The sequence below is a fragment of the Hevea brasiliensis genome, chromosome 8 (genome assembly GCF_030052815.1).
Source record: "Hevea brasiliensis isolate MT/VB/25A 57/8 chromosome 8, ASM3005281v1, whole genome shotgun sequence".
Classification (NCBI taxonomy): Eukaryota; Viridiplantae; Streptophyta; class Magnoliopsida; order Malpighiales; family Euphorbiaceae; genus Hevea; species Hevea brasiliensis.
The window spans coordinates 95,812,071-95,883,267 of NC_079500.1; the positions used below are offsets into that span (position 1 = coordinate 95,812,071).

At 32.9% G+C, this 71,197-nt stretch overlaps 9 protein-coding genes across 12 annotated transcripts in view; 6 read left to right on the forward strand and 3 right to left on the reverse strand.

Moving 5' to 3' along the window:
- The first annotated feature begins 7,191 nt into the window (after positions 1 to 7,191).
- On the forward strand, positions 7,192 to 7,976 carry LOC131182357 (uncharacterized). The gene is made up of 2 exons (XM_058151705.1): positions 7,192 to 7,444; positions 7,531 to 7,976. The coding sequence occupies exons 1-2, from the start codon at positions 7,328 to 7,330 to the stop codon at positions 7,792 to 7,794; spliced, it is 381 nt and encodes a 126-aa protein (XP_058007688.1). The 5' UTR covers positions 7,192 to 7,327; the 3' UTR covers positions 7,795 to 7,976.
- A 3,545-nt stretch (positions 7,977 to 11,521) lies between these two features.
- On the forward strand, positions 11,522 to 13,254 carry LOC110643063 (photosynthetic NDH subunit of lumenal location 1, chloroplastic-like). The gene is made up of 5 exons (XM_058150832.1): positions 11,522 to 11,594; positions 11,836 to 11,957; positions 12,042 to 12,111; positions 12,525 to 12,623; positions 12,779 to 13,254. Exons 1-5 carry the CDS (start codon positions 11,522 to 11,524, stop codon positions 12,916 to 12,918), a joined length of 504 nt encoding a protein of 167 aa, XP_058006815.1. The 3' UTR covers positions 12,919 to 13,254.
- Positions 13,255 to 13,702: 448 nt separating this feature from the next.
- LOC110643062 (ABC transporter B family member 20) lies at positions 13,703 to 36,767 on the reverse strand. Of its 2 annotated transcripts, XM_058151704.1 has the most exons (12): positions 36,068 to 36,206; positions 34,771 to 34,914; positions 22,421 to 22,475; positions 22,151 to 22,326; positions 21,867 to 22,067; positions 20,525 to 20,784; positions 20,133 to 20,443; positions 19,827 to 20,047; positions 18,144 to 18,484; positions 17,218 to 18,002; positions 16,865 to 17,106; positions 13,703 to 15,563 (listed from the first exon to the last, which is right to left on the reverse strand). In XM_058151704.1, exons 4-12 carry the CDS (start codon positions 22,241 to 22,243, stop codon positions 14,334 to 14,336), a joined length of 3,684 nt encoding a protein of 1,227 aa, XP_058007687.1. In that variant the 5' UTR covers positions 22,244 to 22,326; positions 22,421 to 22,475; positions 34,771 to 34,914; positions 36,068 to 36,206; the 3' UTR covers positions 13,703 to 14,333. The 2 variants fall into 2 exon arrangements, with proteins under 2 accessions (XP_058007687.1, XP_058007686.1); XM_058151703.1 differs by lacking the exon at positions 34,771 to 34,914 and having other exon boundaries at positions 36,068 to 36,767.
- Positions 36,768 to 49,189: 12,422 nt separating this feature from the next.
- LOC110649229 (aquaporin TIP1-3) lies at positions 49,190 to 50,424 on the forward strand. The gene is made up of 3 exons (XM_021803710.2): positions 49,190 to 49,380; positions 49,507 to 49,757; positions 49,850 to 50,424. Exons 1-3 carry the CDS (start codon positions 49,248 to 49,250, stop codon positions 50,222 to 50,224), a joined length of 759 nt encoding a protein of 252 aa, XP_021659402.2. The 5' UTR covers positions 49,190 to 49,247; the 3' UTR covers positions 50,225 to 50,424.
- A 148-nt stretch (positions 50,425 to 50,572) lies between these two features.
- LOC110649227 (F-box/kelch-repeat protein At3g23880) lies at positions 50,573 to 52,146 on the forward strand. The gene has a single exon (XM_021803707.2). The coding sequence runs from the start codon at positions 50,837 to 50,839 to the stop codon at positions 51,992 to 51,994; it is 1,158 nt and encodes a 385-aa protein (XP_021659399.2). The 5' UTR covers positions 50,573 to 50,836; the 3' UTR covers positions 51,995 to 52,146.
- Positions 52,147 to 54,413: 2,267 nt separating this feature from the next.
- LOC110649230 (protein COFACTOR ASSEMBLY OF COMPLEX C SUBUNIT B CCB3, chloroplastic-like) lies at positions 54,414 to 56,820 on the reverse strand. The gene is made up of 3 exons (XM_021803711.2): positions 56,272 to 56,820; positions 56,089 to 56,132; positions 54,414 to 55,117 (listed from the first exon to the last, which is right to left on the reverse strand). Exons 1-3 carry the CDS (start codon positions 56,312 to 56,314, stop codon positions 54,593 to 54,595), a joined length of 612 nt encoding a protein of 203 aa, XP_021659403.2. The 5' UTR covers positions 56,315 to 56,820; the 3' UTR covers positions 54,414 to 54,592.
- A 4,905-nt stretch (positions 56,821 to 61,725) lies between these two features.
- LOC110649228 (protein SOSEKI 5) overlaps positions 61,726 to 71,197 on the forward strand; it is a 14,051-nt gene continuing 4,579 nt past the window's right edge. For all 3 annotated transcript variants that reach the window (XM_058151709.1, XM_058151707.1, XM_021803709.2), the window contains exon 1: positions 61,726 to 62,062. The gene's annotated coding sequence lies outside the window, so the exon portion shown is untranslated. The remainder of the gene's footprint in view (positions 62,063 to 71,197) is intronic.
- On the reverse strand, positions 65,400 to 68,542 carry LOC131182358 (uncharacterized). Its single transcript, XM_058151706.1, has 3 exons — positions 68,484 to 68,542; positions 66,131 to 67,720; positions 65,400 to 66,048 (listed from the first exon to the last, which is right to left on the reverse strand). Exons 2-3 carry the CDS (start codon positions 66,865 to 66,867, stop codon positions 65,790 to 65,792), a joined length of 996 nt encoding a protein of 331 aa, XP_058007689.1. The 5' UTR covers positions 66,868 to 67,720; positions 68,484 to 68,542; the 3' UTR covers positions 65,400 to 65,789.
- Positions 69,565 to 70,820, forward strand: LOC110642646 (uncharacterized). The gene is made up of 3 exons (XM_058151710.1): positions 69,565 to 69,699; positions 69,866 to 69,980; positions 70,060 to 70,820. Exon 3 carries the CDS (start codon positions 70,112 to 70,114, stop codon positions 70,685 to 70,687), a length of 576 nt encoding a protein of 191 aa, XP_058007693.1. The 5' UTR covers positions 69,565 to 69,699; positions 69,866 to 69,980; positions 70,060 to 70,111; the 3' UTR covers positions 70,688 to 70,820.

The window sequence follows — 71,197 nt, forward strand, 5'->3', positions numbered from 1 at the left end:
GAGTTGGTTTTATTCAACCTTATCCCAAAAGTTGTCACTGTCAGTCTCCTCTGAACATTCCGTTTCTGCTTCTACTTTGAATTCATATTCTCTCCTAATCCCCAGATATTCAATTTTTCTCTGTTTCCAGTTAAACGTCCCTTGTTCAAATGAATTTCCTCGAACCATTCCATTAGCTGGTCCTAACTCCGCTTCATGCATGACAGAAGCAACTTTCAATGAAGAGAGTAAGATATATGAGTATTCTCTTTATTTCATTGTTTATTCTCTGATGGGCACAGTTTTATATATATATATATATATATATATATATATATATATATATATATAAATTGGCACTGAAACACCAATTTGCAGAAGAAACTCTTTAATGTGAACTTTGTAATGGGATTTTGGAACAACTAAATAAATGTTGGTTTTGGATGTAAAAAGTTGCACTATATTTTCATATTTTCATGTCCTTTATCTTGTGATTCACAACCCCAACTTGTTTTAGACAATTGCAGGAGAAGACTGCTACTGGTAGGAGTTGGAGCACTGACAACAAGTTTACTCCCAGCAAATCCCCTTTTTGCTGAAGGCATATTGGTCTATCTCCATTTACAGTATGGTATTATCTAAATGTAAGGAACATAATCTCTTGCTAACTGGGATTGATTTAGTTGATGCATGTAAAGTTAATTATTGTAGAGGTCCTGAGTTTGATTCCCAGTCTCTACCCCAAAGAACCCAAATAAAATAATAATAACAAAAAAAAAGGAGAAATGTTTATATTCAGATTATTAGTAGCGTGATTTATATAAACCATTCCTATCAGAACTGTGTCATATTTGGGCATTGTGTAGAGGCACCAAAGAACTATCGAGTTTTCACCGCCTCAGAAGATGGATATTCATATTACTACCCCTCGATTGGATAGTAAGTTGTGCACTAATTTTATTATATGGAAACATGACTTTTAGCTGATAAAACTCAGAGAAAAGTCACTACAAAAAAAGTGAGTATGGGGGACAATTTTTGGGGACCAATTTTTTTTTATGGTCCTCAAATCATAATTTCTTTATATTATAGAGGACCAATATATTTTTTGTCCCTAATTGAATTACCATTTAAAATTGAGGACGACTTTTCTATCATAATTAAAAATAAAAAAAAATCTCAAATATAAGGGACAATTATATATTTCGTCCCTGAAGTGTGAGTTAAGGGTACAAATATAAGAGATGACAAAAATTTTTAGTCTCCAAATGTTAAAATTAGAAACATCTTAAGCTTTTTTACATAATTATATAATTATATATTCACCACAAGAATTATGACTTTTAACGATCAAGAATTAACGATAAAATTAAAATTTCCTTGTTATTATTTATAAATAACGACCAATACTATAAGTGGTCATAATTGTATTAATTTTTAACTACCATTATTAAATTCTCTTGTTAAAAAGTAATATATTGGTATTTTTTAATTTATTTTTTCAATTTTTAAAAGTCTTTGACGAGGGCAATATTACCCTTGTTAATGAATTATTTTATTTCTTTTAGAATTTGTTTTCCCTCTAGTGGGATTTTCTGTGTCCTGAGCCCTTCAAATTGGTAACTTCCACTCAAAACTAATTTCTCCTAATATTATAGTCTTAACTTGTTCCTTTAGGGTTCTATGAAAGCAAAATTAATCTATTGTTTCTTAGGGTTAAAACTGATTGTTCCCAATTCTTAAAAGGTGGATTTGGAAGGCTCTGCCTGCTGCCAAGTGTGGATTTTGAAGAAACTAAGTCTAGGTTTCAGAGAATTTGTGTCTTTTATGGAAGTAGTTCGAGCAAGGAAGCTAGCTATAAGAAGCCGTTGTTGAGTTAGGCAAGAAATAGGTATTTATATATATATATATATATATATATATATATATATATATATATATATATATATATTCGAATCTCCCTATTGTCTCTTTCTATTCTCATTCATTTTTCTTCACAAAAATGTACAAGCCAATATCCCAATTTGAGCTCGTTTTGATTCTCACTCTTTCTGATTTCGGAAATTAGAAAGAGACCCACCTAGCTAACGAGGTTATTTGTGATCCCTTTGTGGAGATTTTGAATTGTCTTTTTGTGTTTTGGGGATTCATAGAACTCCATGAGTTTTCATCCAACATGTTGTGGCATAGGTTATTAAGTGCCGGGTGCAATTGAACTTCCTCTTCAATTTTCTGCTATATATTATATCTAGATGTAGTTCTTCTGTCATTAATCTTCAAAGTGTTTGTTTTTTTGTCAAAATATATCTCCTTTTGATATTTGTTCTTATGGAAGTGCTGCTTCCTGGTTGTAAGATGCATTTTTTGTGCTGACAAGAAAATAGTAATAGCCTATTGAATTTTTGTTCCTCTAGCTAATTGTAATAGACTTGTTGAATTATACCCTTGTCCATTTAGGTGTTGTGGTTGTATGAAACAACCCAACAAGTCATTGAACTAATAAATTTGGAGAAGATTAGACTAATATAGTTCTTTTTATAGCAAGTGTTTAAACTCTTTATTTGTTGAACAACATGCATACCTTCAATCTTGTCTATATTTATATTAACCAGCAGTGTTTGATCCACATGGAAGCCAGAAATTTCGATGGCTCCAATATGTTTTCATTGATTATTTTACTGTCTATTAATATAAAATAATATTTTGCTATTGAGAGCTAAGAAAATGTTATTTGGTAATGTTTTTTCTTCTTATTTTATGACAACCACGTTAATATTATAACAAAAATGACTGGTTTGTCCCTTTTTAATCGTAAAATTTTTGGACTTTGGAAAATTTTGATATTGCTTGCATTTGAAAAGCCTTGTGAATATAAATATAGCTGTTATGATAGTTTTTTTTCCCTTTTAATTTTCATGCACTTGCTTTTAACCATTTTATATTGTCATGTGCCAAAGACAAACTATGTGACTTTGTGCACATGTCAAACAAGCCCCTTTTTTAATCAAATACAATTCATTTATCAAATGCAATATGTACTCTTACAGTACAACAATTTTCCAAATCTTAACAGGCCTACTACCTATCAAAACCAAAATCCAAAAAAAAAAAAAAGAAAAGAAAAGAAAAGAAAAGAGAAGAAAGAGAGAACCTTCCTTCTCATTGTGGATTTGTTTTGCTATTTTGAACTATTATTTACATTAATTTCCTTGCACATATTTAATAATTCATTTGCTGCCAAGTGATATGTGATATTGTTGTCAGTTTTGGGATAACATTATATGCCTTTTGAGATTAAGCAAGTAGTTCTGGAGCAAAACAATTGTTTTTAAGCTTCTAGCTAAACCAATTGATAAGACCAGTTTGATGTATACATTTATCTATTCAATCTCTAACTTGAATATCATCCTGCAGACAAATGCAATATGAACTTGACTATTCAATTTTGGGTTTTGTAGTTAGTTTTGTATAGAACTTTCATTACCACAATTTCTGTTACCAAATCAAGTTTCCAAAACTTGTTATCTGCATAAAAAGTTGGGAATAATAATAATAATAATAATAATAATAATAATAATAATAATAATAATAATAAGTTAATGCACATACAACAAAGTGACAAGACTAAATTGAAACCTTGATATGAAGAGTGTTTAGGATTTTTGGCTTAGAATGGTTTCCCTTCCATATAGTTACACTTACATTTGGGCATAATAAATGTTAACTAAAAAATGGCAGGACCTAATTCTAACCCTTTCTTTAAGGGCTAATTATCATGTCTTGCCATCATTGTCATCTAGCTCAGACACTATTTATTCTGAAAATAATATTGTTGATTTTCTTTATTAGAGAAATTCTGTATTGGCAATGCTCCTTTCTCTTTACTAAAACGTATAATTGCTATTATTTGGGGACCTTCCATTCATTGCTCATACCCCACATTTATAATTGATCATGCAATACGATTATTGTTAACTAATAGCTAGCCCATTGCCCATGGACACTTGTTGGATGAGGTTGGCCATCTAACCCACTCTTAGGAATGTTCCTTCATTCATTCATTCTCATAAATATATTCTTATTTTTCATAAAGAAAATCTCATAAATATTTTGTTGAAACTAACTAAAGTAGCACAGACCTGCATAAAAGAGCTAAGTAGAAAATCTTATAAGCATTTAAGTTTGTTTAAAATATGGCATGGTACCTCTTTCATTATTTTAATGTGTAGCTTATCCCAATCTGTTGCTCTTTTTTTTTCTAGGAAAAATCAAGGTTTGTGAATCTTAGTACACTAGACTTGCATGAAAACTAACTTAAATGCTTTAACTATTGATTGAAATTAGCTAAAGTAGCATAGACTAGTAATATTGACTTTATTTGAAAAACTGAAATGCTTTGGGAACTAAAATGGTTCTATTCAAATTTTGATGCTAACATTTTCTTAGCTGGTATTTAATTCCATCAATCCTATCTAATTGCTTACTAGTTTTATCCAAAACATTGTGAACTACTCTTGCAAGCTAAATGCTAACTAGTACTAGCAGCTTATATAAAAAAAAATGCAAAAACCATTTCAAGGTAAGGATGGTAACATGTCAGTTTTTTACGGGTAGAAGAATAATACCCGTGACAAGTTTGGGTTTTGTTTGTTGGTATCCGTTACCTAAACCCATTTAATTTTAATTAAATTAAGCAAATTAATACTAATTCCCTTTTTGCAGTTTGCTAATGCTTATTATTTTATTTTTATATTATCACACTCAAATTCAAGATAAAGCATTATTTTTCTTGAAGGCCTTTATATATTTTTTACTAATTACTTTGGATCATATTAATGGCCTTATGTGCTACTCTTATTATACAATCTATAGTAGCCAATTTGGGGGATGTTACCAGCGTGCAACAAATAAATCTGCAACTTTAGTACATACCTTATGTTATCATGCCTTTGAAAATTAATGGTAAAACGACAGTAAGCCTTGCTCTCTAGACTATGAAAGCTTGGGTGGCTTCACAAATAGACTAGATTTAACTTAAATATTTTAAAACTTTTTAAAATGGTAGAGGCTTGGCTAATCAGAACCTGCACTCATGCCCATATAGAATTCACTATGACTATATATATATATATATATAAATTTTCATGGCCTGTAGCCTATATAAAAGTGTGTTATTAATCTGTATGTTGACTTTTATGTAGGCTATAGGCCATGAAAATTTGCTCAAGTTGCACAACTTAATTAGGAGGTTAGCTGCTGCAAAGGAGAAGGAACTTGCAAATTGTAAGGCTATTTGTAGTTGCAATAATTAATTCCATTTACATAAGTTCTGACATAATTATTACATAAGTACATCCATGCTACTGCTTAGGATTTCAACAATCTAGATGATTTTGTTTCATTGTCTGTCTCATTAGTGATATTTCCCAGTTAAAATGTGATCTTTTTTTTGATATACACTTTTTTGATATTATTGCACTAGTGCTTCAAAAAATAAAAATAAAAATAAAAAAAAACTAGTAAATGTTGATGTGAGTGAATTAGATTGAAGTGCCAAGCTTTGGGCAGATTTCATCATTTTTCTTACTCTTTGACAGTCATTATGAGTGGGACTTCCTTTTCATGCATTCATTTTTAACTTTATTAATTTAACCCATAATATTTAATATTTATTTTAATTTCAAAAATTCAGTTATTAAAACTAAAATTAAAATTGATGTCAAAATTTTAAAATTTAATTAATAAAACATAGTGCTAGGATTTTAAAATTAATTATAAAACATAGTGCTAGGTTTTCTTTGCTTTGCTTGTAGATGTTCAATAATCTTGGATCATGCTGACACTGCTTGCTTGCCTCTATCCTTCTTGGCACTATTCTCTTTGTGATTAATGTTAATTAATTAAACATACTTTTTCATTATTTTTTAATGTTTGTTTATTTAATAATGTAACCTAAATTTTAAACTAAATTCTTTTCTTTATCAAACATGTTTGCTTATTTTTATAGTTATATTTTTTATTATCTATTTAGTAGATAATGGCTCCTAATAAAGGATGGATGGATGGATCTTGTTGGTGATCGTCTCAATGATATATATTTACGTGGGGTTGAGGAATTTTTAGACTATGCTTTGAAAAAGACTGGGATGAAAAGTATTGAAAATAAAAGCAAGAATAATCAAACGGAAGCTTGATATTTTGACAAGTAGAAAATATACAATCAAATAATTAGCGACTTTTTGAATAATTGTGATTAAATTTACTTAATTGTACAGACTAATTATTATTAGAGAGGAATCATTTGTTCATATAGTGGAATTGATTTCTTATGCATTGAGGTTTAGTCCCCCCTTGGGCATAGAATATGCATATGAAAAATAAGTTTTAAGGTGCAAGATGAAAAGTCCCTATTCATGTTGAATTTTCTTAATGTGCAATGGCAAAGCCCAAGTATATCTTGATAAGTTGACAAATGAAAAGAAGGACAAGTTGATTATCTTCATACCCCCAGGAAAATATTTTTCACCAATTGGTGAACATGAAAGAAAGTTGGCATCATGGTTAGGATATTGTGCAAGATTTTGTGGTCCACCTAAGAAGCCTTGGAATGCTATTGAAGCTCGATATCGTACTTGTTTATGGAGTATGATTCAGGTTAACTTCATATGCTTTTTTAGAGTTTCTTTTTTGAAAAAATTCTTTTTATCCTTTAAATCATATCACATTATATTTTATTATATTCTATGTTAAATTGCCAAATAAGATGAATACATGATATTGCATAATTAAGAATCAATTTTTAAATTTTATAGGATTACTTTGATGTAAGTGATGAGAGTCCAAAAAAATGGAAGAAGCTTGAGGAAATGCAAAAAGTGAAGCCTGACACGGCTGAGATAAAAAAAAAAAGCTAAGTTTGAATTCTATTGTTTCTATGAGATGAAAATATTATATCGCAAATGGAAATACAAGCTACACCTTAAGTATTTGAAGTACTCAAGTGATGATGAACGACTGCAGCATGTTCCTGAAGGATTGACTGTGGATACTTGGAAGGAAATGTTCAAAGTTTTTGCTAATGAGGACTTTGAAGTACTTTTTAATTACTTTTTCTATTATGGCAAAAAATAAATATTTTTTTAACATCAATATCATGTAGGCCTTATGTTCCACCAATACAAATAATCGTGCTAGTCAAAGAATTATTGCTTCAACTGGTCTCACTCCTTTTGCACAAGTAGAGTATGATATGGTAAACTATAAAAAAAATACTATTTACTCATAGTTATTTCTTTTCTTTAGTTATATTATGTTATATAATGCATGGTTAATATAATTAATACTATAGATGGATGAGGAGATTGGTGAAGTACCATATGCTTCTGAAGTCTGGATGGCTACACATGGGTTCTTGGATGAGCAAGGCCAAACACAATGGTATGATCCAGAATCATCAAGGATATATGTAAGTATTTTGACTATGAAATTATTAACATTTTTAGATTATATTTATATATTAAATATTCACATATTTAATATTATATTTTGTAGGAAGAGATGCAAAGGATTGAGAAACAACCAACAAATGATAATGAGACTGGTCCTGCTCCAGATGATGTCTTAAAAGAGGTGTTTGGTGTTAGATCTGGTAATGTCCATAGTAAAGGATTAGGATACAAAGCAAGCATTAGACGAATGGCATGTGGTTCTAAAAATGAGGAATTAAATGAATTAAGAGATGAGGTAGCAAGGTTGAATGCTCATTTGAAGGAACAAGAACAACGCAATAATGAGATAGCACAACTAAATGCTTGACTCAAGGAACAAGAAGAGCGCAATTTGGAGTTTTTTGAAAGATTTGAGAGTGTGATAGGATACAAATCATCAAAAAGTCAGGATATGACAATAGTAAGTACTTTTTAGATATATTTAATTTCATGAATTGGAAAAACTACTTTTTGAATGACCTTTTATTTAAATATATTATAGGATTAACAGATCGAGTGATGAAGGCTTGCAGACTAGCAATGAAGTTGAATTAGAGTTTGAAGACTACTATTATCATAGGAGTTTTGTTTTGAATATTATCAAGTATAAACAAATTAGGAATAAAAGTAGGTAGATTTAAGTTTATTTTGCATACTAACTACATACACTTAAAAATTATTGTTATATCATACTTTAAAACTTATGTTGCGTTTTATTGTTGATATTGATTTTATCATATAGTTGTTTTGAATTAAATATGAAATTTACGAGTATCAATATTTTTAACAATTATAAATATAATATCCCAATATTAAAAGCAACTTTATAGGGGACAAAATATGAGGATATGAGGATGAAAATGTCACGACCCAACCTATGGGCCGGACCGGCACTAGGACCTGGGCCAGCCTAAAGCCCCCGAGGCCAATAGTAAGCCTCACTATTCCTCAACCCAAATCTAAGGTCCATTTGGGCCCAATTTCAAGAATTCAACCGGACAGAGTCCGTCCATAAAATGGACCTTTTAACGAGGAGTTTTTGACTCGCTCGACCTGTAAACACAATATATAATAAATTGGGGAGCTCAGCTCACCCTCCTTATAATCAAATTATCATAAAAATAAATGGGAGCTCGGCTCCCTCATCCAATCCAACCATACATGCATTTAATAAGTTTACAGGTCCAACATGACAATTATATTACAGACCCAATCAAATAAATATTTCTAACACATACAGAAATTCTAGGAGTTAACAGAATTATACAAACACTACAGACTTTAATAGACGACCTGCGAGAGAGAGGTAGGTTAGAACTCAACAAGAAATCTCCTGTAGCCTGGAAAAATAATGAACAGGAGTGAGCGTTCGAGTCAGAGAGTAAAATATCAATTTTAACCATAATCTCTATAGCTATCTAAAGCTAATGCACCCTGTAGAGTGAAATGCAACATCGTCATAAATTTCATACAAATCACATCAAAAAGGCAATTTGGAGCACTCACACACCCAGTAATGTCAGACCATAAATATATGGGAGCTAATCCCCTATACAACTCTCTTAATTCAACCTCTACCAGCGAAGAACTCAAGCCGGACTTTCGCTTAATAAACCAATACGGGGTCCCAGCGAAGAACTCAAGACGTGTCTACCCCGAAGGACCAGGTCCCAGCGAATGTCTCAAGCCGTGTCTACCCGTCCTGTCCATATCCAACACTATACCACACGCACGCCAACGCACGCACGCACACTGCTCCAAATTACCACAACAACATCCATGGCACTTCAACATTTATGAATACAATATAAAACATGCCTATTGTTTAACTACATAGATACATATATATAAGTGATGCATGGACATGCTTGAACATATAATAATATCGAAATTATAATTAAAATTAATATTTTACTCACAGACTCAACCAAAGTCACTGTGGCAGCTGGGCAGAGGAGAAAGGCTGTCCCGGCTCACTTGATAATTTTATTACAATTTTTTAATACAATTGACTCAATACAAACCAAGAAAAGACCAAATATGTCCTAAGTCGTGCCGAAAATCTGGTAGAGTCTCCCCTATACCTAGGACCTACCCAACCTGCAAAAGGGCTTAAAATGCACTTCTATATACACAAACCATACACCCACAATTCAATCACATCACACAGCCCCTCCTGAGCCCATCCAAACAGTCATCAATCACAATATATAATGTTACAGTTTAGTCCTTATAATTGACCTTTTTTGCAAAAGCTATCCAAATAAGCTCTAAAAATTCTAAAACTTTACCCCGCGGTCCTTAGCAATATTACTAAGCTAATGCAAAAAGAATCATAATTTTCTGAGCTACCAGGAATACTTTATAAATTTTTAATCCCATTCAAGCACTAGAAAATTAAGAAAAAGTAAGGTTTGAGTTTACCTATGCCGATTCTGATTTAGGGAACGCGCTCAGGACGTCTAACAATGGTGGGGTAGCCAAAATCTCGACCCAATTCCGAGACTTTTCCGGTAGCCTGTCTGTCTGGCCGGAAATTCACAGACCCAGGCAACTGTCGAATTTTCGCAAATTGAAGGTACCTACACGAAGCCCATAACATGAGGGTTAGTACATAATTTTTACGAAATTTTCTAAGCCTAATCGATGGCCGGATCGGTCGGATTTTGGCCGGGAAGCCGAAACGGCGTGCTACCCGTCGCGTCTCTTCGTGCGTCGTTTTCGGCCGCCTGGAAGGCCGGTTGGCGGTGGGGGAAGGCTAGGGCGGTGCGCCGACGAGGTGGGGAGGGCTGGGTGGCTGCGGCGCGGCGTGGGGAGGAAGCAGGAGGGAGAAAATGAGAGAGAGAGGAAGAGAGACGGGACGCACGCGGGGAAGAAAGAAAAGGAAGAAAGAGGCCGGTCCGATCCAGTCCGGTTCGATTCGGCCGGTCCGATTCAAGATATAAAATTTTGAATTTTTTACTCTGCCTTGGGATCGAAAATAAGGCCCAAAAATTCCAAAAAAATTCTAGAAAACTCAGAAAAATTCATAGAGTCCAAATATATTTTTAGTTTTGTCACGTGATCTTTAAATTAATTTTTAAAAATTATCAAAGTTTTATATTTTCGGAAAATCGAACCCGATTTCTAAAATCCAAAAAATTTCAAATAATTTCTTAAATTTTAAATAAAATAAAATATTAATATTTTCTCAAAAAATAATAAATTTAAAAATTAGGGGTGTTACATTCTTCCCCCCTTACAGAAAATTCGTTCTCGAATTTTACAGAAGGCAGAATAAAGTACAGAATTACACATTGAATAAATAATGGTACTTGCTACGCATGTCCCGCTCTGACTCTCAAGTGCACTCTTCCACTAACTGGCTCCTCCACAAAACCTTAACCATAAGGATCTGTTTTGATCTTAGCTGCCTCACTTGGTAGTCCACTATGGTTACAGATTGCTCCTTAAATGTCAGATTTTCTTTCAGCTCTACTACATCCGGCTGTAACACGTAAGAAGAATCAAGTATGTATTTCCTGAGCATAGAGATGTGAAATACAGGATGAACATGAGAAAGGTTGATTGGGAAACGAGGCCCAAAAATTTCAAAAAAATTCTAGAAAACTTAGAAAAATTCGTAGAGTCCAAATATATTTTTAATTTTGCTACATGGTTTTTAAATTAATTTTTAAAAATCATCAAAGTTTTATATTTTCGAAAAATCGAACCCGATTTCTAAAATCTGAAAAATTTCAAATAATTTCCTAAAATTTAAATAAAATAAAATATTAATATTTTTTCACAAAATAATAAATTTAAAAATTAGGAGTGTTACAGAAAATGACCCTAATTCAATTTTTATCAGGGGACGACTGTTGTCCCTTTAATAGTAAAGGACGACTATAGTCTCCATAATTGGGGACAAGTATTGTCCTCTCTAAATAGGGACGAATGGCATCCCCTTTTAATAGGGGGACGATTATGGTCCCCCTTGAGTCTGATCCAAAATTAGGGACCAGCATCGTCCCCCTTTTATAGGGGACGATTATGGTCCCCCTTGAGTTTGGACAATGGGGACTGACATTCATCCCCATATAGGGGGACGACAGTCATCCCCATATAGGGGACGACAGTCATCCCCATGTTAGGGGACGACTATGATTGTTGTCCCTATATTACGGACGACTATTGTCCCTTTTTTCAGGGACGACATTATAATTTGTCGTCCCCTATAGAATAGGGTACGGAAGTAAAGAGGACAAGAGGTGGGGACGATTAATGTCATCATCTATACCTTTGAGGACAATTATTCATAGTTTTGGAGATAATTTTATGTGTCCCCTATACTCACTTTTTTTGTAGTGTGTCTTGTCCATTGCTTAAGATTTTGATATTAGGGGGCATGATTCCACATTTAAGGACCGAGTCCTGCAATTACAGAATGTTAGAGTGAGATTCATACCAACTGATAAAAAAGATATTCATGATTTGGGACCAATGGAACAGGTAAAAGTTATCATAATATTGCTCTTGTTCTGAATCATGAATGAATGTCTAAATTATCCTTTAACTGGATTTTATGTTCTGCAGGTTATATCTGATTTAGTGAAACATGTGTATGCTGCACCAAATCAAAGGCCAACTATAATAGACGTGGAGGAGATTGATACTGATGATGCCTATTGATACTAAGTTTTTGGTCCTCAGCCTGTTGGAATTTTTTTTTCCCCTGTACTGATGATGATCATCGTATCTGGCCAATTCAGAAACAAACCTTTTATTTCTGATAGATTAACTATCTAGTCGTACTGAACCTCTTAATTCTGGCTGACTGACTATATCCTATATGAAGTCTCTACCTGCTCTTTGCTGCCATTTGTAAATGAATGGCAATTAACAGTAGCCAGAGAAATAAAATCTAAAGCAAATTATAGATAAATAAGAAAAATAAGGTTCAAAAGTTACTCTGATTAGATAATTGTAAACAGCATGTGTTGTTGTTGTGAGTAAACAGAATGACTTTTCGATCATATTCATGCTGAGAATTTCTTTTTATGGCTGTCTCCTAAATGCAGCGATCTGTAGACGGGAAAAACTATTACACCTTCAAATATGAGCTGACATCTCCAAACTACTCGAGCACTTCCTTTGCAACCATAGCAATAGGCAATGGTAAGCTTCCTACCATCTTAAAATGAGTATTGACCTAGAACATCATAGCAAGCCCCACCAACTAGTTTATTTCAGATCATAGGATATGGAATTTGTGAACTTCTTATTCACTAGATCTCGTCTTTAGATGTAAAAGAGCCTCCTTTAAATTCTGCACTGGGCTAACTGTACTTGGATGCCATTCTGTACAGGGAGATATTATACCCTGATTGTGGAGGCAAATGAAAGACGGTGGAAAAGAGTTCGCAACAAGCTTAAATTGGTAGCAGACTCTTTCAAGATGCTTGATATCTAAACTAATCCAGAATGGAAGAAACAATGGCATTGATTGTAAATACTTGGTTGAAAATTTTCTGTTATGATCTCCTCAGATGCCCATCACCTCCACATCCCTTGGCTGTGAGACTAATGTATCTTTCTTTCATGCTGCTAGCTAAATACTGTGCATTTCTTGGAAATCATATCGCATGGTTGTTGTCAACTGAAAACTCTGCTTACTTCCTTGCCCTTTTTTCTGGTAAACTAGCTTTCATTCACTAAAATTAAGTTCTCTCTTCCAACAATCTCAAGTGTACATACTTCCAACATAGTCAAACCCTAATTGATAAGTGAGCTCTCATTATCTACTGGATTCATTTTGTTGGATTAATGGTAACCTGATAAATGGTGATTTCAGACTAGAATGGTCCAGCCCTCTGCACTTAGAATAAAGCTGCAAATGGGCCAAAATCTGTTACAAAAAGAACACATGAAATTATTCAGATTGGCATTCCTCAAGTGATGAAGAGCAGAATGTGAAATTTCTTATCCCTCCATCAGATATTACAACATGCAGAATGCCCTTCAAAGCTGGTCTCCTGCCTTCCTACAGAAGATAAAAACAGGCACTATTCTGATACAATAAACACAATTGGATAAAAACCAATGAGTTTTAGCACAGTAGTTTTTGAGCGGTCTTCATGAATGTTGGAGTAGTCTTCATGAATGTGAGACCTCGAGTTCAAGTCCTAATTGTATTCAACTGGACCCAAAAAAAAAAAAAGAAAAAAAAGAAATGGGATAAAAATTGAACTAGTTAATTATGCCGGTAAAAGTTGAGAAGGTTATAAATTATACCCGTGGTTATTTACAAAGGAAGATTACAACAAATGCCCTCCACCTCTTTTCCTCTTCTAAATTTTCTATAGTTTTCACAAATGTAAATTTACAGTATGAAACACATCCATCATCCATGCTAGTCATCCATCATCCATGCTAGCCAGAGTCACATTAATCCATATGAAAACAAGGGGAAAAAAAATCTAGGAAGTCTAAAAACAAAACCCAAGAAGCACAGCTCATTAGGGCCAGAATTATCTCCACCCCAACCCAATTTTTTTTTAATGAACAAATCAATATACCAAGGAGACAAGGCAACAACCTAATCCTTGCCTCCAAAAAGAATACGCATCTAGCCCCGAGAGCATGTCCTCAATGGCCAACCAAGCTCCAAAATCCCTATTCCTAAACCCTACATTCGAACACTATAACTGTCACTGTCACCACTGCAACCCGCCCATCCAACCATGCAAAAATTGTTACAAGCCTCAGAATTCTTGTTTGTACTTCCCCACTCCGGAATGTATTCTTCCATATTGCCAACAAGTTCCAGCAATATAAAAATGGCCAATAAGAGCTATACAAAAGAACTATGCCCAAATGTCAACCAACCTAAACAAGTCGATGCTGTCGTAAACCCTTTCCAAAGTGGGGTTGCATCAGCCTGACATACAAGCCGTTCTTCACCATCAAAGAATCATGGGTCCCTTCCTCAACTATTCGTCCTCCATTTAGAACCACGATATTGTCAACATGCCTCATCATTGCAGCCCTATGTGCTATCAGAATGGTTGTTTTGTTTCCCATAATCAGTGTATCTAGTGCCTCTTGCACCACTCTACTAGATTCAGATTCAATGGAGGAGCTAGCTTCATCCAATAACAAGATGGGTGCATTCTTCAGCACCACTCGAGCAATTGCAATTCTCTGCTTCTGTCCTGGTGTCAGGTCTACACCCCTCATTCCCACATGTGTGTCATAACCATGAGGCAGGCTGCTGATGAAATGGTGAGCATTTGCTATTCTTGCAGCCTCTTTCATCTCAGCTTCGCTAGCGTTGTGTCTAGCATATATAATGTTTTCTTTTATGGTTGTTGAGAAGATAATTGGTTCCTGCTGAACCACACCAAGGTGGCTTCTTAACCATCTCAAATTATAAAGTTTCAAATCTCGCCCATCAAGCAGAACCTGACCAGCAACTGGATCATAAAATCTCTCAATTAAAGAGATTATAGTGCTCTTTCCAGAACCTGAAACTCCTACCACAGCTACAGTTTGACCACCATTAACTTTGAGACTGAAATTGCTCAATACCAACACTTCTGGGCGAGTAGGATAACAGAAATCGATATTTTTCAACTCGATGCTCCCATAGACATTAGGTGGTTTCAGTGCTGAGTTATCATCTGGATCAATTTTGGGCACTCGATCTATAATTTCAAATACTGAAATGAGAGATTTCCGCCGTTTAAGAATGTATGGAGCCAATCCAAAAGGCTCAACTAGTGCAAATGTTGCAAATGAGAAAACCATGTACTCCTTGATGGCTGTAGGCAGATCCATATAATGATTCTTTACAGAATAAGCAGTGTACCAGAGAAGAAGTGCATTACAGGCAAATAGAAGAAACTGTGAAAAGCCAAATGCAAAACCAATAGCCATTCCGTGTAAAAAACTCTCTCTGAATATTTTCTTCAGTTGCAATCTGTAGAGCTCCATTACTTTGTTACCAGCACAGAATGCTACAACAGTGTAAATGTTTCTAACAGCATCCTCAAGGACCAATGATGCCTTCCTGTGCATCTCCTGGATGCCCCTTGAAAATCCAGCAAGCCACAATTTCTGCAATATTTCAGTTGGAAGCCATTCAAAATTTGAGCAGAAAAATAAGATATTAGAATGTGTCATTATCAAGTTGTCAAAAACCAAAAATGCAGATAGAATTGAAGTTTAGTTTCTGAATAACTTATACATCCAAGAAACATGAAGGCAGTTAGACTGGCATGATCACAATATCTGTTGCAAGGATGGCACAGACCAACAGATCATGCAAAAAGGAACTCATCAGTCTTGAAAACATAAGCAAGGAAACGAAACACTAAGACAAAGAACATAACAATCTGAAAGGTTGCAATAGCATTCAACATCACACAGAACATAACAATCTGAAAAGCATTCGACATCATTTTGCTTGGATGACATGTTCACTCCAGTGTATGCATAACTGGGGGAAAAGCATGACAATTATAAGAAATAGGATGATCCGCACCATTTGCTCATAGTGTTATGACAAGTACGACTTTGTGATAGGAATAACATCTAGGGATATCCTGTAAAGGAACTCCACTCATTTAGGTTGGAGTAAAGCTCAGATCAGAGAAAAACCTTTGGAGAGAATGGAATAGAGAGTGAGGGGAAAAAGTGAAAAGAAAATGAGCAGTTGGAAAAGAAAGAGAAGAAGAAGAAGAATCCAGAGAGAAAATTAAGACAGAGTTCGGGAGTTTCTGACTTTTCATTTGAAGTATCACAATGCATTATAATTCCAGCTCGCACCTCGTAAACTCAAGCTCACTAATCACTCAAGTTACAATGGACAAACTGACCTGTCAAACAACCTTACTGGCAACTCCTTTGCTTCCTCTTCTTCATTCCTTAACACACTAAAAAGTGAACTTCATGGTCACACCAAGCGACCAAGATGGTGTTTCAGAAGTTCAAGTTCACACTTTGTTATCAAGGACCTATCAGAAAATTCCTGTTTGTCTATTCAAATTCAAAATTAAAATAATAAACTAAAAAGAATCAACATCTGGAGAAAATGGAATGAACCATCTAGAAGAAAATAATTGCAAAACTGAATTTGCCATCTTGTAAAAAGCAGCAAAGAGATATGTCTTGTTTAAAGAAAAGAACTAGAGGAAAATGACTTGAAAACTGATGACAATGACATTAAAACTCCTGGAACCAAAATTTACAGAATAAGCAACCATATGATCTATTTCATTGGCATGGAGCCAGTAACACAGATCAAAAGAATAATGATCCACAATATGGTTCATTCCAAAAACAAGAAATATGAATGTAATGAGTAAACAATCAATTAAATGATATCAAGTTGAAAAATAGAAAGAAAATATGCAAACCTGTGCAATTGCAGAAACCATGAGAATTGGCAAGGTTGCCAATGCCACGAGAGCTAATCGCCATTGAAGCAGCATTCCAATGATTATAGCAACAACAACAGCAGCACTGTCCTGTATAAATATTGAAAGCCGGTTGCTAAATGCTGCTCGCACAAATGTAGCATCATTAGCCAACCGCATGGACAATGTGTCGGCACTATTCTCCTCTTTATCAAACCAACCAACTTCATTGCGCAGCATTGCTGTTGCATAATGGGCATTGGGCAGTAACAAGGTAAAATCAATATAAAGGAATTTCTATTTTGTTATTTTCTATTCTCAAGCACCTAGTTACAAGATTAAGGACTATTTACCTGAAAACATCATTCTCCGGATTCGTTCAGTCATTTTTTCACCCATAATACCAAAATAGAAGTGCTGCAAAAAATTTGCAACAACTGTCACCACACCCATGCAGGCAATGATCAAGCACCACTTGTTTACATCCTGCCGCAAGTGAGGATGTTCAGGCCTATAATAAGCGGTCACTATCAGCGCAATAACATAAGCAAGAAGTGGATTAAGAGAACCAAAGATAGCAGCTCCAATGCTTCCTAAAACAGCATAAAGCCACTCTGCAAAGCTAAGTTCTGCCAGCCTCCAAAAAGATGGTGCTTCCCGATGCTTTGTATCCTTTGCATCCTTACATGTAGTTGGAATATCATCCGAGTGACTATGAGGCCGACTAAAAGTCTGTGAGTGGGAACGTTCATTTTTAGGATCAGAAGTCAAAAGGGGCGATACAGGTGATTCAGGATCTGACCCATTTGATGTTTGCCGATTTGCAGACTGGACATCAATCTTGGGTAACTCTGGTAGTCGCATTTCAAAACTATCCTGTCTCCTTATTGATGGTTCTTTATCAGCTGCATCCAAGCGACAACCATTTTCCATCATTTTCTCTGGTGGTGGACTCAGAGATTTTGGTGATTCTTGCGAGTTAAAGGTGCCATCCATAGGCCGAACTACACCTGGAACTCTCTGAAGAGATGGTGATTTCATCATTTTAGGAGACGATGGTTCTTGGAAGCTGTGACTGGCAGAAGAATCCGTTTCAATTTGGAAAGCAGCAGTCTCCCTATAATTTCTAGCTGGCATCCTGGAGAAAGATACATGTCTCAAAATCATGTGTTTCAGCATACGAAAACACTTTCACTACTAGTTAAACTACACTTCAAAAAAGAAGCTGCACACACATGAAATTTTGTTGCAATAAAGACAGTTTGTTCTCAAGCTATACCTCCTTGGAAGTTTTGCAGCTTCTTCACATTTGAGAAGCTCAGCATATAGACCATCCAGGTTTAATAGTTCATCATGTGTACCCATTTCAACAAGCTGACCTTCCTCCATTACAGCTATGTAATCAGCATTCCTAATAAGACTAAGTCGTCGAGCAATTATTATGGTTGACCGTCCCAACATGAGGAGATCTAGAGCCTCCTGAACTGTTCTCTCAGCTTCAAAATCAAGTCCACCAGTAACCTCATCAAGCAGAAGAATTGTTGGATTCAACAGCACCGCTCTAGCAATAGAAAGTTTAATTTTCTGTTCCTCTGTCAATGCTAAACCAGCTCTACCCACCTGTAATGCACAAGAATTAAATTCTCAAAAGATTGGTGATGCAGTCAAGGAAATTTAATTTTCATTGTAAAATTAGGAATTCTAAACTCTTATATTATTGCAATTTAAATTTTCATTGTAAAATTAGAAATTTTAGGTTTCTATCTGGCCGCCACTGCCAAATTTCGCCCCCTTTTTCATGTCTCACAGTTAAAACAGGTGATAGGTGACCACTCTGTAGTGACTGACTTACCCCGTGAAATGGCTGTGGATGACCCAATTCCCACTCTTCCCGAATCTATTTTGGCTCACAGAACTTTTGCAAAAGGTGGTACTTCAGTCCCTCAAGTTCTGTTTCAATGGTACGGGCGTCCCATAGAAGAGGCTACTTGGATTGATGTGAGTGACTTCAGAGGCCAATTTCCGGACTTCAGCCTTGAGGACAAGGCTGTTCCAGCAGAGGGCAGCAATGATACACACCCAGAGCCTAGTGAAGGAAGAGGAAGAGCCAAAAGAAAATGGAAGGTCTACTCTAGAAGAGTCAAGAAAGTTCTAGAAGATGGGATGACAGCTACCGCTCAACAGAATGGGGAGGATATTTCGGGAATGCATGTGAAGGGGCTAACAAACATGTAAATGGGAGGGAAAATCTGTATTAAGAGTAGTAGCAGCATGTAAGGGGTATGCTGAATAGTTATTTGCAATTACTAGCTTTTGAAGCTGGGTGGGCAGTAGACATTCTGCCAGGGAAATTCACTCTTGTGTTGAGACTGAGACTGATTTCCTTGTTATTCAAAACAATTCCTCCTTTCCCAACCCTGTTTCCTCCTTCCTATTCTCTGGTTGTTGTGTTTGGCTAAGTGCAGGTCCTCAATCTATCATAGAAGGACAAATGGGCCGCCCTGCTGCTGGAATTCGGCTGGCTGGGGTGGCTTCCATCATCAAAATGGCCTAAGCCATTTTGGTTTGGTTTGCCAGTACTTAAAGCCCTTCATTTTTTTTCTTTGCTTTGCAGATGTTGGAATCCTCCACATTACAACATTATCAATTAAGGACATTTATATTATTTAGGAAATAGTATTTTATTTTATTTAAAATTATGTTGATTTTTGGATCCGTAATTAGTATTTTCTTAGTTATGATTCCAGATCCCAATAGTAGCAGGATTAATAATTCCACTAAATACCTATGTTCTCTACTTATTTTGATAGACTATAATTATGATTATTATTGATATTGATAATTAATAAAGTTTTGAGAATTTGTTTCTCTGCCATTTGTGTTCTTGGTTTACATCAATTGGCCAAAGGATAAATAACAGATGACACAGGTTCAAGCAAAAATTTATTCTTGTTAGTTTCACCTGTGTCTCATAGCCCCTCTCAAGTGAGCTGATAAATGTATGCGCATGTGCTATTTTGGCTGCTTCTTCAATCTGATCCAAAGTAGCATCTCGTCCATATGCAATATTATCTTTTATGCTCAAACTCAGCAAGGCAGGTTCCTGGGTGACTAGTCCTATTAGGCTTCTGAGCCATTCCAACTTCAGGTTTTTAATATTCTCTCCATCTAAAAGAACTTCTCCTGCACCATAATAAAGAATTAAAAGCCATTGTTAAGGAAATTCAGTGAAACCTTAAGTGAAAAATAATGAGTCACAAGGAAATACCTAAGTTAGGATCATAAAACCGCTCCATGAGGGGGATAATACTGCTTTTCCCAGAGCCATTTCTGCCAACAAGTGCCACAGCCTTTTTAGCAGGAACAGTGAGGTAAAATCCACTCAAGATGGGGATATCAGGACGAGATAGATAGCTAAAATATACATTCCGAAACTCGATATTTCCTTGCACCAACACTAGGGTGTTTCCATCTTGATTAACTGTGGAGGAAGATCTGCTTATCATCTCATAAAGTCTATAAGCAGCAATTCGTCCTTGGTCAAATGAATAGAAGTTTGTCGCTGCTTGATTTAGCCCACTGTGAAACACAAAAAAGGGCAGATAAGAACATGTTACAGAAGATAACAGCACCGACAAGTAAGAAGAACAAGACACTTACAGGCCGCTCAAAATTACAGCAAACAATGCTGTTATTATTTCACCACCATGAGCTTGCTTATGCGTAACCAGGAACCTTCCTACCCATAGTTGTAAGGCACAAGAACATATTGCAAGCCCATATGTAAACCCAAGTCCAAGTCCTTGCACAAGACTAATCAAAATACCATATCTCAGAGTTGCTTGCAATGAGGTTGCATAAGAATACTTGGCCAATGTTTCATTTGTAAATGCATACAAGGTCCTAATATATGAGACTGCCTGCGTAATGTGAGAAATCATTAATGAATGTATTGTAGCTCATTTCACTAAAAAGAAGCATGCTGGATAAATTCTACAGTAAATTCATCAAAGAAAATAGTAAGAAACAAAGTATATACATTGCAAAGACAGTTGCCAATGCTATGAAGCCAAGTACCCAGGTTCCATTACATGGGCCACCATTAAAATGTATACACATTGCCTGTTGAACCTCACCCAACTTCTGCAAGTTGAGGTTCTAGGTCTAGTTCCTCTAGCGCATTCAATGTTATTAAGGCAAGGAGCGACACTAAGGCGATAGGGTACCCTATGGCCTTAGGCAAGAGGTGGGAGGCAAGGACAGGGCCTTTTTGAAGTGAGGCACCACCATAGCCTATACATATACACACACTTCTACCATAAAATTATCATACTCTTAACTAGTTTAATAAATAAAAAAAACATTATTTGCACGCATAAAATAATAAGGTTATAGAAATGAAATGAAATTTTAAAAAAGATTAATTAACTCCACTTTATTGGGGTTCAAGGTTTAGGGAGAAATAGGAGAGAAGGCTAAAGGAAAAAAAGAAAAAAAAAATTGAAAGAGGCACTCCTCAGCACCTAGGCAAGAGAGGCACTTGCATCTTAGGAGTGGGGCACACCCCGCCCAACGCCTTTTGGCGCCTTTTATAACACTAAGCACATTGCACCTCAGGCATACCTTTAACAACTATGCCCCCACCATTATTCATCAGGATTAAACTAAACCATTTAGTTTGTAGGATCGTCTCTTGTAGTGTTTTTTGAAAGAGAAATGTACTAAACTAAACCCAATTTATAAGACATTAATCACAAAATATTGTTGTATGAAGAAGAAAAAACTGAGACAGAATTCAACATATGCAAGGCAAGAATGACTTTTGTAGCGAGATAGAGACAGATAGTCATAATTAAATATTAAAAATACTGACAAAAAAGAATCCTTTCATTTCCTTTATGAGAACTGGGGCCCTTTCTTTTTCCTTTTTCATTATTTTTTTTGGGAGGTTAGCGCGGGTGGTTGTAGAGTTATCGAGGTAAAACATGAAAAAAGAATAAACCTGTTCAGCAACGCTAGCAGCTTCTGCATATGCATCTTGAATACTCTCGGCAAGCCTGTGAAGAAATATATTTGATATGCCTCCAGCAGCAACAATGAATGGACCAGTGGCTAATGTTATAAGGGCAATCTGCCAGCAGTTGATAAATCCAATAACAAGACCACCAATAAATGTTGCCATGTTATGAATATAGTTTCCGACCTACACCATCAACGACCTCTCAACAAGTTAGATAAGATATTTGTGAAATTCAGAACATGTAGAATAATACATCTCTAGGATACCTTTTCACTAAGAGCAGACTGAATGAGCAACACATCACTCAATACTTGGCTTACAATGTCCCCATTGTTCCCATAGGTGTCGAAAAAGCTCATGTCCTGATTAAGTAATACGTGAACATAGTTGGACCTAATAACAGCTGTCTGACGCTCCCCAGTCAAAATCCAGCACGATACCTCTATTTCAGAAAGCGAGTTAGCATCAATGGCAACAAAGAAGAACAATAAATGAGAAGATAACAGAAATAATTATGATAAATATGTAAAACTTACCAATCCAACCAGCTGCAAAAACACCCACAGCTATATAAACAATGGTTAAAGATAGCTGCAGAAAACAAACATCTTGGTTAACAAAAAGAGGCCAAATCCACTTGAAATATAAAAAAACACTTTTAAATTGACTTTTAGAATAAAGGAAGCCAAAATATCATTCTTCCCCTTCTCTCTACACAAAAAAAAAAAAAAAAAAAAAAACCAAGAGAGAGAGAAAGGAAGAATAAGAAGATTGAAAGAAAGAAAAAGGAAAAACAGAGGGAAGGAAAATAGCTAACAACATCATCAAAAATACCCTAAAGAAGAAATGAAGGTATCTATCTGTCCTTGACTTGTGTGCTGATATCAAATGAAGATTCAAGTCCAAGTTTCAATCATTGAAAATCAAATTTTGAGATATGTAAACTCCTAGCCAAAATAGGTGATGGGCACAAGATCCTCGATTTTTTATCCTTGTGACAAATGTGCCTGCATAATAGAAACTTGCCCATGCAACACCGGTTGAACCAAACACTTTTTAGCACATGCCCATAAAAGTAAAGCAGATCACCTTTTTGTAGGTTAGCTGGTGATAACTTACATTTGGGCATAATTATGGCGTTTGATTAAGAAAGCTAAAGAGTTAGGGAGAGCAACAGCAACAGTTTTTGCTCAGGTAAATACTAGAGCTCCAGTTCGAGGGTGGAATTTACTCTCGGGCAATTTTTCCTCTGAGTTTTAGAAGGAATATTGGTTCAATGGGGGTGGCTTAAACACTGGGTGAAGATAGCAGAGTCTTTATTTTTATGTGACGGATATACAAATTATTGTGGAAAATATTGAGTGGGAATTTGATAGGGATATGGATGATGTATTCTAGCGAAGCAAGAAAATTATGGAAGATCTGTCCAACTCAGCTCCATTCCATTAGAGTGATTCCTGGATGAGTGTGATGCAACTGCTAGGAGAATTATATATAGGAAGAGAAAGGGTAGACTAGGAGGCATGAATTGAAACTACAATTTTCCAGCTAGCATGGCTCGGGGGCAGTGATCTACTGCTGGTGTGCGCGAGGGATAGTCTTATCTTGTAAACACCTGGAACCATTTGGGTATTTTGAATAAAATTCTTTTCTTCTTCCTACTAACATTTCTTTACTTTGTTCTTATTTGTTATTAATTCAAGGTTTTGAGTTTCTTTACTCCATCAATTAGTCCAACTGCCATTAGAATGCCATACTAGAATGGAGAACATGACCCAATCATTGATGGAATGCCGACTCACTCAAATAGAGAGGAACACAACCAAAATGGGGGAAAAACTCACAACATTGAAATTCAAACAAGAGCAGCAGTTTAACAAATTGGAAAATTATCATTACCTCCCTCACGCAAATCTCTAACCAAAATTTTAGCTAGCATCTACCAGTGACGCCCCTCCTATAATATCCAACTCTCGCACTCTGTTTCTCAAAGAAACTTCCTTGGCAGCCAAAACACATGAAAAGCCTCATTTCGATGGAACTAATCCACAAGGTTGGATTGCTCAAGTGGAGCAATATTTCGCCATCCACAAGACAAACAAAGAAGTTAAAATTTATTTTGTTTGGGACAAATTTAAGGGAGCCCCTCTCCTTTGGTATCTTGAGCTTCAACATCGACATCCTTTACTTACTTGGCCCCTGTTCACAGCAAAGTTGTCGCAACAATTTGGTGGGGACAACAATCCCACATACACTACAAATCTTGTTGAGAAGTGAGAACTTTCTGCTGGGTTTGGTAATTGGGCATGTTGATGGTCTTGTCTCCAGCGTGACACAAGGAAATGAGCTCTCCAATGTCCATTGCATGCGATACTCCTTGCCAGAATCGCGCGAAACCTTAAAGACACAATTGTAGTCGCATGACTTCACAGAGATGACAGGTACGAAGAATTTCAACAGAGGCAAGGACTAAAATCTTCACAGTGGGACACAGGTGAGAGACTTGGAAGGACCTCTGTTTGGGAAATGGGTAGGGATGATGAAGGATGGTGCTAAAGGTGGACTGAGATTTCTCATCGTTGGGTTAAGGGCAAAGGGTTTCAATGGCACAAATCAGGTAGTTAGCCCATTGCACAGCAACCCAACATGCACCAAGCCACAATATTTACTGAGACCACCTCCAAAGCCTCCTAATCAGCCTTGTTTGGATGGGAGTAAGTGAGCTAGAGAACTTCAAGTTACCAAGAAATGCAAAAAATTGACTTGTTTAATTGGGAGTAAGTGTCCACTTCCTAGGAAGTGAAAGGCCATTTTTTCTCCACTTTCCAATAAGTTACGTACTCTAAGCTAGATAACTTACTTCCTAACAAGTAGAGTTCCCAGGAAGTAGTTCATTTAAACCAAACAAGGTCTAATAACCTAGCCAACCATTTCCCTACTCCTTCCTTCACTACCATTTCCAGCTATAACTCTTTCACCTCCTTCGACAATATTTCAGGTTCCCTTACCTAAACGACGAACCTTGAAACCACAGCCCCAACTAAATAATTACAAAACAATGGAGGCCGTGGCAGAATGGCAACCAATGGAGAGCACCAATACCAATTTCATCCAACAGGAGTTGCCATCATTTTCTATTGCTACAATTTCTCAACTCATAACAAGAAAATTGAAGGGATTGGTTACAATATGCTCAATTACACCGCTAACAGATAATGGGGAAGTCCATAATGGCGGGCCACACAACCTCAGTCATCCCTTTCAACATCAATGTGCTACTTTGTGGGATTCTGCAGAGATGCTGTTACATGATGCTGGGATTATACTAGAAATTCTTTTCCTAGTTCTCTTCTCCATTGTAAGGTTATTTTTCTCCAATAATGCAATGAACTAGTTTGCTCATCCATACGTAGCTTTCATGATGTTCATTCCCTGCTCACTTGTTGGTGTGTTGATTCCAAGAACTATTTGGAGTTCTTTAATTCCATGTTTTGTGCATATAGTATACTCAACTCAACTAAGCCTTTATCCCAAAAATTTGAGATCGGCTATATGGATTCGCTTTCTCCACTCTAAATGACTTTGGGTTAAATCCTCAGAAATGTGTAATGCTTCTAGGTCATGTTGTACTACTATCCTCAAAGTCAATTTAGGTCTACACCTTTTTTTCTTTCTATCTTCTAACCTAATGTGCTCTACTTGTCTAACTGGAGCCTCCGTATGCCTACGCTTCACATGACCAAACCACCTCAATCTCCCTTCTCTCAACTTATCCTCAATTGACATGACTCCTACCTTTTCTTTAATACTCTCATTACGGACTTTATCTAGTCTAGTATGGCCACTCATCCACCTTAACATTCTCATCTCTGCAACTCTTATCTTAGACGCATACGACTCCTTCAGTGCCCAACACTCACTACCATATAACATAGTCGATCGTATGGCTGTACGGTAAAATTTTCCTTTCAACTTATTAGGAAACTTGCGATCACATAAAACTCCCGTGACACGTCTCCACTTCAACCATCCGGTTTTAATCTTATGGCTAACATCCTCCTCACATCCCCCATCTACTTGAAGAACTGAGCCGAGATATTTAAAGTGATTACTTTGGGACAGTACCACTCCATCCAAACTAACTCCTTCCCTATTACCAGTTTGGCCTTCATTGAACTTGCAATGCATGTATTCTGTGTTCGTTCTACTTAACTTAAAGCCCTTTAACTCTAGAGTACTTCTCCAAAACTCTAGCTTTCTATTGACTCCTTCTCGCGTCTCATCTATTAGAACAATATCATCCGCAAACATTATGCACCAAGGAATACTCTCTTACATATGTTTCGTCAATTCATCTAAAACTAATGTAAAAAGGTAAGGGCTTATAGCTGATCCTTAGTGTAATCCAATTGAGATCGAAAAATCTCGTGTCCCCTCCCACTGTGCGCACAATAGTAGTTGCTCCTTCATACATATCTTTCAATACTTGTATGTACCTAATAGATACCCTCTTTTGTTCTAACACACTCCACAAGACATCTCTTGGAACACTATCATAAGCCTTCTCCAAATCAATAAAAACCATGTGTTGATCTTTCTTCACATCTCTATATTTCTCCATCAAACTTCTAATGAGAAAGATTGCTTCCATAGTTGAACGACCGAGCATGAAGCCAAATTGATTGAGAGAGATAGAAGTATCATAACGTAGTCGATGCTCCACAATTCTCTCCCACAACTTCAGAGTATGGCTCATAAGTTTAATTCCCCTATAGCTTGAGCAACTCTGTATGTCTCCCTTATTTTTAGTTAACCATGCCACTCTCATATCTCCCAAACATTTACACACTTCAATTGGCATTCCATCGGATCCACAGACTTTAACCACTTTCATTCTCTCAAGTGCTTCCTTTACTTCTAAAGATCTAATCTTTCTAGTATAATTCACATTCTTTTTTATTGTTCTATAGTCTATATTCACGCTATTACCATTTTGACTATTATTAAAGAGATCATTAAAATAATTTCTTCATCTTTCTTTAATGTCCTTATCTTTCACCAACACTTTTCCTTCTTTATCCTTAATGCACCTAACTTGATTGAGATCTTGACATTTGCTTTCTCTCCTCCTTGCTAATCTATAAATATCTTTCTCCCCTTCTTTAGTTCTAAGTTTCTCATATAACTTTTCAAAGGCCTGTGCTCTTACTTGACTAATTGCCTTTTTTGCCTCTATCTTTGTTATCTTGTACTGTTCATATGCCTCATTATTATCACATTTAGGTAATTTCTTATTCCATTCCCTTTTTCTCTTCACTGCCTTTTGTACTTCCTCATTCCACCACCGTCTGTCTTTTGAGGGTAGTCCATGTCCGTTAGACTATCCAAGTACTTTTCTAGCTACTTCTCTAATCTTTGATGCCATCTGTATCCACATATCATTGGCCTCCATATCCAGCTTCCATGCTTCGAACTCGAGAAGCTCATTTTTGAACTTCACTTGCTTTACTCCTTTGAACTCCCACCACTTTGTTCGAGCTACACTATTTCTTCTGACCTTACTTGAATCGTTCCTAAACTTGACATCCAAGACCACTAACCGATGTTGACTTATTAAAGCCTCCCCTGAAATGACCTTGCAATTCTTGCATAGAGCTCAATTTTTCTTCCTAGTTAAGAGAAAGTCGATTTGGCTTCTATATTGCCCACTTTTGAAAGTCACTAACTATGATTCTCTTTTTATAAAGTAAGTATGTGCTAGTATTAGGTCGTACGCCATAGCAAAATCCAGGATGTTTTTTCCCTCCTCATTTCGATTGCCAAAACCAAAACCCCCATGAACATTCTCATAACCTTGCCTATCACTTCCTACATGTCCATTCAAATCTCCACCAATGAAAACATTCTCTTCATTCAGTATGCTTTGTATTAAATCATCCATATCTTCCCAAAACCTTTGTTCACTCTCACTATCTAGTCCTATTTGTGGAGCATAAGCACTAACTACATTTATTGTTTCTCCTACTAGTACTAACTTTACTAGTATAATTCTATCTCTTACTCTTTTCACAGCTATTACAGCGTCTTTCAATTTCCTGTCTATGATTATACCCACTCCATTCTTGTTTCTCTCCTTTCCGGTAAACCACAGTTTGTACCCTGAATTACCCACTTCCTTACTTTTCTCTCCTACCCATTTAGTCTCCTGAATGCAAGCAATATTCACCCTTCTCCTTTACAAGGTATGCACAAGCTCCATTAATTTTCCTGTAAGTGATCCAACATTCCAAGTACCAACACTGATCCTCCTCCTATCCTGTTCCTTCCTAATTGGTCTCCTTCTATGATATCTTCTATTGTTTTCTATGTCTATCTTGTGTTCTATTCCACTATCTGTTCTACTATCTGTCCTATGGACTAACTTCTTTACTCACACCCATCCATAATGTGGGAACCCTTGCTCACTTAACACCACACCGGGGCGCCGGCATGGCGTGTCGCTTTCGGTGAATGCCCTACACCCTTGCATATTTCTCACTACACCCAGGCTCCGATGTAGCGCGTCGTAAATAGAGGACGCCCCAACGTTTATATCATTTGAATCTATATCATAAGGTGTAACAAAATTTTTACACTGGTTGTCGCCTACCGCAACCCTCCTCCTTTATCCAGGCTTGGGACCGGCTAAGCGCAAACTACTTAGGCAGACTTTTTGTGTATATAGTATATTTCAATGAATTTCTTATCCAATTTTTTATCAAGAAAATGGGTATGAGGGTACTTTTCCTCCACTATATGGATTTTATATTATTGATAATGTAGTGAATGCTAATGAAAATAGGATTGTGGACTCCAAGTATGATTTTTCTGCAGTGAATTCCAATTATGTTTGTCTTAGGAGCTCCATCAGAATTATTATGGCATTTTGTGTCATGCATAAAATGGATTTGATCCAATTTAATCAAAGTGGCATGCATTCTCAATTTATTGCATTATATACATTGATGGAGTCATTAGGAGGATTATTACTTGAATTACTTCTATGGTGTCTCCAATACAACCTTGAGGATAAGGCTATTTTTAAGGGGGTGATACTGATAGGTATGTGGATGGTGTATTCTAGAGAAGCAAGCAAGTTCTGAAAGATGTGGCCAGCTCGACTCCATTCCATTAGAGTGATTCCCGAATGCATGTGATGCAGCTACTAGGTGAATTATATACAGGAAGAGGGAGGGTAAAGTTGGGGGATGAATTGAAACTATAATTTTCCAACTAGTATAGCTTCGGGGTAGTGATCTACTACTGATGTAGAGGGATAGTATTATCTTGCAACTATCTGGACCCGTATGGGTATTTTGAATAAAATTTTCTTCTTCCTACTGCAATTTCTTCACTCTTTCTTATTTGTTAATTTCTAGTTTTGTGTTTCTTTACTCTATCAGGATTACTCAAAGGGTCATTATGTATGTACTATTATTCTCACATGATGGAAAAGACAATTTATTGTTATCCGTAGACATAGGCTAGTATTTAGTCAAATCACATTAAAAATTGTCTCTTTTATTTATTTTTTTTTTCTATTGCAGTATTTATATTTGAGCCAACCGAAAATTTCCCAACAAGTGATACCAAGGACGAGTTCAAAGCCCAGTTTGTAGCAATATTGTATACAACATTTGTATATGGGTGTTACTGCTCATGTATATAGAGAAATTCAAAAGATAGCAAGCAGTTCATCACACTTCACAATGGAAAAGTTTGATGGGAAATAAGTTTAACTCTTTAACCAAAAAGAGTGAAGGATATTCTCATCCAATAAGGTATGGCAAAGGTGTTGAAGGGAGAGAAGAAAGGAAAGCCTGAAATAATGTCTAATGCAAACTGGGAGAAGCTTGGCAAGAGATGTGTAAGCACGATACGGCATGGCATCGTTGATAACATTGTGAATAATGTTATTAATGAAGACTCTATTGTGAATATCTGGGAGAAGCTAGACAAAGTTTTATATTTCCAAAAGCATGTCCATCGTCTAACAAGTTGCACTTAAAGCGAAAGTTGTACAAACTGAAGATGGTAGAGAGTGGCAATCTGGTGGAGCATTTGAACAAGTTCAATGGGATTTTAAGTAAACTAGCAAAAGTTAATATGAAGATTGAGAAAGAAGATAGGGCTTTATTGCTTCTTACTTCACTCCCCGACTCATATGAGAATTTTGTAGAATCATTGCTGGGTGGAAAAGACACTTTGAAGATGGAGTATGCACAAGAAGCTTTGATGTTTCGCGAAACGCGAAGCAAAAGACTAAAGTCCAAAATGATGGTGAGATATTGTTGCTTATGGTACAAGTCAGCAAGGATAGTCATCTGACAAAAATGGATCTCAACAGAACAAGTCTAATTCAAAAGTTAAATATGATGTTCAATGCTATTGATGCATAGAGTTTGAACATATTAAAAGAGATTGTCCAATAACTAAGAAAAAAATGGAGGAACACGGTAGAAAATGTTCTATGGTACTAGACCTAGGATGAATTTCATTAAAGCGTAACACAGGAAAGTTTCATTCGTGAAGGAGGCAAAGGAAAAAAACAATTTTTTGTGTGTGTTTCTTTTTATTTATTTCTTTTTATGTAGAGAATTATTGGAATTAAAAAGAAATTAAAAAAGGGTGCAAGTGGCCATGTGAAGAAATATTTAAAAAACAAAAAAAAAAAAGAAAGAAAAGAGTTACCCAAGTGAATAGACTACGGCCCATGTGATTGGCGGCGCGAAAAAATTAAAATGTGTTGGGAAATTTTCAGGCAGCCCAAATATAAATACTGCAATAAGAAAAAGAAAAGAGAGAGAGAGAGAGAGAGAGAGAGAGAGAGACAACTTTTAATATGATTCGATCAAATACTAGCCTACGAACAGATAGCAATAAATTATCTTTTCCACTATGTGAGAATAATAACACATACAAATATTGTAGTGACCCTTTGAATAATCCCACTCAATATTTTCCATAGGTAATTTGTACGTTCCTTGTATAAAAATAAAGAGCTCACCATCTCTATTCAGTGTTTAAACCACCCCAATGAAGCAATGCTCTCTCTAAAACCCAGAGGAAAAAAATCCTGAGAGTAAATTTCACTCTCAAACTTGAGCTCTAATTTTTACCTAAGCAAACACTCTTGCTCTTGCTCTCCCTAACTCTTTAGCTTTCTTAATCAAGCCCTATATTTGTACATAAATGGATATGTTGGCACCAGTTTGATGCCAAATTGCATTTTAATTTCTTTACACGGCCAATCATACGAGTCATCGTCTATTCACTTGGGCAACTTTTTTTTTTTTTAATTTATTTCTTCACATGGTTACTTGGCCATTTGCACCCCTTTTTATTTCTCTTTAATTCCAACAATTCTTCACCTAAAAAGAAATAAATAAAAAATAAAAACACACACAAAATTGTCTTTTAATTTACCTCCTCCTTAAATGAAACTTTCATATGTTATACTTTAATGAAATTCATACAAGGTTTATACATCATCATCCAATACCATAGTACATTCTCTAGTGTATTCCTCTACATTTTTCTTATTCTTTGGATAGTCTTTTTTTATATGTAACTCCGCCTAAGTAATTTGCGTTTAGCCGGTCCCAAGCCCAGATAAAAGAGGAGGGTTGCGATAGATGACAACCAGCGTAAACATACGAAGGTTCCAGTTAGACAAGTAGAGCACATTAGGTTAGAGGATAGAAAGAAAAAAAAGGGGTAGACCTAAATTGACTCGGAGAAGAGTAGTACAACATGACTTAGAAGCATTACATATTTCTGAGAATTTAACCCAAAATCGTTTAGAGTGGAGAAAGCGAATCCATATAGCCGACCCCAAATTTTTGGGATAAAAACTTAATTGAGTTGAGTTGAGTTGAGTTGAGTTGAGTTGAGTCTTTTTAATATGTCCAAACTTATTGCATTGATAACATTAATCATCTCTAACTTTTGATTTAGACCTGCTCTGTTGAGATCCATCTTTGTCAGACGAATATACTCGCCAACTTGTACTATAAGCAATGAATATCTCAACATCATTTCGAACTGCAGCTTTGTCCATCCTCCAGATTTTGTAAGACATCAAAGCTTATTGTGCATGCTCCATTTTCAAGGTGTCTTTTTCACCCATCAATGGCTCTACAAAATTTTCATATGAGTCAAGGAATGAGGTAAGAAGCATCAGCGTCCCATCTTCTTCCTCAATCTTCACATGAACTTTTGTCAATTGACTTAAAATCTCATTGAACTCATTCAAATGCTCCACTAGATTGCCACCCTCTACCATCCTCAGCCGACCACTTCCGCTTTAAGTGCAACTTGTTGTACAGGCTTTTGAAAATATAAAGCTTTTCTAGCTTCTCCCAGATATTCACAACAGAATCTTTATCAATACCATTATTCACAATATTATCAGCAATACAAAGTTGTATTGTGCTTACATATCTCTCCTTAAGCTCCTCTCAATGTATATCAGATGTTCTTCCAGGCTTTCCTTTCTCCTTTCCCTTCAACACCTTTGCCAGACCTTGTTGGATAAGAAAACTCTTCTTTGCTAAAAAGTGAAACTTATTTTCCCATTGAACTTTTCCACCATAAAGCTTGATGAATTGCTTGCCGTCTTTTGAATTTTTTTGTATATGTGAGCAGTAACATCTGTATACAAATGTTATACACAATACTACTACGAATTGGGCTCTAAACTCATTCCTTTTGAACCTTTGGCTTCGATACCACTTATTGGGAAATTTCTAGCTGGACCAAATATAAATATTGCAATAGAAAAAAAAAATTAAAAGAGAATTTTTATTTTTTTTTAATGTGGTTCGACCAAATATCGGCCTAAGTCCACAGATAGCAATAAATTGTCTTTTCCACTGTGACAATAATAGTACATACAAATATTGTAATAATACTTTAAATAATTCCCACTCAATATTTCCCACAATAATTTGTATATAGCTCACCTAAAAATAAAGACCCCACTATCTCCACCCAATGTTTAAGCTACCCCCAATGAAGCAATAATCCCTCTAAAACCCAAAGGGAAAAATATCATGAGCAAATTTCACTCTCAAACTGGAGCTCTAATATTTACCTAAGCAAATACTCTTGCTCTTGCTCTCCTTAGCTCTCTCTAGCTCTTTAAATTTTTTTAACCAAGCCCCATAAACACAAATGGATATGTTGGCACCAGCTTGATGCCAACTATGCATTTAATTTCTTTGCACCACCTATTCACTTGGGCAATTTTTTTTTTTTATTACATTTCTTCACTTGGCCGCTTGCACTCATTATTATTTCTTTTTAATTCTGACACATGCAAGCTATTTTCAATTTTTAACTTATCCTAGACAAATATTCATTATTGGATTAAGGTAAACTATTGATAAAGGACAAGTTACAAAGTCATGCTCACACATACACAACATATCACAAACTATCCCTTCTGCTCTTCCAGGTCAAATTCTCTCCAAGACCAAGCAATCATCTCACTCTCTCATATACACAGGGACACAAAAACAAAATTCTGCTCCAGGAAGCTTTATATTTTAATTAAATAAAATAGTTAGAAGTGTCAAGATGGAAGAAAATCACCCCTATTAGCAGGTAGGAAGGAATACTCCCTGCATCACAGGAATCCCCAACTCTGACCAACTAAGGACCCTTTCATATTTGTATGCTTGTGTAACTCCTACTTGTATGTTAATTAGTAATATATTAACATTTTTATTGGCATTTTGGTATAACTACTATTGAATCAAAATTGCAATACAAAAGGAAAAAAACCAAAATGAGCAGAGCATATTGGTCCCCAAAAGGATGACAAAGGGGAAAATTTATCCTTGTTAGGGTTGCAAGGACCAAAATTCACCATCATAGGGACAGAGAAAGGAAATGATCCAACATCTTCCCCCCACCCTGCTACCACTCCTAGTTTGCCAAAGGCTCCAAGCACACAAAGGCTATATCACATTGCTTTATCGGTCACATCCCTATGTAACATTCCACAAAGCTCAAGCACAAGCATTTTTAAGGAGACCTTAGAGTGGACCTTGAAGGTCTAAGATTTTTTTTTCCCCAAATTTACTCTTGGTCAGATTTACTTATATCCTATGTACTATTGGATGCATATGGCTTTCGTTGAACTAATCTTTGTAGTGATCTTCTTTTTAGTATTGACGTAGCTTGAGAATAGAATTTGGAGTTTAACATATAATCTTGCTTGTGAGATTCACTGCACTCTAGTGTGCATAGAAACATGCTAAACTAGTCTCAACAGTGATGTTCTTTGCATTATTCATGTTTCATTAAGAATTTTCCATATTTTTGTATTCAATTGTTATAATTTATGAATTGAAAATATTACGCAAAATTTTACACATATTTTAAGAATAAATGTGAGCCACACATCCCTTGAGCATCCACTTGCACCTCATGCCTAGGCCACAAGTATGTTGTGCACCTTGCATCTTTGACAACTATTATATGTTTAAGAATATATATGAATGGGTATCCACAAGTGTGAGGACTTCAGGGTCAACACAAAAGAATTTCTTAACAAAGTTTGCTTGCACCAAGGATAAGCCTAAATGAACTGATAAAGTACACATAAGAGGATACTACTTGGTGCATGCATTTTGCTAATGACATAGATATAATAGATGAAATTGACATGAGTTGAAACAAATCTTAAAGGTTTGGAGATAAGCACTCCAATCTAGGAAGCTAAGTTGAAATGTAGAATCAAAATAAAATATCTATACGTTCCAACTTTTGTAAGTGGAACTGAAAGAATTGCGATCAATCTAGATGGAGTAGAAGTTTTGAAAAGCAATTGCTTTGGTACCTAGGTTACATCCCATAAAGGCATAGGAAAATTGATGAAGATATCACACTTAGGATGAAGGCAGAACGATTGAAGTGAATAAACATGGCAGTGTCTTAAGTACTCATAAATGCCCCACTAAGTTCAAGGTGAAGCTGTCCAAGCCTGCATTTGGATAGCAAAAATGTGTGGTTGTGAATGTCAAATATAACTTAAATACAATTTCTAAATGCCTTTAATCAACATATTCAGTAGTGTTTTTCTCGGCAGTAACTACATTAGTAGCTATCAACCTAACAAATGGAACAAAACTTAAAAACATTAAATCATGTAATATTTAAGATCAACAGCAGAATCATAAAATTCACACAACTAAACAACATCTTTTCTTATATTCAAATGTAAATCTGCTTCTCATGCAATTGTCACTAGAAAAGACCTATATTGTTTTCCAATTACCAGGAAAAGGAAATAAGTCCTATCAAACTACAGAATTCCAAGGGCCTGTTTACTTGTGGAAAACAGTTTTCTAAGAAAACTCCAGTTTTCATTTTCTATGAAAAACAAAGAAGAACATAGAAAATGTGTTCACTTACAAATAATAGCAAACGACTTTCTAATTCAAAGAAATAAAAAAAAAAATTCATATCTTTCATAATTAAAAAAAATAAATTATCATAGAATATTTGAAAACTGATTTTAATAATTTCTAATATGTGCTATCCATTTATTTTATAATAAAATAATTAATATTTTTATCATTGTAAATAAATATTTTTCTAAATAATTCTTCAATTTTATATATAAAAAGTTATAGTTTAATTTAGTTATTAAAAAAAAAAAGTCATTGTTTTCCATTTGGAAAACATAATTTTTGTTACAAAAGAATACAATTGTTTTCCAAATCCCAGTTAAATTTTGAAAAACCCGAAACTAAACTAGTTTTCAGTTCTCCATTTGAAAAACAAGCACATTTAAACTCGAAACTCTAGTTTCTAATTTGTTTTCACATAAAACTTTTCCAGAAAAGTGCCCTAATTTTCCACCAGTGAACAAGGCCCAAACGTCTCAATTTCCAATTCTAAGTCCCAAATCATTAATTTTAATTAATCAGCTCATCAAGCAGAGCTAAGTATCAAATATGCTTTTCTCAGGTGTAAATTCGCCTGAACTCAACAAACTCTAGAAACCAATAACTCAAAAGCTCAGCTTACTTTCATTTCCCACATTTCCTCATCATCAAAGAAAACACAAACGCTATTAAAAATCTAAATTTGCAAGCAAAAAAAATTTAAAAAATAAAACCATCCACACTCACATCTTTTAACCTCTCAAATCGCTCCTCAGGTCTAGCAGGACCATCAGGACCAATCCGCATAACCTCAACGATCTTCGCAAAATAGTGCAAGAAAACAACAAGCGCAGTGCCATGGGCGGCAGCAGCAATCGAACCAACGATCATGATACCCCAGTCAAGCCGGTCAGCACAAGCCAACAACTGCGTGAACGGAACAGCAGCAGGGGGCGGCTCAAGTTCCTCAGGCTCCTCCATCTCCTCCTCCTCCTCCGCCTGCGCCGCAGCAGCGGCTGCGGCAGCCGCCTCACCACTGGTATCCATATACGGCGAAGGCGACTCCGGTGGCTCAGAGACCTCAGAAACGGGCGTTAACGGCTGTATATGCGGTGGGGACCATCCAAACAATCCCCTAGAGATCATCATCTTGAAAAACTTGAGAGATTCACTGGTCTATGCAACTTCTCTCACAGAAAAACCCCAATTAATTCCTGTCCCTCTAAATTTAGCAGCAGATCCGCTAAATTTAGGGGAAAAACAAATGCACTTTGGGGTTTCTAAGCTCAGGGTATGATTTTTGTGCTCTTTTATTATTATTATTATTATTTTTTCCCTCTGGTTTTGGGCTTTGGAAAGGCTGAGTGAAGATGGGGGTGAGTGAGTCAAAAGAGGCGGACAAAGAGGAATGTTGACCCTCACCAGCGATAGCACCAATAATCCTCGAGTGATAAAGGGCGCGTGAATGCACCGCTTTCCGTTGTTCTTATTTTTGTTTTTGTTATATTACAGTTCGGTTAACGGTCAATTGCCGGCGACGTCGTAGAGCGTTGCTTTTCCTGTGTATGCATAACTGCTTTGGCAAAATTATGTGGGTATTTAATTTTAAATAAAGTAATTATTATTAGATAACTTAATGATAATAAAAAAAATAAAAAATAAATTAATAATGAAAGACATCATTGTTTAAGAAACTTTTTTTTTATTAAAAGCATAATAAATATAAATTATAAAAAGGAAAATTTATAATGTTGCCTTTATATTTTACTTTATATTATATTTTAATTTTTAAATTTTAAAAAATTATTTATTTAATCTATAAATTTTATACTATATTATACTTTAATATATAAATTTTAAGAAATTAATTATTAATCCCTCTATTTTAATATATAAATTAATTTAATTTTTATAATTTTAATATTTATAATAATTTTATTCATTAATAGAATGATTAAATCATTTTATATATTAAAATTATAGAAATTAAAATGTGATACAGAGAAAATTTAAAAATTAAATAATTAATTTTTTAAAATTTAAGTATATTATAAAATATAAAGACTAAATAATTAATTTTTAAAAATTTATAAACTAAAATATAATATTATGCAAAATCTATGGATTAAATCATAAATCTTAATTATTAAAATTAGCCACGTAGTAATTAAAAAGATAATAATATATTTTGCTATAACTATCTTTTTATAATCATTTTGTAAAAAACGATTTTTTAAATAAAAAATAAATCATATTTTTCTCAATGTATATATTAAACACTAATTAGTATATTCGACTTAGCATGTAAAAATGCAGGCTTTTTTATATCTTTTATTATATAAAAAAAAATCACTTACAGTTTAATAAAAATTATATGTATATTCATAAATTTAAAGTTTTCAAATCAAATACAACATTGATAAAAAAAGGAAAACTCTTTATATTACTTTATATTATATTTTAATTCTTGAATTTTAAAAAAATAATTATTTAATTTATAAATTTTACTTTATATTATACTTTAATTTATAAATTTTGATAAATTAATTATTAATCTATTTACTTTAATATATAGAATAATTTAATATTTATAATTTTAAAACTTATAATAATTTCATCCATTGATAGAATGACTAAATCGTTTTATATATTAAAATTATAAGAATTAAAATGTGATATAGTAAAAATTCAAAAACTAAATAATTAATTTCTTAAAATTGAAGTATAATGTAAAATATAGAGATTAAATAATTAATTTTTTAAAATCTATAGATTAAAATATAATATTGGGTAAAATCTAAGAATTAAATTGTAAATCTTAATTATGGAAATTAGCCACATAGTAATTAAAAAGATAATAATATATTTTGCTATAACAATCTTTTATAATTATTTTGTAAAAAATTATTTTTTAAATAAAAAATAAATCATATTTTTCTCAATGCATAAATTAAACACTTAATATATTGGACTTAGCATGTAAAAATGCAAGCTTTTTTATATCTTTTATTATATAAAAAAAAATCACTTACAATTTAATAAAAATTATATGTATATTCATAAATTTAAAGTTTTCAAATCAAGTACAACATTGGTCAAAAGGAAAACTCTTTGCATAAGAACAATATGATTTAAATTCGATTGCATGTTAAAAGTATAATTTTCAGTTGTTTATTAATAATTCAATGATTGAGTGTTTGTCTCATTATTATGGCTATGCACAATTTTTAGATCCCAAATTAAATCGAAAAATCGAACCAAATTGATGGGATTAATATCAAATTGAAGTTATTTTGACACTTTAATTCAGTTCTAATTTTTCATTAAAAACCAAACTGGAATCAAAACAGAGCTGAATCGAGAATTAAATCTATGCATATATTTTTTATTATTTTTAGATATATTATATACTTTCTATATAATTATATATTTTTATATGTGTATACGTAATTATGAACTAAATAAAACCTAATATTATATTTTATTTGTTTATATTTTTTAATAATTTTAATTATAAATACATTAAATTATTTTACAATTTTAAATTTTATATGTATATATATATTAATTCATAGTTAAATATTACATAACTAATAAATAGTTAAAATGTATATTATACTTATCCTATTATATTATATAATATATTTAATAATAAATTATCTATGCATTTTATAATTAAATATTATATAATTTAAAAATAATTAAAAAAAATTTAAGTTGGTTTAATTTATTACGTGACTGTGAATAAATCAATAAAATTTATTTCACAATTTAAAGGTAATTAAAAATAAATCATATTAATCAATAAATAATATGATATACTAAATTTATTTAAAAATTTCTTTAAAATTTGATAATTATTAAATTTTTTTTAACAATATCATAAATAAATAAGTATATAATAAAAATTTAAAGTATTTTTAATGCAATAATTTAATAATTAAAATATAGATAAATTTTGAATTGATTTTAGTAATTTTTTTTTTATTTTGGAGGGTTTTTGTAATGTTTTGATAACTGTGAACATAGGCATTACGGCTGTGTTGGTTTGGCTAGAAGGTTAACGAGTGTGGTTTTGGCATAGAATGGAGGGTGAGGTTTGTGTAGCTTTGAAAAAAAAATTGCTTTTTTTGAAAGCAAAGAGGGACTGAGGAGAACTGGAGGAGCAGAGCAGAGCAGAGCAGAGACATCATTCAGAAAGAGAGAGAGAGAGAGAGAGCCAGTGCATTTCTTCTGTCCATTTTAAGGCTCTCTCCTTTCTGTCTTTCCTCTCACTTATTGCCTTTTAGGTTGCCTTTTAGGTTGTTCTTGCTATTATTATTATTATTTTTTTTTTTTTTTATGATGGCAGTGCCCCTGGGGAGGGGGCATTGGCCCCTTCAGTTTTTCAAATGGTTTAGGGGTATAATGATAATTTCATAAAAATTAATATTTTCATTATTGCTGTATAAATTTTATGGGACGCTAGACCCATGAAATTTTACTAAGAATTTTAAAAAATTTAGTGATATAGACAGAATAGTAATTTCCTAAAAGTTAGTATTTTTTATTTTTATTTATCAGATTTTAATTGAATATTAAGCCCATTAATATTTTAAATATTTTTAAAGGTTCATTAATAATTTTAAAGGATGATATCAATAATAAAATGTAAATCCTTGTATGAAAAATCAAAAAAATCATTATCTTTTGGCCTCTTTTTTTATCAATTCTATTTTATCGTAATTATTAATTTTTATTTTTTAAAATTTAAATTATTGAATAAGATTATCAAATAAAAGTCTAGTACATTTCTTTATATTTTTTTATCAATTTAAAATTTTAGTGATCTTCTTCTCATAATCTCATTGCTTAAAACTTTAATAATTTTTTTCTCATAATCTTATTGTTATTATTGGAATGTTATTTATTTAATTTAATCTATAATTTTAATTAAATTTATTTTTCATGATTTTTTGAAAAAAAAAATTAAATTTAAGATCAATTTGAAAAATTCTTTAATTTTAGGCCATCAATATATTGTAAGTACAATGATTCTCAATATTAATTTTTCACTATATTTTTTAATTAACCGGAATTCCATTTAATTTTAACCAAGTCAATTTTATTTTAAAAAAAATCTCTTATCAATTTATATTTTTATATATTATTTTTATAAATTATATATTTTAATTAGACCCTAAATTAAATTTCTGGCTGCTGACTGGTCATATTTATTAAATACAAGGCATTACGTAAAAGATTCTTTGGCTGCTGTGTTTCAGATGCAGCAACAACATGTGGGGATTTTTATTTTTCTCATGTTTCCTTTATTTAATGTAAGGTAACCTTGTTAGCCTTTAATCATAGTGTTGCTTTTCCTTTTTTTAGTTATATCATTGGTCAATTTTTGCATACTTTATTATATTTTTCATCCGTGAGTAAGTCGGGCTTGTTTATGAGCTGCTTTTTTAAAATCTCACATAAGATGTAGAAATGATAACAGATCGAATTTTTGTGGGTATCAAATTCGACAGAATTCTAATAGGATGGAATCGGATTTGAGTTTTACATGTAGGGTATTTACTCGAACGGTTTACATAAATACTTAATCAAATATAGAATATATATTTTTATAATAATATTTATAAATTTTTATATATTTTATTTTATATAAAATGAAATTTAAATATTTTATGAAATTATTAAATTTTTAAAATATAAATTATTAATTAATATATTTTTCTGTATATTTTTCTGTACAAAATATTAATTAAAATTTATAAAATTAAACGGGTTCAAATTTTTTTTTTGTAATAATAATCGAGTTTATGATGGGTTCGGATAGTTGAAAATAAATTTTAAACGGGTTTGTGACAGGTTTAGTTTTTGATAATATTAATCGGATTTGGGTTCAAGTAAGGTGATTTTCGCGGTTACCCTACCCATTGTCATCCCAAATCGGATATAAAGTATGTGTGTGTGTGAGTTATATAAAAATAATAACTTTATTAAAATTACTATAATTTTAAAAGTAGTCCATTCTTATCACTGATTTGTGTGTAGATTCTATTTATCAACAGAAATACAATAATTTCATTTATAAGATCACATAGTTAAAATAATATAGTTTTTCCCTTTTTAAGGTTTATATATATATATATATATATATATATAAATATAGTTTGGTTTGATTCAATGATTAAATGCATATTATTCATTTTGCAGAGTTAAATTCGAATGCCACACTCCCTCAATTCCCTAACTGAAAAAACACATATTTTAAAGATAATTTCCCAATCATATATGATATTTAGATCATTTCTATCATTAGGTAGATAGGATGATATAGCTAAAATTCACTGGTAGAGGCAAGGGCTAGAAAAGATGGTAATGAATTATTATCATATCAATAAAAATGATTGGTATATAAAAGGAGGAATATAATAGAATCACTACCCTCCAAGTAGATAATTCAAACCACTTTTCCCCTCCTTTTTTCCCTTTTCAATCTAATTATATTGTTTTTATTTGTTGGCTTAGTTAGCAATGAGTTCATTACAACTTAATTTTGTTTTCACAAGTAAATTACTATGACAATCTTAGTTAAGCGCTAATCTATATTGTATTTGAAGGCACCTAATTCCCTTATTTTAAGGTTTTGCTCTTTATATGTTTGATTCAATTTTGGATAAATTATATATTTAAACTCTAATTGAAACTTAAATTTGAGATTTTATAGTTTTTATGAAGATTTTAATATCATTAAATTAAATTTCACTAATTAGATAAATTATATTTTAATATATGAGATCATAAAAATTATATAATTACATATGATAACATGTATTATATATATATATATATATATATATATATATATATATATATATATATATATATATATATATATAGATACGCACACATATGTATAATGGAATTTTGATGCAAGAGAAGCCCACCATCATGGTACATGGATATATCAATTAACACACTAAAAAAAAAATCACTGAAAAATATTTTTTTGATAAAAAAAATAAATCTTTTTAGATTGTTTATTTTATGAAAAATAATTTATATATATATATATTATTTTTTAAAAAAAATATTTTTTTATTATTTAATTGTAATGTGAAAATAATTTTATATATTTATTTCATGTATGTATATATATTTTTAAAATTTAAAATGATTATTAAAATTTTAAAAATAAAAAATAAAAAATTTCTTTTAAAATGTATTTTTATGAAAAAATAAAAGTATTCTTTATATACATATTATTTTTCATAAATAAATGAGACTAAATTACTATTTAATTTCTATATTTTGATATTAATTACATTATTTCTCTTTTCTTTTTTAAATAAATTTTAAAAAATTACCACTTTATATAGAATGACTTTTCATTATTGAAATTGTTAACGATAAATATATCATTACAAAAATTATTAGCGATAAATTTATATAAAACACATTCTAATTACTGAAAGTATTAGCGATAAATATATTATTACTAAAGATAACTAGCCACTAATTAATATGAATAAGCAACTGATTTTTCATTGCTATTTTTGTGATTAGCGACAAATAATAAAATTATTAATATAGATAAATTTTTATTAATATTTTTATAAATAATATAAATAATAAAAAGTATTTTAAGGAATATAACTCTGTTATATATATATATATATATATATATATATATATATATATATATATAAAACTCTGATTTGTTGCCGTTTTTACATAATAGCATTCCATTAATTTCCCTGGAATAGAAAGTTCATGTGTGTAGCAATCCATACATGTTGATTTTTGCATTTTTTTGGGATAGCTTTGTCTCAGTCCAGTGAATTCAGGATTTCTACAAATTTTTTTTTTTCTGTATTATTACTAATTGGCCTTGGACAAAGCAGAAATTAAGTTATATAATCTCTGAGTAATATTTGGTATTGTAATAAAGATTTGTATACTTGCAGAGTTCAAGGACAACAAGACTTTTTGCAAAATGGTTACTGATACTGAACTCCGCCTAAGTAGTTTGCGCTTAGCCGGTCCTAAGCCTGGATAAAGGAGGAGGGTTGCGGTAGGTGACAACCAGCGTAAAAATTTCGTCATACCCTATGATATGCATTCAAAAGATATAAACGTTGGGGTGTCCTCTACTAACGATGCGCTACATCGGAGCCCGGGTGTAGTGATAAATATGCAAGGGTGTAGGGCGTTCACCGAAAGCGACGCGCCATGCCGGCGCCCGGGTGTGGTGTTAAGTGAGCAAGGGTTCCCACATCATGGACGGGTGTGGGTAAAGAAGTTAGTCCACATGACAGATAGTAGAACAAATAGTGGAACAGAACACAAGATAGACATAGAAAACAATAAAAGATATCATAGAAGGAGACCAATTAGAAAGGAGCAGGATAGGAGGAGGATCAGGGTTGGTACTTGGAATGTTGGATCACTTACAGGAAAATTAATGGAGCTTGTGGATACCTTGGAAAGGAGAAGGGTGAATATTGCTTGCATTCAGGAGACTAAATGGGTAGGAGAGAAAAGTAAGGAAGTGGGTAATTCAGGGTACAAATTGTGGTTTACCGGAAAGGAGAGAAACAAGAACGGAGTGGGTATAATCATAGACAGAACATTGAAAGACGCAGTAGTAGCTGTGAAAAGAGTAGGAGATAGAATTATACTAGTAAAGCTAGTACTAGAAAGAGAAACAATAAATATAGTTAGTGCTTATGCCCCACAAATAGGACTAGACAGTGAGAGTAAACAAAGGTTTTGGGAAGATATGGATGATTTAATGCAAAGCATACCGAATGAAGAGAATGTTTTCATTGGTGGAGATTTGAATGGACATGTAGAAAGTGATAGACAAGGTTATGAGAATATTCATGGAGGTTTTGGTTTTGGCAGTCGAAATGAGGAGGGAAAAAGTATCCTGGATTTTGCTATGGCATACGACCTAATACTAGCAAATACCTACTTTATAAAAAGAGAGTCACATTTAGTGACTTTCAAAAGTGGGCAACATAGAAGCCAAATCGACTTCCTCTTAACCAGGAAGACAAATAGAGCTCTATGCAAGGATTGCAAGGTCATTCCAGGAGAGGCTTTAACAAGTCAACATAGGTTGGTGGTCTTGGATGTCAAGTTTAGGAACAATTCAAGTAAGGTCAAAAGAAATAGTGTAGCTCGAACAAAGTGGTGGGAGTTCAAAGGAGTAAAGCAAGTGAAGTTCAAAAATGAGCTTCTCGAGTCCGAAGTATGGAAGCTAGATATGGAGGCCAATGATATGTGGATACAGATGGCATCAAAGATTAGAGAAGTAGCTAAAAAAGTACTTGGAGAGTCTAAAGGACATGGACCACCCTCAAAAGAGAGATGGTGGTGGAATGAGGAAATACAAAAGGCAGTGAAGAGAAAAAGAGAATAGTATAAGAAATTACCTAAATGTGATAATAATGAGGCATATGAACAATACAAGATAGCAAAGAAAGAGGCAAGAAAGGCAGTTAGTCAAGCAAGAGCACAGGCCTTTGAAAAGTTATATGAGAAACTTGGAACTAAAGAAAGAGAGAAAGATATTTATAAATTAGCAAGGAGTAGAGAAAGGAAATATCAAGATCTCAATCAAGTTAGGTGCATTAAGGATAAAGAAGAAAAAGTGTTGATGAAAGATGAGGACATTAAAGAAAGATGGAGAAATTATTTTAATAATCTCTTTAATAATAGTTAAAATGGAAATAACGTGAATATAGATTATAAAACAATAGAAAAGAATGTAAATTATACTAGAAGGATTAGATCTTCAGAAGTAAAGGAAGCACTTAAGAGAATGAAAGTGGGTAAAGCCTGTGGACCCGATAAAATACCAATTGAAGTGTGGAAGTATTTGGGAGATATGAGAGTGGCATGGTTAACTAAATTATTTAATAAGATTCTAAACTCAAAGAAAATGCCTGATGAATGGAGGAAGAGTATTTTAGTACCTATTTTTAAAAATAAGGGAGACATACAGAATTGCTCAAACTATAGAGAAATTAAACTCATGAGCCATACTATGAAGTTGTGGGAGAGAGTTGTGGAGCATCGACTACGTTATGATACTTCTATCTCTCTCAATCAATTTGGTTTCATGGCCGGTCGTTCAACTATGGAAGCGATCTTTCTCATTAGAAGCTTGATGGAGAAATATAGAGATGTGAAGAAAGATCTACACATGGTTTTTATTGATTTGGAGAAGGCTTATGATAGTGTTCCAAGATAAGTCTTATGGAATGTGTTAGAACAAAAGAGCGTATCTATTAGGTACATACAAGTATTGAAAGATATGTATGAAGGAGCAACTACTATTGTGCGCACAGTGGGAGGGGACACAAGAGATTTTCCGATCTCAATTGGATTACACCAAGGATCAGCCATAAACCCTTACCTTTTTACATTAGTTTTAGATGAACTGACGAAACATATACAAGATAGTATTTCTTGGTGCATGATGTTTGCGGATGATATTGTTCTGATAGATGAGACACAAGAAGGAGTCAATAGGAAGCTAGAACTTTGGAGAAGTACTCTAGAGTCAAAGGGTTTTAAGTTAAGTAGAACGAAGACAGAATACATGCATTGCAAGTTCAGTGAAGGCCAAACTAGTGATAGGGAAGGAGTTAGTTTGAATGGAGTGGTACTGTTCCAAAGTAATCACTTTAAATATCTAGGCTCAGTCCTTCAAGTAGATGGGGGATGTGAGGAGGATGTTAGTCATAGGATTAAAGCCGGATGGTTGAAGTGGAGACGTGCTACAGGAGTTTTATGTGATCGTAAGATTCCCAATAAATTAAAAGGAAAATTTTACCGCATGACCATACGATGGCTATGTTATATGGTAGTGAGTGTTGGGCACTGAAAGAGTCGTATGCATCTAAGATAAGAGTTGCAGAGATGAGAATGTTAAGGTGGATGAGTGGCCATACTAGACTAGATAAAGTCCGTAATGAAAGTATTAGAGAAAAGGTAGGAGTGGTGCTAATTGAAGATAAGTTGAGAGAAGGGAGATTAAGGTGGTTTGGTCATGTGAAGCGTAGACATACGGAGGCTCCAGTTAGACAAGTAGAGCACATTAGGTTAGATAATAGAAAGAAAAAAAAGGGTAAACCTAAATTACCTAAATTGACTTGGAGAAGAGTAGTACAACATGACTTAGAAGTATTACACATTTATGAGGATTTAACCCAAAATCGTTCAGAGTGAAAAAAGCGAATCCATATAGCCGACCCCAAATTTTTGGAATAAAGGCTTAGTTGAGTTGAGTTACTGATACTGCACCCAGCTATGATTGTGTTAATTACCACAATCTTATTGGTGGGAAGAGCAACTCCTGGCTAGATAATAATTGGAGCTTGAATTTGGTAGATGTGATAGCAGAGCACGGCAACAATGAGTTTTCTCCTTCAAACTTTGATGATGCAACTGGTACTCTTAACAGTGATCATCAAATGCTTCTTGGAACTAATCAGTATGCACATTCGTTTTGATCAGCTACTGTATTTTAATTACCTTCTAACAATGGCTTTTTTTTCAATAATACTATTCTGGAAAGTTTAGAATCTTTCTTTCTTAAGTTAATGTGCAAAGCATATAAATTTCCTTTCAATAAAACTTTATGGGCCCACAAATTTAAATTTTGAGAATGTAAATTTTGAGTAATTTAAATTTAAAACATTAATTTATATCCATTAAAACAAATTTAATTGATTTTTAATTTTAATTGGCCCAAGTGGTCAGTCAAACATACCCATTATTAATGAGTGTAATAACTGTCTAATTAAATAAGATATCTTTTATGGATCAATTTTTTTATTCTAAATGTTGCTTGAGTCTATGTAAAATCATTATCCAACTAAGTTTATTCTTGTAATTTAAAAATTAAAATTTTGTGCTAAAAATTAATTTAATAGCTAATATTTTAATATGAATGGGCCCTGTAATTATTCTAGATATTTTGACAATATGAAATTTTTTTGTTATTAGCCCAATTAAATTTTTTTAAAATTTAATATTAAATTGATATTAACCAAAAAAAATAAAAATTTGAAGCTTAAATTTTTAAATATTTGATTTTAATTTGACCCATGTATGTAGTATTATATTAAAGGAGGGCACACTTTTACTGTTACCATTGGACAAAGCAGAAATTAAGTTATATAATCTTTGAATAAGGTTTGTTATTGTGATAAAACTTTGTATACTTGCAGAGTTCAAGGACAAGAAGACTGTTTGCAACATGATTATTGATACTGTATCCAATTATGGTTGTGTTAATTACCACAATGGTGGGAAGAACAATTCGGCTAGATAATAATTGGAGCTTAAATTTATTAGATGTGGTTGCAGAACACGGCAATAATGAATTATTTCCTTAAAACTTTGACGATGTAATTGGTATTCTTAACAAGGATTATCAAATGCTTCTTGAAGCTAATTAGTATGCAGATTCGTGAACAAGTTTTCTAACCATAAGCATAAAATTAAAGAATCAAAATTAGCTTAAATTAAAAGTTTGAGAATTGGCAAACATTAAGTTCAAGTCTTGATAATTACTTTCTATGATAATGTTATTATTGATTTTGGTTTGCAATTAATTTTGATTTACATGATGTTTTTTGGTCCTAATTTGATTGCATGATATTGTTGTTGGAATCAATCTCTCGAACCTCACAAATACCTCAATAGTTAAAGCCCAAAATCATGAAAATTTGAGGACCATTGTATTTGTCTTGTGGGCATCTACAAAATTAAGGTTAGAGGTGATGGTGGGAATGTGGGATGATATCAACCTAGAAGACTGCTAAAAGGACAGCTTGTCGATCATTGCAAGCAATGAGTGATGATGAACAAGAAACACGGGGAAATATTGAAGAAGAATGGTAATAAAAGACAAGCTCTATAATGGTCTTGCAACGTGAGATAAGATGATGATTGTAATGGGATCAATAATTTTTGTGTTGATTTTTCTCATTTAAATCAGATTTATTATAAATTTAAAATATAAAATATATTATAAATTTATTTATTAAATATATGATCCTATATTATTATATTTTAAATTAATAATAATAATAATAATTTATTTTTTCATTAAAAATTGCAATATTCATTTGTAAATTTTCATTTTAATTTTAATTTTACATATTAGCATAATTTGTAAATAAAAATAATATTAATATTAATATTTTTTTAATTTTATGAAAAAGAATTTGAATATGACATAAAAAAAAATTAATGTGCATTCTGGTTGTAATATTCAAGTGGAGTAATTATTTTTGATTTTATGCTAATAATGTCTGTCAATGACAAGTGCGTTTTCCACCACTCGATCCTTCTCATACTTTGTGATTGTCCACTTTGTGACCGTCCACGTGATTACAAAAAACCTTATGGGCCCACAAGAGCCAACATATGGCTCCTAATGGCCCACAAAGCTCTTACAAGAAAACACATTTTTTTAATTGAATATATTGAAAATCAAAAACTCGCCGCCCATCTCGCGCTCTAGACCGCCACGAAGTTTTAGTGACCATGACCAACCACTCAATCTCAACCACGTCATACACCATGAAAGTGGGACCCTCGACACTCTGGGTCGGCGTTCTCAAAATGTGAAAATCGGGAATTCTACCCTTTCCCGCCGGTTTCGCCGAAGCTAGACAGTAAATACATTCTCCACCACACGCGAGTCGCAAGTCAAAGCGAGCAATCACGTTCACAGCTGTAAAGTCACCGACCTGTGACCTGATTAAAAGCTCAATCCTCGTCTGGCTATTTACCGGGCACCGATTGCACCGGTTCCTTAGCCGTTATTTCAGGTATATAAATGATACGAAGAGGAGCCAAACTCTCACTCCAGACATAGCTAACAGAGCTTCTTCTAAAATACAAGAAAATGCCGGTCGCCAGAATTGCAGTTGGGAATCCAGGAGAAGCCAGCCAGCCAGACGCTATCAGGGCGGCTCTGGCGGAGTTCTTCTCTATGATTATTTTCGTATTCGCCGGTGAAGGATCCGGCATGGCTTTCAGTAAGAGATATCTCAATTTTTTTTTCTTTTTTTTTTTTTGGTTTAGAAAAGAGGGTGGCGAGGATTTGAAGGATTTGCTCTTTTCTCTCAATTGAATTGGACTAACATTGGTGAATGTTTTGGCAGGTAAGTTAACGAACAATGGGTCGACAACGCCGGCAGGTTTAATAGCTGCATCCCTGGCTCATGCATTTGCACTTTTTGTGGCGGTTTCGGTTGGTGCTAACATCTCTGGGGGCCATGTAAATCCTGCTGTCACTTTTGGTGCATTTATTGGAGGAAACATCACTCTTTTGAGAGGGATTTTGTACTGGATTGCTCAGTTGCTTGGATCTGTTGTTGCTTGCTTGCTCCTTAAATTCGCCACTGGTGGATTGGTATGGAACTTGTCCACAAACTGTTTGAAAAATTAGACATGGGTTTGATGCCAAATTTCGATTTCTAATTTTCTATGCCTTGTTCGCTACAGGAAACATCAGCATTTGCGTTATCATCTGGGGTGTCTTCATGGAACGCGGTTGTGTTTGAGATAGTGATGACCTTCGGCCTAGTCTACACTGTGTATGCCACTGCAGTGGATCCCAAGAAAGGGAACGTGGGAACTGTTGCCCCTATTGCAATTGGTTTCATTGTTGGTGCCAACATTTTGGCTGGTGGTGCTTTTGATGGTGCATCCATGAACCCAGCAGTTTCCTTTGGCCCTGCTGTTGTAAGCTGGACATGGACTAGTCACTGGGTCTATTGGGTGGGTCCACTGATTGGTGCTGCCATTGCAGCCATTGTCTATGATAACATCTTCATTGGAAAAAATGCACATGAGCCACTTTCCACAAATGATTTTTAAGATTTTGAAATTAAATGCCTCCCCTTTTTCCTTTAGATCACTGAGGAGCAATAAAAAGTTTGGATTTTTCTTGTAGCTTGGTTGTATTAGCCTATTAGGTATTTACTGTTGTTGTTCCTGCTTATTTTATAGCAGTGGATATTAGACTTTCTTTAGTTGTCTTTTACACGTCGAATCAATGAAGCTGTTCTGTTTATGAATGGTTACAATCCCACATTGTTAAGAAATAATCTTATCGAGAGATTAATAAGTCTTTAGACTCTCTTTTGGTAAGATGATTTTCAAGGGTGAATTCTGTACGAGCAGTCTAATTTCTAAAAAACATGAGTTTAAATTTCGTAAAGTTATTAAATATATTAATTAAATTTTAGTTAATTATTTAATTTTTAAAAATTCATTTATTATATTAATATTTAATTAATAGATATATAGATTTGCATTATTTTGATTTAATCGGTTAGTAGTTCTAAACCATTAAGAACTCAACTCCTAAACAAACATGGATTCTGTGACCTTCGACCTAAAGTTGCTATGAAAAGAACAATGACTTTGAGATCCTGATTTGTGTTAAGTGCCATAGCAAAGCAAAGTTGACTTGTGTTCGTGAAGCTCATGATGCTGAACGAAGAAGCCATGTCAATATCAATGCCAAGACTTCCCCGGGATTTGATTATAGAGATACTGACAAAATTACCTGTTAAATCTCTGCTGAAATTCAAGAGCGTATGCAAGTCATGGTACTCAATCATCACCGACCCACAATTTGTTAAACTCCATTCCAAATCGCCTAGATTGTTCTTGCACTGCCTGGCCGTAAGATTTGACGGGGCTGCTGTTGAAGAATATCATTCTGTAGATTATGAAGCTGTAGTCGACAAATGTGTCTATTATCAAGCAATGGTAAAATTCCAATTTCCATTGAAAGAAGCATGGGTCAGTATATGTGGCTCTTGCAATGGCTTGATATTTATGATGAGTGTGATGAACGAGTTGTTTGTATGGAATCCATCAACAGGAGATTTAAAGGAGTTGCCACAATCTGACTTGTGCTTTTTAATCAATCAGGGGTCTTATTGCCATGGCTTTGGTTATGATAAATCCATTGATGATTACAAGGTAGTTGTATACGGTTTGAGCATGGGACTATCTCCTCCCAAATCTCATGTCCAAGTGCTTACTCTGAAAACAAATACCTGGGGAATAATTCAGGACGTCGAATTCTATAGAAATGTTGATCCCTATTATGGGGTTTTTGCCAACGGAGCTCTTCATTGGATAGCAAATCCTAGTTCTTCTTCTGAAACTATGGACTTGATAGCTTTTGATCTTGCAGAGGAGAAATTTCAAGTGCTTCCACAACCAGAACCAGCTTTACCTTTCAGGAAGCGCGCTCTGTCCGTTGTAAATGGATGGCTCTGTTTATGCAAGGGAGAACTTGATAGTGGCATTGATGTATGGATAATGAAGGAGTATGGAGTGAAAGAATCTTGGATCAAATTGATTACAGTGCCCCCACATCTATTCCATAATCCGAATGTATGGAGTTGTGATAAGGGTTTTCTACCGCTTTGCATTTCCAGGGATGGAGATATATTTGGGATCCTCGACGATCACCTGTTAATAGAGTGCAATGTAAAGCAAAATTGGTTCCGATGCATCAAAATTGACAGTGGATCAATCTTCAATCACAGAGGAAAAAAATTTCGGTGGACATCGTATCGTCTCATTCGGGCTATTTGGTACGAGGAGAGTTTAGTATCAACTAGATAGAGATGATAAGTTTGTTATTTCTTGTTCTATTTCATTGTCTCAATTGTTATTGGTTTCATGTTTGCTGCTAATATTTCAAATACTGCTTTTTTTTGTCCTCGGTTCTTAACGTTTGTTTGAGGAGTTTTTTAAGAGTAATTGAAGCCTTCAACTTTTGCTCGGGAGAATTACTCTTTAAGCCTCACTTCTTTTCTTTACTCTTCTCTCACCCCATCCAAACAGAGTTTAAAGTATAATTTTTCGAGATTTTTTAAAATTTTCAAAAGCTTTCATTTTTCAATCTATTAAATTACTAGATTAACGAGATTTTTTCTTTAAAATTTTATAATACTTAAAAAAAAATTTTTCTTTTCTCCTAAATCCCTTAACAAATCCACATCGATAAAACACGGAGATGGTCTTGAGTTCAAAAAGTAATGATATATAAAATGGAGAAATTAATCACTAAATGCGCCTTTTGGTAGAATGGCCCGGAGAGTTTGAAGAATTTCAGGGTTAAGCATGCTCGTTTTGTCTCATAGGTAGAATGGAGAACTTCCTAGGAGTCACCCTCATTTTAATGTTCTAAAGTGAGCATACCGGAGTTCTTCCAACTCTCCAGGCCATTCCACCAAAAGCCGCCTCTAGTGATTAGCTCCCTCATTTTATATATCATTACTTTTTGAACCCCAGACTATCTTCGTGTGGGATTTGCCTAAGGGACATTTTAATAAATTATGAGTATATAAAAATAATGAAAAGCTTTACTTTGAAAAACTTTACTTTATAAAACATTACTTTATAAATTACAAATAGGTAAAAACTCTAATTAGATCACTCATCTATCTATCAATGTAATTTTGGTCGTTCATCTTTCTTCCAATCAATTAATATATTATAATTTTGACTGTGAATTTATTCTAACTTTTATTGCTTATTTAAAATGTTAAATATCTAAATTCAAGTTAAGATTTTTTAAATTTTAAAAAATTGACAAATATTTAACATCCTGCTATGGTAAAATAAAATATATTATTGACAAATAAAAATAAATTTTAATCAAAATATAGTGAAAGTATTTTTTTTAGATGTCTATAGTTTTAATTTAGATTATTACTTTAATTTTCTTAGTTTTGTTATATTATTACATTTACTTTGAAAGAAAATTTACATGGCTTCGTTTGGAATAAATTATTTGCAATAAAAAAATTCAATTCAATTTCTCACATAATCATATTTTATTTCTATTTCTTGGAAAATAAAAATTTAAGTTAAAAAAATTGAAATATTTCATTTCAAATATAAAAATTGACAAAAAAAGTAATCAATTAAATTGAATTATTAGTATGAAAATCTTTTTAAAATTGCATATGAATAAAATTAAATTATGAGTAAGTACAATAAGTATAGACTATGTGTAATGCAGGTTAAAAAATACTTGTATATATAAAAGTAGGAAAGAGAGGAGAATAATGAGATGGAAAAAATACATATTATTTTCTATTATAACAATAATCGATTAAATTTAATTCGCTGATGAAAATCAATTAAGTGAAGAATTGCATCTCCTTGAGGCTATTGTGTACAAGGAGAGTTTAGTTTCACCTAGATAGAGATGATGAGTTTGTCATTTGTTCTATTTCATAGTCTCCATTGTAATTGGTTTCAGTTGCTGCTAATATTTCAGATACTGTTTTTTTCTTCCGTTGATGGAATGAATTACAAATAGCAACGATTGTGAAAACTCCAACTAAGCTGAGGAGATTTGAACTTGAGACACTCCTAATAAAATTCTCTGATTTTTACCACTGAAATGTCCCTTGTAAGATGTGATTTGTGGCTGGACATTAACTAATCACTGATCAGTCTCCTCTGAAAGGTCCAATTGGTACTTAACATTACATATGATATGATAACATCTTTATTGATTCAATGGAGGCACAGTGGGTGGGTAAAAATTGGTAGGTTACGGTCAATTCATATCTTCCTATTCCCTATATCTTAAAGGTAGAGAGTAGAAATGTTTTGTTTATTCTGCACTTGATTAGTCAGAACTCAGAAGTATCCCCATCAGGAAAAAACTTATAACAAAATTAAAAGTTGCTTTCCTCCTCATTCAAGCAAACATCCCCATCAACCTCTGCATCCATGGCCGCAGAATCATCCTCCATCCCTTGTACCAACCATTCCAAGAAAGAAACACCGGCAGCCATAGCAGATCCCAAACCTTCTGGTTCAGAATCCTTATGTTTTACCTTCTTTGTTGCCCTAGCTTCCTCCGCTGGCAGTGGTGAGGAGCAAGCAAGAGGAGAACTTTCTCTCAACAAAGGAAAACTCAGATCATACTTTGTAGCATGGTTTTTTATGTATTTTTTTATTTAATTATATATAAAGAAATATTCAGTTCAAAAATATATATATGAAGAAATATTTTTCAAAAATATATATATGAAGAAATATTTTTCAAATATTCTAATTGTTGATGTTTATGCAGTTAAGAACCATCAATATCTGATGGTTAAATAATGAAATCAGTCCTCACATGTTTACATTTACAACCATGAAGTCTCACATAACAAATTGATCAATGTAATTCTGCCTCCTCACGAAGTAAGAAAATCAGTTAACCTGTTGAGAAAGAAGAACCAGAAGTCCTTGAGGGCCAACCAGTATTTCATTTAGGAAACTTATCAATCCAAACCAGACCACAGGAGTCACATCCACTCCTCCAACAGGTGGAATCACCTTCCGGGTTGGAATGAGAATTGGTTCTGTGGGAGCATAAGCTATGACATATGGAAATTTCCCGACAGGAAGCTTTGGGTACCAGGACATTACTATTCTCAAAATAAATAGAAAGCCAAATGCTGAGAGAAATGGCCCCAAAAAACCAATTAATAGCTTTGCCGTGGCAGGGTCTAAATCTGCCAGTGTAAAACTCTGAATGAACTTTGAGGTAGCTTCGGATGCTTCCACAACATTGAGATTGATACATCTTACATCCTCAACAACGCTTAATGGCAAATCTGAAATGTTTGCACATGTTGAAAGCAGTTCCTTGTTGACTGCAGAGCAATGCATGCTAGACCGTGACACTTGATGGCCCTCACTTGGATTTCCTCTTGTTGGACACATGAACGTTTCCTGCCCAAATATAGACAGTTAAAGAGGTGGAAGACAACGAGTCTAAAAGCCTATAAATCCCTCAATAAAATGCATCATCATTGATATAAGTGGTTTGAAATAATTCTTCTTCTTTCTTCTTCTGCTTCCTCTTTTATTTATTTATTTTTTTTCCTTCTCTGCTTTGTCGTCTTCTTTTTTCCCATTCAGGCATATGGTAGGGAAGCTGGGAATTGGGAGGTGTAGTTATCTCCTCAAATCATGCAAAAGAAATTATTTATCCTCCACAAGACAGCCAATATGAAACATTTTGACGCCCCAGTATATACATATTGGCAATAATTGTGAATTATGTTAAGGATATAAGGCAAACTGAGCCATACAAGATTTTGAAACCATCAGAAAATGAATGGACTAGAGGAAACTGCAGGAGAGTGATCAACCACTCATTAAGATCAAAATTGTAGAAATGTTCCACATTAGAGGGTTGCATATGAGAAGTAACTAGTGATCAGAAACTAATCAGGGAGAAGAAATATACATGTAAAATAAAAAGGCTAGACACTAATTAAATTTCATCACAGAAATCCAAAGAAAGATACAGAACTTGTAAAATTTCCATAAGATATTCATTGCTCTTTTGAAAAATAATGCATCTCAATTATATCTATAAAGTCCAAGTAAGATATTCAAATTCAATTTTTTACTAGATTTAGATACACATAGCTATAGTTACAACCATAATAAACCAGTGCCTGCATCTGTGATCAAAATCAGGAAAACTGAGTACCATACTCTACAAGAACTTTCTCAAACATGATATCAGAAGCCAGAGAATTCATCAGATTGTTGGGGAGGCGTAAGTACTTTAGCAGTTGGGTATAGATTTGATAGTTCAAATCCCATTCAACATACAACAGTATGTCAATAACACTACCCATTATTCCGTACCAGCTATCGAGTAAACATAAAAACAAGTTGCGGGTACTTACAGAAAAGTTGAATTTGTGTTTCTTGTGTCTAAAGGGCCTCCATCCTAGAAAAAAGCCAGAAATGAAGTAAGAATCAATGAAATAAACTTGAAAAAAGCAACCTAGAGGAAATTTGATATATTCCCCATAAATGCTCTTCTGAAACGGAAGAATTAGATATGAAATGCATATAATTGACGGAACCTCTTATATGGGTGTTGCTGAAGTGCAAGGAACACATTGCCATTGCGGGGAGAGGCAGTGTTATCCGTTTAACGAACCTCTGGTTCTATCCGATTTTATTGGAAACTAAAACGGCTCTGTTTCCTAGTTCTTATAAACAGTTGTAATTTTAATTAATTAATTAATTAATTAATTAATTTGTTTATGGTGCAAAAGCAGAACAATAGACCAGGGTCTTTGCCTGCAGAGCAACAATGGTTATCAAACAAGAAGCTAAACTAGAAGCTGAGAGAAGCAAAGGCAGAATCTTTAGCAGCAAAAGTATCTGGTGGCCCAAACCCGAATGGCTAGGAATCATCAACAGACCCAGAAGGGAATTCGCGGCTTCAAGAGCTTCTAGAGGCAGCAAAACACAAGTCCAAAGGAAGACCCATCTTTTTATAGGATTAAATAATGCACAAAAAGTCTAAATGAGGACAGTGATGAAGAGAGCAAAAGACGCGAGGGCATTATACCAATTGATGGCAAATTAAAGAAAAATTTATCACGAGGGAAAAATATTTATCAAAAGGGCTAGAAGGTGTTGAGTTGGACACAAGAGAGTGAGAGGTCTTTCGTATGTGAAAAAATTAAAAAAAAAAAATCGTGAGTTTGAAAATTAAAAAAAAAAATTGTATGCTGCGCAAACGGTTGCACGCAGCACAATGCACACACATTTGCTTGAGGTAGGCATAAGTAGCTTCACACTGTACTACACACAGCACCCTGCCACGCTGAACCCACAGCACACTGCACCACTGATGCGTACTGTTGGGCATCCAGCTTGGTGGTCAATGGTTGTAAGTTCGAAGGACTGAATCGCTTACCAAGGACTGAATCTGGCGCGATTCCCGTGCGTAGACATCTGGCGGTTGTTAGACTAGCGTCTGGCAACTCTTTAAACCAATACCTTCACTCTTCAGAAAAATTGAAACGCTCTTCACCGCATCAATATCAGCAGCGCTCTCTCTCTCTTTCAAAGACTCTCTCTCACTGGCTCTCTGCATCCCTCCCTTTCTTTCTGGTTATAGGAAGGTGAAGTTTAAAAAAATTTAAATACAAGATTTTTTTTTTAATTATCTCACACTCTCTCTGTCTCTGACTGTAAATAAAATTTTGTGCATTTTAATTAATTTGTATTGTTGATATTTATTAAAATAAAATTATCATAGTAGAATTACTTTTTTGATATTTATTAAAATAAAATTATCATAGTAGAATTACTTTTTAACTCTCTCTCTATATGATAATTTTTTAGAAAAAAATTTTTAGATAATTTTTTTTTATTTTTGATATTATATAAAATATAAAATACAAAATGTTATAATAGATTTATTTTTTAACACACTCTTCTCTCTGGTCCTGCTTGTAAACAAGGGAAAGTGCATAAATTATTTTTGTAAGTAATTTTTTATTATTTATGTTATATAAAAATTAAAATATAAATTATTATAATATAATTATTTTTTAAGTCTCTCTCTACTTTGTAAAAAAAAGGAAGGTGCACAAATTTTCTTGAGGTAATTTTTTATTGTTAATGTTATATAAAAATTAAAATATAAATTGTTATAGTATAAAATTTAATTTTATACAAGTTGTAAAAATGTGCTATTTTAGTGGTGTGTGGTGGGCAATTTTTTAAAAAATGGTGAGAAGACATTATAAGTGAAAAGGATTTTTTTTTTCTACGTGATTATGGATATTATTAGTTTATAAGTGTTATAATTATAAAGGAATTTTTTTAGTAGTTTTAAAATAATAGAAGAATAAAAAAATTACTTGATTAGTTTGAAATATTTTAATTTATTTATTTTATGAAAAAAAAATACATTTTTTACATATATGACATTTTATAAGTAGCAATTTTTTTTAACATATTCATGAAATTAAAGTTTAAAATAATTTAATTGCAAGAATTTAATATGATATCTATATAATATAATTATAATTATTTGTTGTGTGTAAAATTTAGTTATTGAGGTATTGAATATGATAATTTTTTTGATTTCACATATTTTATTTGTTTTAAGAATTCTATGTCAGGTTGATTCTCAGTTATACAAAATATCGTATCAATTTCACAAAAATATGTTAATAATACATTTATTAACATCTAATTAAACCATATACAAAAAAGGTTATTAAGTATAAAATAGAGACAATTTTTTTGTCCATACTGCCAACCTATTAAGAACATTAATAAGTACTAAATATTTGTTTAAGTTTACAGATCAACTTATATTTAAATTCAATGTACATTATGTTGATATTTTCACGACAAATTATTTAAGAAAATCCTCAATGTAAAGATATTGAAACAATAATTATAGAATTTATACTTCTAGAGGCAGTGCGGATTATATTTTTCATGTGAAGACACTTAATGAGTTATGAGTACATTATAAAAATATGGTTAGATTTAGATGAGTTAATTCATAAAAATATATGTATTTTTAAAAAATGTATATATTTATTCACTGGTTATCCTCATTTAAAATATAATATGGACTGTTTCTTGAAGCATGCATTTTATAATTATTGATTTAAATCTTTACATTAGATATTAGTTGAGATGGATTAAGTATTGTAATAAAAATTTTTACTGTTATGAAATTTTTTAATTGTAATGCAAAAATTAGTAAATATTTATATAATGTTAACTATTGTGAAATATTATGTTTTGAAACATTAATACTATATGCATTGAAATTAAATATTAGTTGGTATGTGATTTTAATCAAGTATTCAGTACTTATTCATAGGCCCTTGCATGTTGATAGTTTGGAAATAATTTTTTTTTTTATATTTTATACCTTATACCTTTCGATTTACTATCATGCAGTGCAGTTAGAGATTAAAAACTTTATTATTAACTTTGATAGGAATGGCAAAAGAACAAATGCACATTAGAAATTACCTAAAGTTAAGACCATTAGATTCATCAATACTCAGACACCAGAGAATACATAGCTCGAAGGCCATATGGGAAGCTACAATGAAGGAAGAGGTTTTGCACTGTAGAAGATATGCAAATGTGTTGCATTTGGATGCCCCTCTAGCATTGATTGTTTCAATCGATTTTCATATATCCAATTTGCTTAACAAAATTAAACATTATTGATACGTCTTCATCATTTCTCAAATCTATGCAAGCCCATTTCAACATACTTTTGCTTAGTTTTGGTTTCCTAAAGATGACACGCTCAATGAATTCACGTTTTTCTACCAAATTAATTGTACGTACAATTCTCATCATCAGATTTGCATATTTTGATATACTACTAATACTAAAAATAGCTGATCTATCCTCACAATAATCGTATCCCTCATCACTCAAAATAATATTGCCATCATAGTACACAGTAGCATAATGTGGAATTTACATCTTCACGTGGAAAAAAATAACATTTCTTATAATTTATAATATATATTTAAAATATTACGTAAACACATGAAAATTATAAGAAATGAAAATTTTAATATCGATCTAGACAAAACATAATATATTCCTTATGTGTCTATACTATACTTATTATCAAACAATTTTTTAAGCTTGTCATAAATATAACAATTATAATAAATCATATTAAGTATGCAATAAATATAAATAAAATTTTTTACATTACAATTAACTGACTGTTTTTTTTTCCAATACGACGATCAATTGCAATCTGTTGAACTTAATAAATCTCAAAGATCCAACAAGTTTGCTGCTTTCATTTATAGTTGACATGTACACAAAAAAAAAATTACATTTTTTACATTTATTTTCCACATAATATTAACAATGTAAATTAAACTGATAAAAAAATTACGAATTAACAAAATAAAAAATAGCATATATCAAATTTTATTAATATATTTCTTGACAACACTAATATATTTATTACACAATATTTTATTTTACTAATTAAATTTAAATCGACAAAATTTATAAACTAACATAAAAATTAACCATACACATAACTAAAAAAAATGAATTATATAGAAATTCTATATAATCCTAAACTTTATAAAAAATTTTAAATAATATTTTTTTAACCACAATACTATAAATATTGCAACATATTTCATTTTTTCCATAAAATTTTTTAACACTAATACCTTTTTTACACCATTTTTTATTTGACTAATAAATTTAGAGAATTAAAAAAAATGTAAAATAACATAAATATTAACACTGCACATAACTATAAAAAATAAATAAATAAATAAATAAATAAAATATATATATATATATATATATATATATATATATTATCTAATAAAAATTTTGATAAAATTTTTACATTATAATTTTCTAACCTCACAGACATAAAAATATTGCAGAATGTTTAATTTTTTTCATAAAATTTTTCAAAAAACTAATTTATTTATTACACCATTTTTTTATTAATAAATTTTAACATTAACAAAAATTATAAAACTAACATATCAATTAAAACTACACATAACTAATACACATATATATAATCATAAATTTTAAAATTATTTTTACATACTAATTTTGTAGCCTCAATACTCAAAATATTACATAATATTTCATTTTTCATAAATTTTTCACTACATCAAAAATATTTATTACACCATATTTTATTTTATTATTGATTTTTCAAATTAACAAAAATTATAAAATGAAATAAAAAATAACACTAAAAGAAGGAAATAACACTAAAAAAACTTTAAAAAAACACTAATAAAAATAAAATATCACTTAAAAAAACTTTTTAAAAAATTACACTAACAAAAAAAACAAAACTAAAAAATTTTAAAAAATAACACTAACAAAAAAAATTAACACTAAAAATTAACACATACCTCACTTGTCTGAAAAAAAAATTGCTTGAAATTGATTTCTGTTTGAGTGAGTGAATTTGAGAGTGAGAATAATTTTAAATAAGTTGTGACAGATATTGGGTTAGTGGAGGATGGATAAATTTTTAAGGATGTCTTAAAAATTGGTTGTTATATATACATTAGCATCTAACTTGTTCAGTAGTCTAATAGAAAAAATACAGAACAGAGATTTTTACAGTGAAATCAGTCCGTACAGAATGTTCAGATACTTTTTTTATTCTTTTCAAGCTGATGAAATTCAAAATTACACGCTAACTTTATCGCGCGTCCAGACACTAGCTATGGTAATGTCCCACACATATCCACAAATTTTTGGCAGTATATACAATAGTAGTATGTGCAATATGTGCAACAGTGTGTGCAGAGCATTGTTTTAGCAGTGCTGTATGAGCAACAGTGTGTGCAGAGAATTGTGTATGTGGGACGCCCGTGTGTGACCTCGTCCAGAATGTATTGGGCAGCGTGGGACGCTAGTGTGGATGATGTGCAGAATGTTAGACGCTAGTATGTATCACGTCCACCATTTTTTTTTTTTTTTTACTTTTTATACTGACGAAATTTTTTTTTTAATCTTTTCTCTCTCTATCTGATGTTCAGCTCGCCACTTTTCATCCTTTTGGCAAATGTTTTCCCTCTCATTTCCTATTGGTAATTTTTCCTTTAGTAAAGAGGATGTAGTAGGTGAGTTGATGATGAGGAAAATGGAGAAAAGAAGAGGAAGAAGAAGAAGAAGAAGAAGAGAGAGAGAGAGATAGAGAAGACAATGAAGAAATGGGTTTAGTGGAGGATGGAGCAGTGAAGGAGGCAAAGAAGAAAAACAAGAAACAGAAGAAGAGGAAAATGCAAAGAGTGTGGAGGAGAAGGTAGGTGTTGAGGCAGAAGACATATAAGAGGCAACAAAAGGGATCAGTGAAAGGTAATTTTCAGAGCTTATCCATTCAAAAACAATTGGTTTGATGGTTCCTCTTTGCTCAAACTGGGTTTTTTCTGGTTTTATTTGATTGTTAGTCATTATTATTTTGTATGATTTGTTCAATTATGTTATTGAATAACATTTTTTTTTAATTTTTACCCTTATAAGCCTGATTTGATATTTTCTTCTCCATCATATGGATGCTTAAGAAGGTTTTTAACAGTTACCAATCGTCCAGGAGAAATATCAAAATGATATAAAATGGGATAGGGGTATATTACTTTTGAGACTTGGAGGAGATTTGTGGCCCTGACATTCAGAAGCTCCATTGGTTGGATACTAGGACTCACTTGCTTATTGTAGAGGATGTATGTCTGGTGCCCAGATTATTTTCTATATCTGTGGTCACAGGCTAAGAAACTGGGCGCTGGGCAGGGCCAGCCAGTTGGCCAGAATGCCTTGCTTTCTTGCTGCTTTGTTCTCTTTCCTTTATCTAATGTTGTTACTTTGATTCTGCTTTTGGATTGGAAAATCTTCTTCTTGCAGCCACAAATAAAATATCAAGTGATATAAGATAGAAGCAAACTCCTAATTAGTCTTATAAAAAATGTAAATTTCATAAATATCCAGGACAACTTGGTCTAAAAAAATATTAAGATCTGTCATAGTAGATCATGGCGAAATGAAAATAAATGCAATCTTTGTTATCTAATAGAAGAAACTGAGCTGAGATGAAAATTGCTACTTTTTTAGAACTATCAAATGAGATAGTGAACTTTAACTGACTTGATCTGCTAAGCCAGCATCAGGTAAGCTACAAATTATATGCCTTTGGAACTACAATAGACATGAGAATGATGTTTGAACTTCTAACTTCCTCTTTCTGAATGTCATTTCTCCATATCAGATGTTGAATTTTTTTTTTCCTTAAATTTATCTAAAATGTGACATTCTAAAACTGAAATGAAGCTTCCCATTCTTGAAATTTGAACGAAACCTGTTGGTTGAATTTGTTTGGTATCCTTGCATTGATTCTACTATCATAAATCATTTTTACATACTGAAGCTGCTGCTGAATCCTTGGTTCTTGACGGATCTGACATGTAACTTATGATTGACATGCAATTTACCCACCTAATAAGATTGTTTCCTATTTCCACATCATGCTTAAGAAACTTCTAATACTTTCAATGGTGGATTTTATCCTATGTAGCACGGAAACGGCTCCGAGTGCCGTTTCCCAGTGTCGGAAACGTTCCCGACGGGGAAACGAACTGACACGGCTCGGAAACGTTTCCGGGCCGTTTCCGAAAATACTGAAAATCGGAAACGCGTTTCTTTAAAGAAAATTAAAAAAAAAAAAAAGAAAAAAAGAAAAATGGGTAGGTTAAAATCGATTACTTCACACTCACAGTTCACAACATTCACCAACAACAGAAAAGAAAGAAGAAGAAAAAGAAAAAGAAAAGGGAAAGGGGTACCTTCAAGGCTTCAACGGGCAGCGTCGCCGTCGGGTAAGAATCGCAAGATTCGCAACACCACATTTCTGATTTCTCTTCTTTTTTCTTTGATCTGCCATATTAACTCTTTTCTCTCTTATCAACACTCAACAGAAGAAGAAGAAGAAGAAGAAGGAGAAGAAGCAGAAGAAGAAGCAGCAGCAGCAGTCGCCGATTCTCCCAGGTAGCGTTTCCCTTTTTTTTTTCCTTCTCGATTTCCCGATTGTGAAATGAATGAGGGCTGGGCTGGGTAATTAGGTTTATTATATTGGGGTGGTTTTATTAATTTATTATTATTTAATTTATTATTTTCTTTATTATTAATTTATTATTTTCCTTTTCTAATTTTTTTGTAAAATAATTTTATCAAGTAATTTTTATTAATTAATTATAATTTTATTCTATTAATTAATCATAAATTTATCATATTTAATATCAATTTTTTTTCTCTAAATGTATATTCCATAATTAGATTTTTCTCAAACTAAATTTGAGGAGTTATCATAAATATTTTTTTTTTAAAAAAAAGATAAAAAAATTTTTCCCAAATTCACTAAAAATTTTCAAGATTTGCCATATTTTTACAATCAACATTTTGAAGGAAATTAAGGTCAAATGTAAATATATTTTTAAAGTTATTTTTAAAATTATAAAATTTCAAGTTTAAATTCTAATTAATGATAAATAAAAAAAATTTCAACATTCAAAATTTGTATTTTATATTAATATATTTTATATTTTTGTAATAGTTTATATATAATGTGTTTAATATAATTTGTTTTAATGTATCGTTATATTATATATTAAAATTTTTCATAATATAGTCAATTTATTCAATTCTATTATTTAATTATTTAATCATTTAATATATAATTTACATTGTGCTTTAATCCTTAGTATATAATTTGTTTAAATAATTTGTAAATTGTATAAAATTGCATTTTCTTTTTGTCATTTTGATAGGATAATATTTGAATGGATTCTTCAAACTCAAATTCTCCCCAAGCAAATAGCACTAGTGGCACTTCTTCAAAAACTAGGGAGGAAGAATTTAATTCTCTGATGAGATATGTAACTAAACTAGAGAAAACTGGAGAAGGAGGGGGTAATTGTAAATGGATATGCAATTTTTGTGGACAAGAAAAGCAAGGGACTTATACTAGAGTGAGGGCTCATTTATTGAAAATCACTGGAAAGGGGATTGGTGTGTGTAAAAAAGTGATGAATGATAGTATTTCTGAAATGAGGAAACAGGAGGATGAGGCAACAAACAAAATTACCAATTCACAATCTAGGCGAGTTTCTTTGCCTATTAGTATAACTTCTGTTCCTTCATTGAATATAACTGAACCAAGTATTTCAGCTTCTTTGAAGAAAAGAAGAGTTAATGATTCTCCTCTTGGTAGAGCTTTTGACTTGCAAACTAGAGCTCAATTAGATGTAGAGATTGCTAGAATGTTCTACACTGGGGGTCTACCTTTTAATTTTGCTAGAAATCCTTATTATGTGAGTTCTTATTCTTTTGCTGCTAATCATGTTTTGGGTGGTTATGTGCCGCCTATGTAGCACGGAAACGGAAACGCGGAAACGGGGAAACGCGGAAACGGACACGGGGAAAAGGCATTTTAAAAAACATAGAAAACGGAAACGTGGGGGAAACGTGTAAATATAAAAAATATAGGGGTATATTTATAAATAAATAAATAATATATATATATCATGAAAGATGTTTAATAATAAATAAAGTTCAAATCAACATTTAAATTCAACTATAAAAATACATATTTAGAAGTTTTATACTTATAAGAAATAAATATCAACTACAACACATTCAAATGTTAAAAAAGAAAAGATAATAAAATTTATAACATTTCCTCAACTTCGCTGTCTTTCTCATTCTCCTTCTCCATGCTTGTAGTTGCATTTTCATCAAACAAAACAGACTCTAACTCTGGTTCATCCAATGAAAGGTTGGCAAATTCAAGAACTCCCACATCTTCCATACTTCCAAATTGATCACCACCAACATCCCACAATTTTGTCTTCTCATCATAATATTGTGAGGAGTTTCTGGACAGAAGACGAAGATTATTATGGATAAAAACCAAGTCCTCTGCACGTTTTTGAGTTAATTTATTCCTTCTACATAAATGAATGAAGGAATAAATACTCCAATTTCTTTCACAACAAGAGGAGGAAGTAGGTTGTCCAAGCACTTTAAAAGCCAACCTTTAAAGTAAAGGTGCATTAGAACCAAAACATGCCCACCATTTCCTAGGATCTGTAACATACATACTTCTAATAGAATCAGGATCAGCAAAAGGTCCACTTTTCAGAGAAAAATTTGCAAATTCATCATTTGCTCTAATTCGCTCATCTTCATTAGAAAAAATCCTCCTAAAGCATTTAATTCTCTCAGTTGATACTTCTCCATCCATATGAGGAGGCACTCTACCTTCTCCCTCTTGAAGCCATTTTTCACTATAAAATCTTCAAAAATAAGAAAATAAATTCAGAAAATAATAAAAAAAAAATTAGAACAAGAAGATGAGTATGTAAGTTAGAAATTTACCTTGGATTTAATGAATGGGCTAAACAATGAAGGGGAGTGTTGCTCTTTGCCCAACGATCAACAAGAATTCGATGAACCACATAATAAAAAGGAGAAAACCCATCTGCTTGCTTTCCTTCATGATAAAAAATAACTTGCTTCACCTTTTCAATCATAGAATCCCACAACTCATAAACCAAATGAAGGCATGGTTTGTCTGTGTCACAAACTCTGATCATGTCATAAATGGGCCCAGTAAAAGCAATGATGTAATCAACCTTTTCCCACCAATCCTCATCTACCACTTTATCACGAACAAATCTAGCTTTGCCTTGGTCATCTTCTCGGTATTGTGCCCATTGATCACTCATAACCATTGCTTCTAAAGCACGCCTAATAAGTTTAAATCTTTTAAGCATCACAACAATAGAAGCAAAACGAGTGTCAGCAACTGAAAGCAATTTCAAAGGGCTAAACCGATTATAAATTGCAAGCCTCATGGAATGATTCATTATAAAATTCTTGATTTGCAAAGCATCCCCATGGATTTCAGTGATCCAGTGACACACATCATAAGTTTCTTGATTAGTTTCCAAATTTTTTGCTGCACATATATTCTTCAAAGCAAGATTAAGAGTGTGCACAACACAAGGAGTCCAATAAATATGTGGAAACATTCCCTCAATGATTTCTCCAGCACCTTTACAATTTGAAGCATTATCGAATGACTTGTACCACTTTTTGATGACCCACCTCATCAATTACTTCTTTTAGCAAATTAGCAATAAATTGCTTATCTTTCACTTCACCAGAACAATCTACAGATTTGATAAACATGGGGCCAGACTCAGAAACAACCATAAAATTAATCAAAGGCCTCCTCTGGGGATCACTCCATCCATCACTCACAATACTAACACCCTTTTCTAACCAAGTACTTTTAATTGGTTCAAGCAACCTCTCTACATTTGCTTTTTCTTGCTGAAGTAATGTGGTTCTCAATTTGTTATAACCAGGCGGCACATAACCACCCAAAACATGATTAGCAGCAAAAGAATAAGAACTCACATAATAAGGATTTCTAGCAAAATTAAAAGGTAGACCCCCAGTGTAGAATATTCTAGCAATCTCTGCATCTAATTGAGTTCTAGTTTGCAAGTCAAAAGCTCTACCAAGAGGAGAATCATTAACTCTTCTTTTCTTCAAAGCTGCTGAAATACTTGGTTCAGTTATATTCAATGAAGGAACAGAAGTTATACTAATAGGCAAAGAAACTCGCCTAGATTGTGAATTGGTAATTTTGTTTGTTGCCTCATCCTCCTGTTTCCTCATTTCAGAAATACTATCATTCATCACTTTTTTACACACACCAATCCCCTTTCCAGTGATTTTCAATAAATGAGCCCTCACTCTAGTATAAGTCCCTTGCTTTTCTTGTCCACAAAAATTGCATATCCATTTACAATCATTCCCTCCTTCTCCAGTTTTCTCTAGTTTAGTTACATATCTCCACAGAGAATTAAATTCTTCCTCCCTAGTTTTTGAAGAAGTGCCACTAGTGCTATTTGCTTGGGGAGAATTTGAGTTTGAAGAATCCATTCAAATATTGTCCTATCAAAATGACAAAAAGAAAATACAATTTTATACAATTTACAAATTATTTAAACAAATTATATACTAAGGATTAAAGCACAATGTAAATTATATATTAAATGATTAAAGAATTAAATAATAGAATTGAATAAATTGACTATATTATGAAAAATTTTAATATATAATATAACGATACATTAAAAAAAATTATATTAAACACATTATATATAAACTATTACAAAAATATAAAATATATTAATATAAAATACAAATTTTGAATGTTGGAATTTTTTTTATTTATCATTAATTAGAATTTAAACTTGAAATTTTATAATTTTAAAAATAACTTTAAAAATATATTTACATTTGTCCTTAATTTCCTTCAAAATGTTGATTGTAAAAATATGGCAAATCTTGAAAATTTTTAGTGAATTTGGGAAAATTTTTTTTATCTTTTTTTAAAAAAAAAATATTTATGATAACTCCTCAAATTTAGTTTGAGAAAAATCTAATTATGGAATATACATTTAGAGAAAAAAATTGATATTAAATATGATAAATTTATGATTAATTAATAGAATAAAATTATAATTAATTTATAAAAATTACTTGATAAAATTATTTTACAAAAAAATTAGAAAAGGAAAATAATAAAGAAAATAATAAATTAAATAATAATAAATTAATAAAACCACCCCAATATAATAAACCTAATTGCCCAGCCCTCATTCATTTCACAATCGGAAAATCGGGAAGAAAAAAAAAAAAAGGGAAACGCTACCTGGGAGAATCGGCGACTGCTGCTGCTGCTTCTTCTTCTGCTTCTTCTCCTTCTTCTTCTTCTTCTGTTGAGTGTTGATAAGAGAGAAAAGAGTTAATATGGCAGATCAAAGAAAAAAGAAGACAAATCAGAAATGTGGTGTTGCGAATCTTGCGATTCTTACCCGACGCGACACGCCGTTGAAGCCTTGAAGGTACCCCTTTCCCTTTTCTTTTTCTTTTTCTTCTTCTTTCTTTTCTGTTGTTGGTGAATGTTGTGAACTGTGAGTGTGAAGTAATCGATTTTAACCTACCCATTTTTCTTTTTTTCTTTCTTTTTTTTTTTTTAATTTTCTTTAAAGAAACGCGTTTCCGGCAACGGAAACGCGTTTCCGATTTTCAGTATTTTCGGAAACGGCCCGGAAACGTTTCCGAGCCGTGTCAGTTCGTTTCCCCGTCGGAAACGTTTCCGACACTGGGAAACGGCACTCGGAGCCGTTTCCGTGCTACATAGTGTGCTGCCTGGTTATAACAAATTGAGAACCACATTACTTCAGCAAGAAAAAGCAAATGTAGAGAGGTTGCTTGAACCAATTAAAAGTACTTGGTTAGAAAAGGGTGTTAGTATTGTGAGTGATGGATGGAGTGATCCCCAGAGGAGGCCTTTGATTAATTTTATGGTTTTTTCTGAGTCTGGTCCCATGTTTATCAAATCTGTAGATTGTTCTGGTGAAGTGAAAGATAAGCAATTTATTGCTAATTTGCTAAAAGAAGTAATTGATGAGGTGGGTCATCAAAAAGTGGTACAAGTCATTACTGATAATGCTTCAAATTGTAAAGGTGCTGGAGAAATCATTGAGGGAATGTTTTCACATATTTATTGGACTCCTTGTGTTGTGCACACTCTTAATCTTGCTTTGAAGAATATATGTACAACAAAAAATTTGGAAACTAATCAAGAAACTTATGATGTGTGTCACTGGATCACTAAAATCCATGGGGATGCTTTGCAAATCAAGAATTTTATAATGAATCATTCCATGAGGCTTGCAATTTATAATCGGTTTAGCCCTTTGAAATTGCTTTCAGTTGCTGACACTCGTTTTGCTTCTATTGTTGTGATGCTTAAAAGATTTAAACTTATTAGGCGTGCTTTAGAAGCAATGGTTATGAGTGATCAATGGGCACAATACCGAGAAGATGACCAAGGCAAAGTTAGATTTGTTCGTGATAAAGTGGTAGATGAGGATTGATGGGAAAAGGTTGATTACATCATTGCTTTTACTGGGCCCATTTATGACATGATCAGAGTTTGTGACACAGACAAACCATGCCTTCATTTGGTTTATGAGTTGTGGGATTCTATGATTGAAAAGGTAAAGCAAGTTATTTTTGATCATGAAGGAAAGCAAGCAGATGGGTTTTCTCCTTTTTATTATGTGGTTCATCGAATTCTTGTTGATCGTTGGGCAAAGAGCAACACTCCCCTTCATTGTTTAGCCCATTCATTAAATCGAAGGTAAATTTTTAACTTACATACTCATCTTCTTGTTCTAATTTTTTTTTTATTTTCTGAATTTATTTTCTTATTTTTGAAGATTTTATAGTGAAAAATGGCTTCAAGAGGGAGAAGGTAGAGTGCCTCCTCATATGGATGGAGAAGTATCAACTGAGAGAATTAAATGCTTTAGGAGGATTTTTTCTAACGAAGATGAGCGAATTAGAGCAAATGATGAATTTGCAAATTTTTCTTTGAAAAGTGGACCTTTTGCTGATCCTGATTCTATTGGAAGTATGTATGTTACAGATCCTAGGAAATGGTGGGCATGTTTTGGTTCTAATGCACCTTTACTTCAAAGGTTGGCTTTTAAAGTGCTTGGACAACCTACTTCCTCCTCTTGTTGTGAAAGAAATTGGAGTATTTATTCCTTCATTCATTCATGCAGAAGGAATAAATTAACTCCAAAACGTGCAGAGGACTTGGTTTTTATCCATAATAATCTTCGTCTTCTGTCCAGAAACTCCTCCCAATATTATGATGAGAAGACAAAATTGTGGGATGTTGGTGGTGATCAATTTGGAAGTATGGAAGATGTGGGAGTTCTTGAATTTGCCAACCTTTCATTGGATGAACCAGAGTTAGAGTCTGTTTTGTTTGATGAAAATGCAACTACAAGCATGGAGAAGGAGAATGAGAAAGACAGTGAAGTTGAGGAAATGTTATAAATTTTATTATCTTTTCTTTTTTAACATTTGAATGTGTTGTAGTTGATATTTATTTCTTATAAGTATGAAACTTCTAAATATGTATTTTTATAGTTGAATTTAAATGTTGATTTGAACTTTATTTATTATTAAACATCTTTCATGATATATATATATTATTTATTTATTTATAAATATACCCCTATATTTTTTATATTTACACGTTTCCCCCACGTTTCCGTTTCCTATGTTTTTTAAAATGCCGTTTCCCCGTGTCCGTTTCCGCGTTTTCCCGTTTCCGCGTTTTCGTTTCCGTGCTACATAGATGTCTTATAGGGAGTGTTAGAACAAAAGAGGATATCTATTAGGTACATACAGGTGTTGAAAGATATGTACGAAGGAGCACCTACTATTATGTGCACAGTGAGAGGGTACACAAGAGATTTTTTCTATCTTAATTAGATTACACCAAGGTTTAGCTGTAAGCTCTTACCTTTTTACATTAGTTCTAGATGAATTGACGAAACATAT

Bases quoted from the DNA above. Each gene is read 5' to 3' on its own strand.
- LOC110649229 (XM_021803710.2), top strand. From the start codon at position 49,248: ATGCCGGTCGCCAGAATTGCAGTTGGGAATCCAGGAGAAGCCAGCCAG. The intron at 49,381-49,506 runs GTAAGAGATATC...ATGTTTTGGCAG, and splicing joins AGGATCCGGCATGGCTTTCA to GTAAGTTAACGAACAATGGG. The intron at 49,758-49,849 runs GTATGGAACTTG...TGTTCGCTACAG, and splicing joins AATTCGCCACTGGTGGATTG to GAAACATCAGCATTTGCGTT.
- LOC131182357 (XM_058151705.1), top strand. From the start codon at position 7,328: ATGGATGAGGAGATTGGTGAAGTACCATATGCTTCTGAAGTCTGGATG. The intron at 7,445-7,530 runs GTAAGTATTTTG...TATATTTTGTAG, and splicing joins CAGAATCATCAAGGATATAT to GAAGAGATGCAAAGGATTGA.
- LOC110643062 (XM_058151703.1), bottom strand. From the start codon at position 36,469: ATGATGATCTCTAGGGGATTGTTTGGATGGTCCCCACCGCATATACAG. The intron at 22,068-22,150 runs GTATCCTAGAGA...TTGATGGTGTAG, and splicing joins AGTCTGCTCTTAGTGAAAAG to GTCGGAAACTATATTCATAA. The intron at 17,107-17,217 runs GTAAATAGTCCT...ATTATGCAACAG, and splicing joins CCGGAGAATGATGTTTTCAG to CAATGCTGCGCAATGAAGTT.
- LOC110643063 (XM_058150832.1), top strand. From the start codon at position 11,522: ATGGGGACTGACATTCATCCCCATATAGGGGGACGACAGTCATCCCCA. The intron at 12,112-12,524 runs AGATTGATACTG...TCTCCTAAATGC, and splicing joins AACTATAATAGACGTGGAGG to AGCGATCTGTAGACGGGAAA. The intron at 12,624-12,778 runs GTAAGCTTCCTA...TTTAAATTCTGC, and splicing joins AACCATAGCAATAGGCAATG to ACTGGGCTAACTGTACTTGG.
- LOC110649230 (XM_021803711.2), bottom strand. From the start codon at position 56,314: ATGGCAATGTGTTCCTTGCACTTCAGCAACACCCATATAAGAG. The intron at 56,133-56,271 runs GTTCCGTCAATT...GCTTTTTTCTAG, and splicing joins CAGCAACACCCATATAAGAG to GATGGAGGCCCTTTAGACAC. The intron at 55,118-56,088 runs GTAAGTACCCGC...ATATTTGGGCAG, and splicing joins AACACAAATTCAACTTTTCT to GAAACGTTCATGTGTCCAAC.
- LOC131182358 (XM_058151706.1), bottom strand. From the start codon at position 66,867: ATGAGGTGGGTCATCAAAAAGTGGTACAAGTCATTCGATAATGCTTCA. The intron at 66,049-66,130 runs GTAAATTTCTAA...TTATTTTTGAAG, and splicing joins GCCCATTCATTAAATCCAAG to ATTTTATAGTGAAAAATGGC.
- LOC110642646 (XM_058151710.1), top strand. From the start codon at position 70,112: ATGGATGGAGAAGTATCAACTGAGAGAATTAAATGCTTTAGGAGGATT.
- LOC110649227 (XM_021803707.2), top strand. From the start codon at position 50,837: ATGATGCTGAACGAAGAAGCCATGTCAATATCAATGCCAAGACTTCCC.